Raw genomic sequence first — 63,928 nt, forward strand, 5'->3', positions numbered from 1 at the left:
AGAGAACAATACATGTTTCACATTGTCCACAGCAAGATTTGCAGTGTTGGCCTGTTTGAAACCAACTGGTGGCATTGGCTCGAGGGACCAAAGGTTTGGCTATAGCAGCCAAACCATGAATATTGACTCTGTGGAGCTCACAACAAACAGTTTTTGTGGAAACAGGAAAGGCGTGGTGCACATTTAAGGGGCAGCTGCGGTTTTATGTTTTTGGATACAATACCGGGTTAGTACCTGGACATCCCATATGCCATAGCTCTCAATACACCACAAAGACTTGGTGTCTTGGACACAGATGAGCCAGTGAGATGTGCACCAACAACTCTGATGTCTCCCATTACGTATGTTGTGTGTGGATTGCAGTATTTTGTGTACAGCTGTGCTATTGCTCTGCTTATTTAACCTTCACACTCTGCTCTTACTGATGGAATGTAAAATCAGTGAAGATTGGCCACCAACCTCCAACTCTATTGGCCAGTGTTTCAGTTTCATTGTCTAACCCCTGTAGGTCTCATTTCAAACTATACATTACATTATTAAAATCCTTCAATCAGTATTTACTCTTGTTTGTAACTGGTACTAGTTGGTATATAAATGTTTTGCATATACACTAATGTTCATTCCCCGAGCCCCCTCATGGCACCGACCCTCTGCCAGCTAAAGGATAAGAACAAATACATGTGAGGCAATAATGAATCTTTTGTACACAGAGTGGGGTCTCAAACAGAAAGATATTGTATTTTCAAAATAGATAAATAAGACCTAAACAAAACCTCTTTTCTCCGATGTATCAGACATGCATTACAGCAAAACATCATCTTGGTGGCTGTGCTTGAAATGTGGTGTTATGTAATGAGTCAGTCTTTCCTCATCCTCCCTGCCCCTGTCAGTCCTTCATAAGCAGTTTCAACAGCCTCGATAACATTCTTCCACTCTAATTGTTCTAAACAACATTATCTTGAATGTTTTTTTACAGTGACTTGACCCTGCCTCCCTCAACATGGACTGTATCTCTGAAAGCAATCTTTAATTATAATAGGAAGTGTAATCCTGAGTCTGTGTTGTTGTGCTTCATAATTTGCCAGCAGTTGATTTTTTGTTGCCTTAAGACAGATACAATCAAATTGACTGAAGCTGTTTTACTTTGTTTGAAATGACATTCTTAAAAAATAAAGGTTTTTTATTTGGTTCCATGAAGAACCTTTAACATCCATGGAACCTTTCCAATCCACTAAAGGCTCTTTTAAGTGGATCAAGAGATTATATAAAATGATTTACATAAATTGGAAAAAATAAAAAAAGGTTATTTTAAGATCTGTTCACTGAAAGTTTCTTTGAAGAACCAAAAATAGTTCTATGGTCTTTGCTTTTAAGCTACTTTTGGAACCTTTATTTTGTGTACAGTAAAAAAAAAAAACATCTGCACACATATTTTTTTATGTATTTATTTATTATAGAACAAAAGTAAAGTCATCGAAACTATGATAAAACCCAAATGGAAGAATGGGGATTATATAGTGTTAAAAAAAATTCTAAACAAACCTAAGCTTTTTATATTCTGTGGCTGCCTTTACATTACAGTATTGGAAGATTTCTTATCAATGAATGTTGGCCACTTGTTGGGCTCACTCATTAAAAAATCATTAAAAGTTCAGTTTTGTGTAAAACTCATATAGGCACAATTTACATTTGTCTGTAATAATCTTGTTTTAATAAAAACGGCTTTTTAAGTTCATCATCATAAACTTAAATTCTGTCAAGTTTGTCCAGTAATTTGACTGGTTGTGTAGCCTATTTCATTGCATGGCAACGTTTTTATTTAAATAAGAAATCTAAATAAGTCTAAATCTTAACAACTGGTTGTTAAAACAGTTTTAAAAAAAAGAAGAATACAAAAAAAAGTAAAAAAGTTTAAGAATACAAGAAATCAAGTTTAAAAAAATGCTGCCATTTGTTTACTTGGCATATGATGCTCCATTTCTTCCCTGTGGTTTGAGGTGCTTTACTGATCTACTTGATTCACTGGCAAGGCTTGTGGAAAACCACATAACAAAAGCGGGAAAAAAGCGTTTCATTTTCACTTTTATTCTTAGTTTCAATTCCAGCTGAATGGAAAAAATCCGTCATTCAGAGTGGGCTCTGACCTCCTCTGGTCTTTTGGGGGGTTTCCCTGACAATGAGGGCTGAAGTGTTCAGTGAGTGTTTTGGCCAGGTCCGTTTACAGATGCTATACTGCCACCTGCAGCCTATAGTTGACACGCTGCATAGTTCGAATTACAGGGGGTATTGTGGGGTACTATACCCCCCAATGAAGACCCAGTACCCCCCAAAGGGACAGAAATATCAGTTTTGGGGGGGTCAGATAATTTTTCTTATATTGTGAAAAAATATAATTACAGTTACAATACAAGTCAACTCCTGTATTCACTATAGGAACATTTTAATGTAAAGCGATTTCAGACACCCCTATTGTGGACCGTACCATTTTTAACCACCGTGGCTAGAAGCAATGGAGATAGAGAACGACTTCAACTTCTCAAGCAAGTGTCAACGTTAAATGACAAAACGCTAGTTTCATAAAGTATCATTCTTTTCAACATTCCTTATTTGTATATTCAAAAATATTTAAAATAAAATAATCTAATTTAATACAGTTATAATTTTTCAATGTAAATTATTTAATTTTATTGGTAACAGCCTATTGTCTAATTATTTTAATTGAATATATTTATCAAATTTAAGAATTTGAAATGAAAGATGGAGCATACATTTAATAAAATTAGGGGAAAATGCCCTTTATAAAGGTACAAAAAATTATTCTGAGTGTTTTCAAACAGTGATGTAATGAAACATTGACAATTTAAGCTTGAAGGGAGTAAAGCCTCTGTTTAGGCTATTAAGGAAATGTAATTTCGCCAAAAGAAGAACTTTTATTTTAAATAAATGTTCATTTTAAATCAGCCTACTTCAGTGTGATATGTTACCATATTATCATGCTTAACACTAAGAATTTGAATAATTATAATGTGATGATCAGATTCAGATATCTAAATCAAAGAATATAGGTGGTTTGCAGGTGGATTATTTATTTTTTATAGGTTCGGGTGACTCAAAGTGCACCAGATTAATGAATTTATCTTTAAAATGTACAAAATTTTCTTACGGGGGGGCCCCCGGACCCCCCTAGAGATACCAAGCTCCACCAACAAAAAAATGTGGGAAACACATTAGGCTATAATGATCTACAAAAAAAATACACATTTTATTATTTTATTATTAAAATACATTATTATGATTTGACCACCTCCGCCTCATTTTGAGCCAGGGAAAACCCTGAAATAGGCAATAGGCTTCTTGTAAAGGTATTACTTTTACTAGTAATTAGAATGGTATTTCAGTGCACTTCTAACTTTTGAGAGTTGATCAAAACAGTTCTCTTTTGGATATATAATAACAATGAGATATTCTGTAGCCTACTGATTTTCAGTTTGTCGCATGTTTAGACCTTGTATGTGTGTTGCACAACACATGTTGCACTTGGCGATCACGGTGGGGATTGATATAGTAGTGGATCATGATGGTCATAGAAGAAGTAAAGGGGCAGTAGGCTACCCCCCAATTATGGTGGGGTAATTCGCACTCTGACACGCTGCTAATTGTGCAACATGATCGTCTTTGAGTTTTATATAACAATGATTATACTAGTGAGTTGTAGAGAGGAGTTTAGTTAATTTTAACTATTACTACACAATTAGTTTTTTCTCCGTCATCAGATCCTTCCATATTGTGCCTATGTCGTACCAAATTTTTTACGCTCGTTTTTGTTTTTTGTCGATCTTTCAGTTCTGACTTCAGACAAAGTCCCCTTGAAGGAGCTTTTCTGTTTTCTGTTTGCTGTGCAAGTGCTGGGGTGCTTCTCAATTCTTATATTTGCATCCTCGTTTCCTTTCCTCGGCTGCGTTCCAGTCCAAAATTGTCATGCCCTTCACTTGCTATCTTCCCTCCGTCTCGTTCACTCGGATGTATGTCATTGCTTACGTTGCACGAGTGCCCACTACTGGCGGAAACTGCAATGGGCTGAATTGAAACGTCCTACCCTTGATCACTTGGAATCAGCTATGGAGTTGATGTATTATTTAAAAAATGTTTCCCTTTAAGAATTTGTTTAATGCAGCATCCAAATGTATATCTGTGTGTTTGGGTTGTTTCAAATAAAAAAATATATAATTAATATATCATAGAGTTGTTTGTTGTGGCGGTGATTAGGCGAGATCTGTGGTGACGTCACAATCGTACTGCATTGTGGCGGGACATATAGGTGCCTGAAGTGTACATATGAAGTAGACTCGCTCCCTCTGTCAAAATCAAGGGAGTGAGGGTGTGTCCATATAAACTTACCTCATCCACTTCAAGAAGTGGAACACACTTCAAAATGGCGGCAGGGATTCCCCGGAGGGGAAGTGCTTAGGGAGGTTCGCAAGTGTCTCTAAAAGTGGACTGGAACACAGCCCTAGTTTCCTTTCCTCACGTCTCAGCTCCTCCCCCTGTAGGATGCGAAGGAAGGCTGCAAGGAAAGAAAAGGAGGACGGAGGAATCGAAGGAAAGCTTATTGAAATACTTGATCACTCGAGTGTCACTTCACAGCGTCATTGTAGCGTTCAAAGGATCTGCCCTTATGTTGTTTTAGTTTGGTTATTTAAGAAATTCATAATAAATAATAATAAAGCAAGATACCCTATTGAAATATGTGAGATGTGTGGTTTATTTAAACTGCAAAGGTAAAGTATAAATTCAAATGATTGTGACCGATGTGAAGGGGGAGGAGAATGTAAGTCCGTCACGTTTAGTCGATAAAACACTTCCGCAAAGGATACACCTGTGTATACTCGCTTATGACTCCTCAGGAAGCCTCCTCACTCCTCGATCCAGGTGCAGTTAGAGAATCAAGATGTCCTTCAAGATGGCTGAGCTCAATCGGTTTCCGGGTCATAGGATGGAGGACGGAGGAGCGAGGAAACGAGGAGGGATATTGAGAAGCACCCCTGGTTCTCACGTTGTCTCCGCTGGTAAAGCACAATAATTTAAGGGTCCGTCTCAATCATCTCCCTAGTTCACTAGTCAGGGAATTCCAGTTCACTGGAACTTTAATTTCCTGAAAAATCCCACAATGCAGCGCAAAGACCATGCAGGAACAGCGATGCTTGCTATGTCAGAAGATTTTTATTATTAATGACACGCAATATAGAAAATTTGAAAAGTTTTGGCAATCCACCTTATTTTTCAATGCGGAAGTAAGCTACTTTCTATGAATGTGCGAGACTTCCGATTCATTAGCCGCTAGTGAAATAGCGAGAAAGTTCTCTTCGACGCTTAGTGAAACATCGCGGAAAATACATGCGGAATAGCCTACATTGAGGGAGCGATCTACTCCAATAGGCTAATTTAAATACATTTTAAAGAAAACTATTTTAGTACAGTCATCATCTCTTTTGGTTGTACACCTTTCAAAGGACTCTTCACAAAAACACAATTCATTTCTTAATGTATACAACTTTTTAAATGACCACTAAACTCTTCAATGCACCTTTAACCTCGACTATCCACCTTATTTTGCAAGTAATCTGTAAGATCTTACCCTCATGCTGTGGAAATACGAACCAGAAGACAGAACACAACTAGAGCAGAGCTGAAAAGGGGTGGAGCTACATAGGGTCTAACAGGCCTGCAATCATATAATGTTTTTCTGAAACATTTTAGACGTTTTTCTAACATTTTTAAATGTTCCTTCTTGTTTCAGATTGTTCAGAGAAAATTCCAAGGTAACAATGTTCCATTAACGTTTATATAACCAAATAAAAATAATAATAAATGAAACATTTATAAAGCTGAATGTTCAGGAAAATAATGTATAACTAATACATAATATATACCTTAATGGGAATGTTAGCAAAACATTCTTAGAGAAAAATTTATATATATTTGTTATTAAAGAGAGAACATTCATTGTAGTGAAATTTGACATGACAAACTGTTAATCTGAAGTTTATTGAAGTATGTTAATGGTTTAGATGACTTACCTTTTAAAACACATTTATATCATACCAATTTAGGTTGTTAAAACAAAGTGGTTTGTGTAATACATACATATATATATATATATATATATATATATATATATATACTTTTTTTATTATAATAATAATACAATTAATTAAAATTAATAATAATATATATATATATTTTTTTTTATTCTTATTATTTATTTATTTTACAAACTATATTATTTTATTTTATTTTTTACAAACTACTATATTACTTATTTAACTCTCTTTTTAAAAACAGAACTCTTACTTTATTTTTAACATTTATACCACCACACATTAATGTGCGTTTATTGGTAAATTGGGGAAATGCGAAATGCATACTGGTTTGGAACGACATGAAGGTGAGTAAATGATGACAGAATTTTAATTTGTGGGTATAAAGAGTTCCTGTGTTTCAACAAGGGTGTGGTGCTAATGCCAATGGTTTGAATGAGTGCATGTACTAATAAGTGTATTGTTTAAATGTATGTTGGATTAAAGCATCTGGCAAATTCATAAATGTTGCCCATTCAGTTGAATTCACCTAACAGAGGAATCACATTTATGTTTTCACTTAAAAAAAAAAGCCAAATTGATTTGCTATAGCCTACTCTTACTGTAAAAAACACAACAACATTATGATCTTTTAGGTCATAATTAGTGCTAAAACCAGACATTCACTTATCTAATGTAGGCTGAGAAATGTTTTTGATAGAAATATAGGATATTTTCCTTTGTGCAAAAAAGATTAAAGCCTTTGTCACTGTCCCTTACAACAGTAAACCCTTTGAACCCTGAAAATGTATGGAGGCAGATTAGTCTCAAATATAATTCACGCAAAAAACATGATTCACAAATGCGTAGACAATTTCACATGCATGAAACCTAATTCACGTACACACAAAAAAAATCCACGTGCGTGAAAAAATATATATATTCACAAAAAACAATTCACATGCGCAAAATAAAATTATATACTCATAATGTACATTTCACAAATGCAAAACATAATTCGTAGATATACAACTGTGCAAAAAAACCTTTGAATGTTTAAAATGTACGAGTGTATCCTTGCATTTGAATGTGCAAATCGTCATTCTCGTACGAATCGCCTTAGATATGTGTGTGTGTGTTTTTGAGACTTTCCTGGCAGCATAACACTCATAACACAGAGCAGTCGTACTCTTTAGCCAATCAGATTTAAGCTTATCAATCGACCAATCAGTATCACGTGAGGGCGGGCCTACCTACATGTTACGTCATCAGCTTTCGACCAGTTCATGGCTGAGCAGAGGTAAGTGCAGTTAATCGTTCATTTCTGTGTTTAGAAGTTAGAGATCAGTTGAAGCAATAGTTTATTAACTGCTGTTTAGTCCACATGTGAATATAAACATTTATTTTTAGTATTGATGGATTTTCATGTCCTGTCCACCACACATTCAACTGATGATATGTAATGACGTGCATATATAGGAGACATGTTTTGATCTGCATATATTATGTAGTTTTATTGTTTCAGATTTCCAAGACAGATGATGTATGAAGTTGCAGACAACCAGTACTGTGATCTTACCATTTCTACTGCAATTCTTTGAAAACAGTCATGTTGCAAGCCATCCATTTTGACAGTTGTTTCAACAAGTGGTTGAAAGTGATGCATTGTTACTGTATTCATTTGTCTCCTGCGGACTATATGTACACGCTTTAGGAATAAAGCCTTGCTATGCATGCATTATTAAATGTTCTTGTAAGAATTAAAAGATTCACGCAGTTTTGATGACTTGATCATGATTAATGTTCCTGTTACATATGAAGATCATGAACTGAGTCTAAACTGTGAAGCACAATATTCAGTACAGAGAAATATACGTCTCTTCAGGAGTTGTGAGATCCAGTCAGAGTGTACTTTGCTTTTAGAGTATATAAATAAGTGCAATACATTAAGTGAAAAGTTAAAAAATGAATTGTGTTCAGTCCGGTCATCAGTAGACCTCTCTGTTAGGACATATAAGATTTTGTCCTGATATTTAAAGTACTAAAACCCTATAGTACAAGAGGTGCAGACAGAGGACGTGGGAAATTAAGTGATGGTATTTGAATAGAGTTTACTGAGTAATCTTAGTCGCATAATCTTAATTGCCTCTCTATGATATTAAGTACCTTTGTCTTATCAGCATAAAATCAGATTTGCCTATTTTACTAGGCAAAGTAAAATTAATGCTTCACAATATTGTCCTTAGACACAATATTGTCCAAAAAACCTTATTTAAAAACCTTGCGATGACAATACAGCACAAAACATAAGGAAATGCATGTTGAACACTCTACAATAAGGTACAATAACTTAGTTAACATTAGTTCATGTATTAAATAACCATGAGCAATACATTTGTTGCTGTGTTTGTTAATCTTTATTAACGTTAGTTAAAAATACAGCTGTTCATTGTTAGTTTACAGTGCATTTACTAATGTTAACAAGATTTTAATGAAGTATTAGTAAATGTTAACATTAACAAAAAATAATAAAGGCTGTTCACGTGCAGTTCATTATTAGTTCATGTTAACTAATGAAACGTTTTAATAAAGTGTTACCAATTAAGACATAAATACAAAAAAAAGTATAAAAGAGAATAAAGAAACAACATGAATTAAGATGTTCGTGACTGCTATCCAGATGTCACACCAAAGGTGAGTAATCCTGATAAAATGCAGGGAAACAAGTGTTAATAATAATTTAACATCATACACAAATGGCAAAAAACACTGGGTGCTCATTAAAATAGGTCTATTCACTATTTAAAGAACAATCTCGATGGGTATTGGCCACAGATGATTGTTTTGCAATCATTAGCGTGATTGTAGCTGTGAGAGCTGTCTGTACCTTCAGCTAAAATACAACAAAACAAGCATCATTCATTCTTCTTCATTTTTGACACGATATGGGACATCTGATTACAACAACACTTGCTTACATCAGTTAATAGTTCATAAACTATTGCTTCAACTGATCTCAAACTTCATTAACTTCAGTTAACACAGAAATGAACAATTAACTGCATTTACCTCTGCTCACTGCTCAGCCATGAACCGGTCGAAAGCTGATGACGTAACATGTAGGTAGGCCCGCCCTCACGTGATACTGATTGGTCGATTGATAAGCTTAAATCTGATTGGCTAAAGAGTACGACTGCTCTGTGTTACGAGTGTTATGCTGCCAGCAAAGTCTCAAAAACACACACACACACACACACACACACACACACACACACATATCTAAGGCGATTCGTACGTGAATGACGATTTGCACATTCAAATGCAAGAATACACTCGTACATTTTAAACATTCAAAGGTTTTTGTGCACAGGTGTATATCTACAAATTGTGTTTTGCATTTGTGAAATGTATTTTATGAGTATATAATTTTATTTTGCGCATGTGAATTGCTTTTTGTGAATATATTTTTTTTTTCACGCACGTGGATTTTTTTTGTGTGCACGTGAATTAGGTTTCATGCATGTGAAATTGTCTAAGCATTTGTGAATCATGTTTTTTGCGTGAATTATATTTGAGACTAATCTGCTTCCATAAAAATGCCACAGGTAATCCTGTGCACCCACACTGGCTGTTTGTCCTCTGCATTCCTCTCCATTGGCCTACATCATGATGTGCTCAGCCAGGAATCTTTTGTTCCAGTAGTTTGTAAACACATCCAGAGAATTCACTCTGTGTGTCATCCACTGTCCCAGGATATAATTTGTGTTGCTTCTGAAAGCAGAATATGTAGAAGGAAAGGCAAATCGTTAAAAAAAATATAATTCTTCATTTTTCTTGGAAAGAATTAATATATAAAATCATTTTGTTAAAAATATATTGTTTTCATGTTAGAAATTGCTTGGCAAAAATTCCATCATTCCCCTTTATTGTAATAACAAAAAACAAACTAATATGATTTCCATCTTTAAAAAAAATATTTTATCCAGTAGGCTATATCCAGACATATGTGATGGGGGATAATAATGTAATGCATAACAGGAATTGCCCAATTAGCAAGTTTTTTTGTACCATTATTACTATAAAAAAACAGGCATCTGTAAATACCATTAAGCTGCATTTATGTATAAAAAAATGTCTAAAGTAATAAGTTATATGGCCTACCACAAAAGAGATCTTCCCCAATCAGCAAGTAACTGCCCAATATGATTGATAGCAAAATTTGACAAATCAAATAGAATCCAGTGAGGCACAAGCCAATCAAAACAGCCGTTTAAGTGATGGGGCGGGGCTAGTTTTTGGCCGAGTTAAGTCACGAGTCACGAGGGTTTATGTGCTCATTGTGGTTTAGCATACGGGCGAAAGCGTGCGAGAGGTGAGTAAAACTTCACGAAAACATATTGGCCTTTTCAACAAGGAATTCTTTTGAATAAGAAATTATTCTGATTTTGGCACATTTTATACATATATTCGGACTCTGACTTGAGGAGCTAACGTTACTGCGTGTTAGGTTTTCAGGTTATGCTGCCATATGTTAGCTGACTAACGTTAGCTCTTATACGTAACGTCAGTCATGTTAGTACGCAACGGCATTATTGCGTTTTTGGTTGAATAATTTTGCTCATGAGTGCTGTTTTATTTCAGATCCCCTGTATTGAGGGCGTCGTGAGATTTCTCTCCAGGGTTTATCACTCTGCTTCGCAAGGTGTAACCCAGTCAGGCACCGCCGTGCCGTCCACTAACTAGCGTTTCCAACTAAACTGACAAACTCAAACCAGTAGTTCACCTCTTTTCAGGGCGACCAGCGGTGTGTTTATGTCTTTGTTTTGCGAAAACGGTGAGTACCTGGACGACAGGAGCTACGGATGGGAAAGGTATGTGGATTTTCGTTATTTCTAGTGTTTTTTCCTCTCATGTGTAACTTACGCGAACACTCTCGCGATAGTTGGTTTGTTTAATCAGATCTATGTGTGCGCATCAGTTAATGTGTTGCATACTGCACCGAATAAAATGGCGTCCTTCTATGGTGTGACGCACTCTGCAGCATGGGTTTGCTCAGCAGAGGCCTGTTTGGTGTTTTATCCCATAAGAAACTAAATGCTGCACCGAATTTGTCTAGAATGTCAGGCTCTGTACTTGGCCTCACACTGCCACTGTTTACTATACTAAATAGCAACTTATTTCAGCCTAGAGTTGTTTCTAAATAGTTACACAGGACATACATACCCCAATATCACTTTGACAGGTGGTCCTAGTAGATAACTAGTCAGTCTTATAGAGAATGGGCACACCTCGATTCATATGTCTGTTGTGTTTGATACCGGGGGGGGGGTAATGTTGCTAAACTGTGTGACGCTTAGTGTTTTCTGCTCTTAATCCTCATTCTCGGTTTTGTTTCCCTTTCGCAGTGCTATAGTGCAGCTGACGGAACCTGTTTGGGGGGAACTTAGTCAACGAGCTCCAAGCCTGGAGCCTCAGTGGCCGTACCCTTTTCATGTCAGAGACGAAGTACTCGTGCAGTCGTTTATGTCATCCCCTCCTCTCCAAACAGAAGATACTAATAATTGCCAATTCAAGATCTTCTCGTCTTGCTGATAAACCATACGGGAAGCCAAAATGTCCATCAATGTCAACCGCAGCGTGTCGGACCAGTTCTACCGCTATAAAATGCCCCGTATCATTGCAAAGGTGGGTGTTAAAGGATGTTTATTTATTTTTAACTATATTTATATATATTTGTTATATATTTTATACACATACACACAATTAATTATATCTATCTATCTATCTATCTATCTATATATATATATATATATATATATATAATATATATATATATCTATCTATCTATCTATATTATATATCATCATCTAAACTGTTTCTATTTCTCACAGGTGGAAGGCAAGGGGAATGGAATTAAAACAGTCATAGTCAACATGGTTGATGTTGCCAAAGCTCTGAATAGGCCTCCGACATGTGAGCATTGAATTTAAAAGCTGTTTTTCTTAATTTTTTATAAAAGTAGTTTTTTTTCATATAACATTAAATTGTAACCTCTTTTAGATCCCACCAAATTCTTTGGTTGTGAGTTGGGAGCCCAAACCCAGTTCGATTCCAAGAATGACCGCTACATCGTCAATGGATCTCATGAGGCAAACAAACTGCAAGACATGCTAGATGGATTCATTCGCAAGTTTGTGCTGTGTCCTGAATGCGACAATCCTGAAACTGATTTGGTAAATACATTCTCCATTTTTTGCCATGTACATTTAGACTTTTATAGGTAATAAAGATGCATAGATGAGTCATGGTCAGTGAGACTATTGATGAAAAGGTGAATTCTAGACAAAAATGTGTGCCCTTGATGCCCAGTTGAACTGGATGCCCTTTATGTTTGTATGGATGTTGCTGAGTATGTAGGGTCTATGGGGTTCACACATCTGGCTTTTATGTGTTGATATTGTTTTGCAGGTGTACAGAGGAAAGTAGCTGTGTCATTAGCTGTATACAGGCTAACTTCAGTCTCTCATTGTTACATTTATTCAGTCTCTTGTTTTCAATTGCCAAAACTTACCAGGGTGATATGGCAAAAAAATAAAATCCCGATGCACAATTTTATTTGTTTAGTCAACTTAATGTAGGCTAACTAATATATAATTCAAGTAACATTATCTCTATTAACCATCTAGTTAAAGTTATATTCCAAGTGCACCACACCTGAAGTGATCAACATGGTGTAAATGCAAAACAACGTGAGCGGTTAATCAGATGCTCCATGTGGTTGGATAATTTTTCACTTAACTGTTATCATTGCTGAATTGTCAACATGTCTAATTGTAACCATTAAATTCAAATTAATCGGAAAGCCCTACTACCAGCCATTGACAGCAGGGGTTTTGTCTTAAAGGGTTAGTTCTGAAATTTACTCGACCCTCATACTGTTCCAACCCATAAGACTTTCGTTCAAAGAATGCACAATCTGTTAGTGCACAGATCTGTCAAGAACATCTGACAGTGCAAGTTGCATTAACTATATGCTTATTTGTTTGTTTGAAGTGCATGTTTCATGTTTAGGACCACTTGGATTGTGCCATTTCCCTGCAGCAGCTCACTGTGTCCTCATAATTTGTTTTTTTGCTCACAACATCAAACTAATGTATATCAGCATATAATCTTATCCCACATATCAATATACCTATACAAAGTCCATATACCTCTCATGCCTACATAGTGCACATCAAATATGGTAAACGGAAGCTTAAGCTTGCTTGAGCCACCATGATGTTTTTTTGTTACAACAAGCACATTTAATTTTCTGCACGAACCAATGAGGTTTGTTTTTGCACATCAAGCAAGTACAGTTGAGCTTCTGTTTACCATATTCAATGTGCTACATGTATGTGTGTTGATCAGTGTATATTTATGATTAAAAGCCTAAATTAAATCTGTTCCTCATTATTTATACAATGTCAATGACCTTTTTGAAGCATCAATGTTTTGGTTGCAAGGACTTTGTCTGGAGGGACAGAAATTCTTGTTTTATTTCAAAATTCTTCATTTTTGTTTTAAAGTCTTATGGGTTTGGAGTGACATAATACTGCGCAAATGACAAGTTTGATTATGAGATGAAATATTCAGTTGAGAGCAAAATACTTCTACTTTGCTCTACTGATTTTTCCTCTGCAGTGCAGTACTGTTTGACTTCCTGAGATTTTGCATAGTCTCAGCTGGCCTGGTTTCTGTTTCATGCGGCAGTCTGCCTTATAAACTGACTGTAAGGTCATAAGACACGACACAGGATAAATCCCTATATCGATACACACCTGTATACAGGGAAAAGCGTACATTTTTATGGCAACAAAGCAATCTTTGCAGGTTTCAAGTACATGAAGCTTTGTTTAGAAGTTGTGAGTTATTTGCCCCAGAGATTTCTCGCTGGATTCATTGTTGTACAGATTATTTATCAGTGTACCTTAAAGTTGCTTCAAATGTTCTTGTCATTGTAGCACATTAATCCCAAGAAGCAGACCATTGGAAACTCCTGCAAGGCTTGTGGGTACCGAGGCATGTTGGACACTAGACACAAGCTCTGCACCTTCATTCTCAAGAATCCACCTGGTAAATACAGCTTATAAAGAGATGGTGAATTGAGGTTTTGAATCCCCAGTGGTAAATGTGTTGATTATCTTCACCTTTAAATTGTTCCTGCTTTCATTTTCACATGAAACCAAAAGAAGGCCTTTTCAGTTTCTGAGTATTTGGGTTAACCTGATGTGTTTCAGTCCTTAGTATCTGCTGTAATGGTGGTCAGAAAATTCAGACCCATTGCATGTTGATTCTGTGCATAAACTGAACTGTTGTTTCTCTCTGGTCTTGTGGCAGAGAATGAGAGTGGATCTGTGAAAAAAGAGAAGGAAAAGAAAAACCGAAAGAAAGACAAAGAGAATGGCTCAAGTGGTGGAGAGGCTGGGAACCATAATGACATAGATGCCCCTGATGCTGTGGTAAATGCTGCTTTGAGAAACCACTTTCAGCCTAACCAGTGGAGGAAATGAGAAATGCTGGTGTTGAATGTGATTTTGATCATGGCAGGATGGGGATGATGATGATGAAGACTGGGCTGAGGAGACCACAGAGGAGGCCCAGCGCCGCAGGATGGAGGAGATCAGCGAGCACGCCAAGGGTCTCACGCTCACTGAAGACTTGGAAAAATCCCTGGAGGAGAGGGTCAACATATTTTACAACTTTGTAAAGGTGTTTGTCTTAAAATCTTATTGACATTTTTTTTTAAAGAAAGATACTATTTATATATAGACACGGTCTTATTCAGCTCCAATCTTTTTGCTTCTGCTCTTCAGGAAAAGAAGGACAGTGGAGCGATTGACACTGCAGATAAAGAGGTCTTGGCTGAGGCTGAAAGGCTTGATGTAAAGGCCATGGGTCCTCTGATTCTGAGCGAGCTGCTCTTTGATGAGAACATCCGTGACCAGATCAAGAAGTACAAGCGTCACTTCCTCAGGGTACGTCCTGACATCTATTAGCATTTTTAACATTTAGAACAATGGTTCTCAAATCTTTGATTCCAAGGCCCCTCACTGTCCACAATATTTGAAAACCCAACACTGTACATTAAGTTCCAGGGGTCACACTTTTAACCAATTAATTTACATGTTTAAAAAAAATGGCACTCAATTTAATAAAATTTGTGGTCGACCGATATATCGGCCTTTGCATTTTTTTTTAATATCTGCATCGACCGATACGTTTTTCTGTTTGTCCAATGTGTCAGAAGCGGGACTTTTATATTGACAGTGCTAAAGAGCGCCACACACCGCTCCCATTCTTCGTTATCATTAGTTTATGATCTCTGTTTAACGTTATTAACCCTCTGGGGTCTGAGGTGTTTTTGGGGTCCTTGAGATGTTCTGACATGCCCTGACATTTGTGCTTTTTTCAGTTGCTTATAAACATATTAATGGCAAAAAAAAATTACACACTATTTAGCACAAACAGGGCTACCATAATATGTGAGCAACAAGAATGTACATGTCTGCATTTTTGAGAGAATAATGTTTATGCGTGGTTATTGAAAAAACTAAAAACTAAAGTTTCTGAAATAAGGCCATAAAACACATACTAAATATGTGCCAATAAGACTTTTGTCTAATAGATGTCATTGCCTAGTGTTTTTTCTTCAAAATGATGTGAAAATCACCCTGCCTAATCATTCACATAACACAATACATTGATTTGAATTTTGCAAAGCACTTTCTGTTTGGAAAGGCCATATGCGGAGTGGGCGTCACAGATAATGCATATGTAGTGGTTCACACCTCAGGAGACAATGGGGCCTGCATACTTAATTAGCCATTCATTCAGGTGAGTCACTGAGCCACAAGAATGCAAGAGCAACAGTTGGAAGCATCTCAATTCTTTTTTATTTTTCCACATATTGTGCTTGCAATTTGGCCTATAATAGCCAAGGAAAACATGTCTAGTAATTGTGCAGTTAATTCTCATACTGTATTTTCAGTTTTGGAATATTTATCCTCTCCCCAAATTTGTCACTAATAAAACACAATAAAAATTATTTAAAGAAAAGGCTTATATTTACCTTTTAATAGTTTGTTTACATCTACCTTGTAAATATATTTTTTTATTAAAAAGGTTACAATTACAACAACAATTCAAGTGTAATCTTTCTTTGTAAAAACTAAAGTATACATTTTATCATACATATTTCAAAGTTAAAAAGGTTACAACAACAATAATTACAATTTCAACAATATTTCAAGTGTACTCTTTCTTTGTAAAAAAAAAAGATTATAGGCCTACATTTTATCTATGTATTCATTACTTTGAATATAGCCAACATTGGAACAGCTAACATCTTAGTTGATGACTTTATTTTTGACAAAAATAGTAGGCTATTTTATATATAGAAATTGCTAAACAAAAGCTTATTTGATGTGGCAGTATTGATACAATTGATACAAAACGAAATTCGTTTTAAAGAAAGGATTTGTACTTTCTGTTTTGAGGTCTCTGTGAATGTTTGAAAGTCTTTTAGTGCTTAGAGCGCTCGCGTCCATAATGGAGAACTGTCACGTAATATTGTTTTTTTCCTCATAAATGCGAACACGAAAAATAAAAGACAAAAGACTTTAAAGTAAAACTTACTCCGAAATTGTGTCCTCGGCGGAATTCGCTCTTCAATATGCTGCCGTTCGTCGTCTGTTACAATCTTCCTCTGAGGAAACAACCCGGCGCTGTCCAGAATCATCTGAAGGGCGTCTTTATTACCGGAGAAGCGTGCCATACTCAAAACGCGATGAACTATCAGTGAGTCTGATGAAGAAACGGTGTTTTTATGGCATTGATCGGGGGGCGTATGCGATGCATAATAGATCACCTAAACTATTTACATGTGAATCGCGCCGGGGGCGGGGCGGCCGCAGCTCATTTAGAGATAATGAAGGGAGAAGGAAAAACGGTACCTCTCCTTGCTTTCAAGCGGATTACATGAGTTGAAAACATTTGTGTTTTATATAAATTACTTCATTTAAAAGAAGAGATTTCAAGCTTCATAAAGACATAACTCACATGCCTGTGTGAGAAGTATTCGCTGAGTTATGATTCATTTTCGGACGCGTTTCAGAATGGACTACACGGACAGAGAGAAGGCAGAACCTAGCTTCGTGTTTATTTTTCTTTATTTGGCAAAAAGCACCACACTTTGTTTTTATTGTGAGTATACACAAAAATAATACACATTTAACAGAATCGATTGATGTATGAAACTCCTATGGAAAATCAAAGTCAACAGAGTATTTCTGAGTTTCTTTTACACTGATAAAAAAAAGCGAGCTGGTATCGCCGGCGATACCGCCGACCTCAGGGGGTTAAAGTAAATGGTATACCAAATAGTATAGCATTTGCTTTTATATTATTAGTAATATAAAAACAAACACTATATAATACGTTGTCATTTACCGTCAGCGTTCGGAAATCTTTGACCATCTAATAAACATTGCTTTACACAAACCATTCTGACTTTGTCAAATCCAGCAGTGAACAGCTTCATCTGAAGTGTACATTTGTTGCCTGCATAATTTAAAAATTGGCTACCTAATATAGCCATGTAGTCCAAGATAATGGAAAACTCTGGTTGTTGTGATTAAAAACGGAGTGAATTATCTGGATTTTTATTTTCTTAATCTCTCAAATGCTATAAGTTGCACATCAACAAGTCTTTCCATATTTCTTTTGTTAAATAAGTCATACTGACTTGTTGATGAACTATAGTAAATATAAGAAGTTTACATTTCTACCCACAGTTCTGCCACAACAATAAGAAAGCTCAGAAGTATCTGCTGGGTGGGTTTGAGTGCCTTGTGAAGCTGCATCAGACTCAGCTCTTACCCAGAGTCCCCATTATACTCAAAGACCTGTATGATGCAGACCTGCTGGAGGAAGATGTCATACTTGCATGGGCTGAAAAGGTAACCTGCCATCAAAACACTTGACATTCTAGAATCTGTCATGATCAGATGCCAAACATCGATCTCAGCTGTTTACATGCATGAAACCAAATGTAAATGTAGCCATAGACAGAAGGATGATGTGGTCAGTTGCCAGGCAACCCTTGAAGGATCTGTCATTTTAGCCTGAATGTCTGAGGGGGTTGTAATATGGTAACGTCTGTGACCTGCATGCTTGATAACAGCAATCATACTTGACTAGTCCAGTGTTTAAGGGTGTTCAGATTGGATTTTTGAAACCGATTGTCGATCACGAAGCATTTTTCAAAAAAAAAATTCTCACCTAAATGTTTGATCATGCAGTGCTTTTTTTTTTTTTTTTACAATGGGGCAATTTTGTTGCACAATAACTTGCACAGCACGAGCCTGATTTCACGAGTTGAATTCACAAAATAGACAAGTAAACAGTTTGTTAAATAAGAACTGAACTATTTACAAGCAATATCACAAATAAATTAAATAGAATAAAGATACAAAGGAAATCAACAGTGCTTTAAGGTTTTCAGGTAGGTCTAACAGTAGTAGAAATTGAATAAGGAATCAAATGAAATATAATACTGGATGGTCTTCCCTGAATAAATTAAATAGATTAATCTTTAAAATTAAAGTTATTCATTCAAGAGCAGCGAGTGTCAATCAAACAACAAAAGACAAAATCAGAGACCGCAGGAGGTTGTTAGTTTGCTGTCACTTTAAGACCGAATGCACGGATCCAATATACTGATACACATGCATTTTCTTTCTGAACTGTTTACATTCACGTAAGACAAAACCGACTGTTTACGTGCCTACTATTTGACCATTTAGTGCAATTTGGTACTCAAGCTTTTTGTGAGGCAGCCTTATGTGTGAGTGCATGAGCGCTCCGTCTCTAAAGAAATGCAGACTATAAACTTCAGTGACGACGTGACACTGCCTCATTTGCCACTGCATGACAATTCCTGTGTCAACTCTGCAGCGTGCAGATATGGTGACTTGAAGCCATTTGTGCATTTTAACAGTGAAAGGGAGAGTGCGTGGTGATTCACTCACGCAGTTTGAGAAATATGAATTGTACCTCACCTTCAGCATAATAATTTTACCCACACCGGACAGAGATTGAGACTGCGTTGCTGCATACCTCTTACGTCAGGAGTACGTCTTTTAGATCGGTCAGTATGAGATCGGCAAATTGAGAGATCTCCAATTGTGATCTATCGGAGCACCCCTTTTTTTTTTCTTTTTTTTTTGGATACCGGTGCCAAATCAATACTTTTAAAATGGTACCGGTGCCTGAACTGATACTTTAAAAAAGAGCCTCAATACAATGGTGAATTAATTTTTTTGTTTTGTTTTTTTGAATTCTTTAAATTGAACATTTTATTTATATATATATATATATATATATATATATATATATATATATATATATATATATATATATATATATATATACTTAAAAAAAATATATAAGTAAATACAATACATAAATACAAAACACAACAGATTTACATAAATTCACATTAAAACCTAAGCCACCTAACCCAACTACAATCATTTTACTAATTTAAGTAAGTTAAAGTACTAATAACAGCAAAGTAGTCTGTATTCTTGTTATGCTACAAACCAGCTTTAAATTATGAAAGATTAGAAATATGGCCACATTTTTTTACCTTCTCTGGCAAAATATGACACCTCTCCTGACTTATGGCGCTTTTCAACTGCATGGTACGGTACAGCTCGCTTTGGTGCTTTTCCACTGCATGGTATGGTACGGCTCGGTTTGGTTTGGTACGGCTCATTTATGGTGCATTTCCACTGCATGGTACGGTACGGTACGGCTCGCTTCGGCTCGCTTTAAATGGTACTAACTGCAGTGGAAAAGCAACCGAGCCGAACCGTGCCGTACTGAGTCTGAGTACTGAGGAAAAGCGCCATTATTGCGTGTTCTGCACAAGGTCGTTATTTTATAGCGCATCACCTTAAAGAGCAACATGCAGGTTGGACACCCCTATATAGCATAGTGTATGTTGATGATAAAACTAGATTTTCATAACTGGAGCAATATATAACTATGCCATTAATGATATTTTGAGATAAATTGTGATAAAATAACTTCCGCATCTATAAAGCACTAACCGGAAGTGATGATGGGCGAGGGAGTCTGGTCAAGTTCAAGCTCAAGTTACAATGGATGTGAATGAAGAAACCAAGTTCTCTGATGTCGACGAGCATGCCTATGATGGCCCACAGGCCTATAATTATGAGCCTCCTAGGCGAGATAGAGGCCAGGAGGAGATTAGGGGGAGATCAGGGGAAGGAACAATGGCCAGAGGAGAGAAGTAGAGTTGTGGTGTCAAGAAAACCAGTGGCGAATAGGGCAAGTGACTTGGTGAGTTAATGCAAGTTAATCCCATCCTAGACTCCAACAAATCTCCAGGTCGATAGTTCTCCGGAGTGAAATGTGCGCCACAAACGACCGAGTGTGTTGCAGACGCGGCAGTGAAGCCTGCTCTCTTAACCTGCACAAAACGCACCCAAGAACGAAAAGCCTTGTTTTTCCTAGAAGGAAAATGATGGACACGATGTCCTGACAGGCTGGAATTTGTGCAACCAGCACAAACACAATAATTTACCATTATGGCTTCTCTAAAACTCGGATTTAAAACTTTCTCTGTCTCTCACTACTGCTCTAACTACATCTACATCCACAATGAGAGAGCTGAACGCGAGCTCTTATTTACCTCACCCTACGTCATATGACGCGTTGCTATAGCGGGAAAGGCGTATTCCAGAGCCTAGCACATTTTCATCAACTTCTACATCAAATTACATTTTTTTTAAAAAACCTCTTCAGACAATATCGAGTATTAATTCAGTTATAAATTCAACCTGCACATTGCTCTTTAAAGCTACACTGTGTGATATTTTCCCCCATCTAGCGGTGAAATTGTATATGACTACCCAGTTAATATTAGTTGCTGTTCCTTTCAATTTCGAGGGCGTTTTAACTCCTACGGTGGCCGTATTATTCCAAGATTAACATGGCTTCCAGTTCGACTTCGTCCAATTGCGCCTTTAAAACTATCACCTGTGATCCGTCGCAGCACAGATTTATTTTACAAGGTAAACAATACTTTTTCACCATTGACGTGAGGAAAAGTAACGCAAGTTATACTAGAGGCCGTTCTGGCGTTATGCACAACCATGCTATGGTTAGACAAGCAACTATAAAACTTAGGCTGAATTACCTGTCGAGAAGAAAGCAGGCAACTTCGTTTTAAAATCTTTGCTCCTCATGAGCTCTTTCCATCTGGGAAAAGTTACTCCAGTATTCACTTTGGTCTTGCTGATTTGCCTGTCGCGTTGACGTTTTAATTCTCTTTCGCTTCCTTGGCGACTCTGCTACATGTCCTCAAATAGGCGTGATCCTCCATCAGCAATCTTTCAAATCTGCCGGCAGTCGCGAGTAATCTCTGAGTCATTGAGTGTAAAGCGCGAAAGGCGAAGCTTGAATTTACAGGTATGTCCCTCTTTGGCTAATGTAGTTTCAAGATGGAGGGGCAACATGGCGACCGGCATTCGAACCCCTCACCCGTATGTACTTTCAATGGCAGATTATAAACTTACGAGAATACTTTATTACTTGAAAGAAGTAAATATACATTAATGAGCACATATATTTTTGAAAGAACTGTGTTTTTTGCTAAGAATCAACAAAAAAAATTACACAGTGTAGCTTTAATGAAATTCGCGGCTCTATTGTTGCAGTAAACTTGCACAACGTTCTTCAATGAATAATTTATTAGATGTACGCCGGTCCGTTACTAAATGTAACGCAACAAATCGTTTTGTTCCGCGTCATATGTCAGTCAGTCCTTGGCTGATATTTTTTTTATTCAATACATGTAAATGAATGTGTTTTGTCATTTAAGAAACCTTTATAATGATTATGATTCATGTTAGTTGATCTATAACGCACTTCTATTTCCTGTTGCTGTTCATGCTCTTTTATTGTACATGACAGTGTAAACAGCCCAATAACCCTTTATTTAAAGGCTTAATTTATGTTCTGTAGGCCGGTCCGTTGCATTACGATTGAAAGCAGTATCAATGTCAAAAATGTGATGTGCAGTCAAGTTCTTGTGTGTGTATTCTGTATAAATGAGTGTTCTCACCGATACGCTTGTGATTCGAGTTTTGACGAGTTTTATAGACTCTATTGTTTCTTATTCAAAAGTGGTGAAAACGTTAAAAAAAACAGCACCCCCAACCTAAAATATCTACCCGTGCCCCTGGTGGTGATGATGCTTCTTGCGTCTGTTTTGGAGAACCAGAGGGCAAATATTTGAACCAACATCTGAGGCATTTAAGTGGCACCGAAATCTGCGTTTTGATTCGGTCCGGTTCCATATTAGTACCGGGTCTCGGTACCCAACCCTACCTACCAGTATTCATGAGTTTAAACCTGTTTGTGATGTTTTGCTGTAGGTGTCTAAGAAGTATGTCTCTAAAGAGTTGGCTAAAGAGATTCATGCCAAGGCAGAGCCCTTCGTTAAATGGCTCAAAGAGGCAGAGGAGGAGAGTGAGGGCAGTGAGGAGGAGGAAGATGATGATGAGGACAACGTTGAGGTAAAAAAAAGCCACATTATCACACCAACTTTCATAACCAGGGTTTTCAGATTATTTTTATATATTGATGCTTGTCAGTTACTCGCTTAACATTGTTGGATAGCACAGAATTTGCTCAAATTTCCCTTTTCCCTAGGTGGTGTATTCCTCCTCTGCCCGTGAGCTAAAAATGGAGACTAAAAAACCTGAGAAGTCAGAACATGAGGAGGAGGACATTGATATTGATGCCATTTAAAGAAATAACCAAAAAGCTTAATTTGCCTCTTCCATATTGCTCAGCTTCTTTTTGTCAGACGCATGCCTTTTCACCTCCTTTGGCCTTTTCTTCAGCTCCAGGCCTAGGTTAGCGATCTGCTGAAAGCCACTTATTTTAGTCTTCTCACCAGCTCTACTGATGAATTGTTGCTTTTGTTTGTATGCATGAGTTTCTTAGATTCTAGAGCATAAAATGCACTCGAGTTCCCCTTGTATTTTTGCAACTATTAAAGATTTGCCTGTGAATTCCACCATGTTTCTAGTTGTTTTTGACACTACTAATATTCATATTTTTAAATTCATAATTATATATCCCATTCAATAGTTTAGAAGTCACAAGAAATACTTATGCTGCAAGGACATTTTAATTGATCAAAAGTAACCGTGACAATTTCTGGTGATACAAAAGATTTCTATTACAAATAAAGGCTGTTCTTTTGAACTTTCTATTTGTTTCCACAAAAATAAATGATTGAGCATAAAATCGGCATATTAGAGTGATTTCTGAAGGATTTTCAGAATGATGCTGAAAATTCAGCTTTGTCATCACTGAAATAACTTACACATTTTAAACAATATTAAGGTTATTTTAAACTAATATTGTATTTTTGATCAAATAAATGCAGTCTTTGTGAGCAGCTTAATTCTTTTCTTTTAAAAAACAACAAATCTGTCTGGGTATGTTTCTGAATTTAAGGTGACGGTCTTAAAGAGCTCAATTTTTGATCATGGGTAGAGTCTACTGCAGCCTTTTCTGGCCAGAAGCTACTGGCTTAGATAAAAACGGGTCACTGAATAACATTAAACAACCACAATTGAGCCATCACTTTGTTGCGCACTGGTCTTTCACAATGTGAAAAAGTTATAAAGATAATCACTGTGGGTTGAGACGGCTAATAAGAACTCAGGAGTTTCCAAATGAGGCATTAATTTACCTTTATTGTTGCACATTTAAAGTCATGTTTTTGTTATGGGACTTTTGACGGGTCCAAATCAAGTCAGACAGTAGGCCATAAAAGACAAATCCAGGAAATCATAGAAATGCTTGACACAAAACACAATTTCTGCACACATCCATATAGAAAGTAATAATTTCCTCGATAGAAACAATCCTAACATTCTGCAAGCAGCTAACTACGACTAGTTCAGCAACATATATTTCAAAGAGCATAAATACTTAATTTCCCTTTAATCTTTACACCAGTAGAAGACAATCACAGTGTTTTACCCCACACAGGGCTTTCTGTTAAATGCTATTTTCAAAAAGTACAAAATACATTAACACAGGAACTATATAATTACTATGTCAATCAGAAGGATTTTGGCACCGAAACCCCTACCCCTTTTTATATAAATTTTGGATGGTATTACATTGTGCAAAACGCAGATAAGCTAAAACTTTCCACTAGTCTAATATTTCATCTCTCTATCCTGATTAGCTTACATTGATCTTAGTGCAACACGGAGGTAGTTTGACAACTACCGGCTTCTTTTAACACATTAACCTGCCAAATTAAACAACTGCATTTAACAAATTAACAAACAAAACTACAATGGGTGTGAGAATAAACAAAAAAATTCAAAAAGCAACTGCTACTAATGTCCCTTAATTTTTTTTCTTCAAAATTGTAACTATCCATAACATTCCGTTAAAGGAATATTCCATGTTCAATACAAGTTAAACTCAAACGACAGCATTTGTGGCATAATGTTGATTAACAGGTAAACGTTGAACTTGTTTTCTTATGTTTTTTCATGTGTAATATAGCTGTTTGTGAATGTAAAAAGTCTGCAAAGTTTGAAAGATCAAAGTGCACGACAAATAAGTTCTCTTCTAAAAAACAAAAGAAATTCTGAACTGCCGAAACGAGTTGTCAGCAATTCCAATAGGTTTGTAACAAATTTGCACAATGGCAGGCTATGGTTACAGGCTACAGCTCCATTGGCTGCCCGCGAACAAAGTCTAGTTTGACCCTCAAACACAGTAGTAGTAGCAGCTGAGGCATGGAAGAGTTTGGTTTGTGTTGTCGACATGTCGGGAAGATGCTGTTTTCAGCGCTGTGAAATCCAAAAATCCACTTTGCATGCACTTCCAAGGAATCAAGCTGGAGTTGTTCCGGAAAAACCCAACGGCATCGATACTGTACATTTCACTGTGTATCAAGGGCTTTCAGGAGCTGAATTTCAAATATGGTAATGGCCGCTTCGTTTCCGACACACACTGTAAGCCGTAGACCAATCACAACGGACTCGGCCACCTGATCAATCAGTGCAGAGTAGACTCATGGAAAGGAGGGCTTATTTGAGACAGTTGAGACCGTTTTTAGACTTAAAAAAAAGTGAGGAGATGCTGCAATGTTATTATGAGAAAACCTTGGATGCATGTAAACCTTTTGTAGAAAAGCATCCAAACCTTTAAAATAGCATAATAGGGGCGCTTTAAAATAAATGTTATATTCAAAAGTGTCAGTAAAGACTGCTACAAAGCATTTCTATTTCAAATAAATTTAGTTCTTCTGAACTTTCTATTCATCAAAAAATCCTTAAAAAAAATTGGTGAATTTTTGGAGGATGTAGAAGCATTATAGTTTATAAAATCACTTAAAATTTGTCTTCTGATAAAATGTGCATATTATTTGAGCTGTGAAGCTGTTTAAATGTTTTTAACAGTAATTTAAATGGTCTATACTATTGAAATAGTGAGTATTTTAATGTTTACAGATTGGTTTACTTCCATTCTAAGTACCTCACTGTGTCCCAGATTGCTTTTTTTATTTTATTTTTAAGAAAAGGAGGAAAAAGTTGAAATTAATTTCTGTAATAATCACCATTATGCCACAAAAGCTATCGATTTAAACCCACACTGAACCCGGAATATACATTTAATGCAAATTCAAGAGAATAGGGCAAATCTCTCTCTTATTAAATAAATATCAGCTTCAAATTGAAAGGAAAAGCATGGGGATGCTAGCCATTTTTCTTCATATACTAGATTTTAGATGACAACATTAAAGGCATCACTGACAGCTTCACCAGAAGAGGGCACTATTTTTGTCACCACCTTTTTCCACCGTAGCATCGTTCCCCATATTGCTTTTGGTATATTTGGCTTTGGCATGGTACCGTGAATGTTGATCGCTTTTGAATTCGAGCGACCATGCTGACTTAAAAAGTGTAATCAGAATTATTTTAGACTGAAATGAGATCTGTGGCACTGGATGAAAAATTCAGTGCTGCATACTTTAAGAAGCTCACATGAGAAAAGTGACGAGTATGAGCCTACAGTAAGGGTTGTGTTATCTCACTATTGGACAGATGCAGTGGCGGTAGCTGCCTTTGTGTCACCTGCTGCACAAAGATAAAGAGAAACCCGATCACGAGTGCGGTGCCGAAGATGGATCCCACAGCCCAGGCGTAGGAAGTCTCTCTGGGCACGGGCGGCACCACTGGTTTTGGGGTTGACGTCTCCACTAAGAGATCCTGCACGCTTGACAAAGAGCCATTGTTGGGCAAGGGCTTGAGACCAAGAATGCTGCACATGAGAGGATAGAGGTCGACGGAGCGCATGGACGCCTTGGTGTAGTCACGGAGGAAAGCGGGTCCGCGGGCGACGAACACAGGTTGCATGCTGGGAAGGCTGTTGTTGTAACCATGGTTTCCCACTGCAAATCAAACACATGATCATTAAATAACTGCAAAGGTATCTCAAGGTATTGATAATCAAGCACATCGGCGACATTAATGTGTTATCGCATGTGTTCGTTGTGCTTTAATTATGTGTAAATAACAATACGCACACATAAGAGATCCATTTCTGTTCTGCATGACCGTCCATCCCTCTTTGACCTCTATGATCAGAGGCATGATCCTGGCATTGTGTCTGTAGTGGTAATGATCTGGAATCTCCTCCTTTTTATACACAGCCATGTTAGGGTTGGCGTTCTTCAACGAGCTGTAGACCTCTTCGAGTTTGCCTGGGTTAAGAGGAGGATACCACTCAAATACTGTTCACACAGAATGCGTTTGTCATTGCGAGCTATTTAACCGTTGCGCTCGCATCTTCTGCAGCATCTCGTGTATGACGCGCTTTTCTAAAAATGTGGTGCTAAAGTTAAAACAAGTTTAATGTTTTTCCAGACCTTGCATTTCTTTTCACTCCTCTGACCTCCGTCTCACGTTTTTAACAGCAAAAACACGTTTTTGTGTCACCAATTATAGCAACATATTTCATTGATGATTGGGTGTTTCAGGCACTTTTGACAATTTAATAAAATCTCTTAAAACACTTTTCACGCACTCATTAATAATTTGTCCACTAATAATATCTTATAGTGTATAAATCATGAGGTGATTGTCTTGTTTCTGAAAGTCATGAACTTTTCCACCAAATCTCAAATGATGTGTTGTGTTTAACAGCATTCTTTGGTGAAAAGGACGGTGATGGAAATGAACATTTTTGAAAATGTCTTTTGTCATGCCACGGTTAATTTCATAGTTAGGTTTTGCTGTATCCTAAATACGCAATAATACTATTTGCATTTTTGTTCATTCTTATTGGAAATTGTAAAAAAATATTTTGCTCACAAATTATATTTGTCCTGCTTTTGACCAGGATGTGGTCTTCATATTACAAAAGGAAAAAAATATGAAATCTATTAGTTTGAATACAAACCATAGACAAAGAAAGAGCCTAAAGTGGAAGAAACACCTGATTGCATTAATAGTGCAAAAAAACAATAACAAATGCTTTGTTTTCATTCTTACCTTCTTTCGGCAAAATACCAACTACAGGACTCTTATCTATCCATGTGTAAAGATCTCGGCTGACGTAGGTGTCCAGCTCAATGATCTTATCGTGTGATAACTGAGTCATTCCATGATCACTTGTAACAATGAGATTGACTTTATCATAAAGGTCAGCGGCTTTGAGCTTGTTCCTGAGGAATCCCAACTTCTCATCGATGTCCGCTATGACTGCATCCATTTGTGAACTCTCCGGCCCCAAGCTATGCCCGCTCTCGTCTGGCTCCTCCCAGTATAAGACACCAAAATTGATGGCATTCGGCCCTGAGAACCAATCAATGAGTTTCTCGACTCTGGTCCCAAAGGGTACTGACGCATTATAACTCAAGTAATGTGTTGGGTACGTTCCACCAATTGCTACATCTGATCCAGGCCACATGGCAGCTCCGCTCTTCCTGCCAGCCTTTTGATTGGTCACCCACAACGGCACGGCCTCCTCCCACCACCATGCATCGTACACTGAAGGTCCCTCCATGGAAAACGACTGGTTGTGAATGGGGTCGTACATTTCGTTAGCAATGATGCCGTGGGATTCGGCGTGTAACCCTGTCACTAAGGTGTAGTGGTTCGGGTAGGTCTTGGTGATGTAGGTGTTCTCCACTTTCTCCACCTGCACACCCTCATCCATCAGGGCACGAAAATTGGGCGTGGGTACTCGGTTCACATAGTCCCAGCGGAAGCCATCAAAGGACACCAGTAGCAGCTGGCTTTGCTCCTCTTGCTGGGAGCTTGATGTCTGTAGCAGTACTAATAAGCAACTAAGGAAGCAGCTCTGGTATGGCATGATGCAAGTTTTTCTATGAAAGGGAGACCTAGAAAAACAAATTCATTATATAGACATGAATGGGGAATGAAAGAAAGTTTGGACCATTAACAACATTCAAATGATCATTCTGATAAAGGTCAATATTCTGGTTAAACATGTATCAGTTATTGGAATTCCTATTGCATACATCAGTGTTCTTCAACCCTGCTCCTGAAGGACCCCCAACACTGCACGTTTTTCTTTGTGTCCCTAATCAAACACACCTGATTCAACTCATCAGCTCATTAACCCATGTGATAATGAGCTGATGAATTGAATCAGGTGTGTTTGATTAGGGAGACAAAGAAAACGTGCAGTGTTGGGGGTCCTTCAGGAGTAAGGTTGAAGAACACTGGCATACATACATCAGCATATTGCTAATAAGACATGTGCATTAATTTCTGGAAATTGCTTGGAAGATGCTCTTGCCATTTACTATGCTAAAAGAATAACATAGAACATAGAAGAACAACATAATCAATTTAAATAATCACATTGATGTCCTTAACAATAACTTACAAGAGCCAGATATTTTACAACATGTTGGCTATAAAATGTCAAATGTTTTTTTCAACATCTTCACTTTTCAGAAATATCAGTATCTAATATCACCCAGAACTATCTTTGTTTGGACATGCAAATATATGAATTAATGTTAGGTTATGGTGGATATTCTGACCAAGATGTTTACTTACCAGAATATTGACTTAATCGTAATCTGATTATGGCACTAAAAATAATGTCAACCATTTCTGATATATAATATATATATATATATATATATATATATATATATATATATAGCTGTAAAAGGGGAATGCAGCTTTGTGAAAGATCATAATGGAAATCTTAAAATATCGTTACAGAGAAAACAAAATTATATATATATATAACCAATCAACAACTGACACATTGTTGAAATTTTAAAAATCCCTTTAGACGACTATGTCTTCAAAACAATGCAATCGGTCGCGCACTGTGTCATGAATGGCACTGCATGTATGTACGGTTATGCATGTCATATTCGGTCATGAAAGTGCAGCCTACTTTCAGAGCGCCTGCTCAGTTAACAGGTGCATTTCCCTTATACATAATGTAACAACTAAATGGAAACATTTCGGTATATAAACGCTCTAACAGGTCAAAACGGATGTCAAATATAGCCTACCGAAATAATTCAATTGAATAGTGCGTCACTAGAAATGGAACATCATGACATCATACACAATGCAGCGCATTTCAGCCGCCTGTAATGCTGCTCGCTCGATTCACTCTCATCCTTTAAAAAAAATCTACAATCTACCTTGTTGGGTTCTTTTTTACATCAACCTTAACTGACCAGTGTGCTTCTCCATTAAACGGCAGCTGCTGTTAGCGAACGGGAAACCGTAGCTCAAGTTAGCGCAGTGCATTCTCTATGACAACTCTTTATGTCATTACGTTACATCGCGAAAATGTCTCCGATATCATGCATCTTCACAGTTACAACCAGTAAATTTACAATTAAACGGATATATATAACCTGAGGTCGTGCAAGCAACCGTTCAGCTTACCGTGTGTGTGGGGAATATTTGGCACTGCAAAAAAATAAACACAGTCACAGTCACAGCGTCGATCACAGGAAGCTCCGCCTATTTTTCGCTCTCCATCTCATTAGAGACGATCGGAAAAATCATTAGCAATAAACTCTAACAACACTATTTATTTTATTTTCATTTACAAGTAGTGTGTATATAGGCTATATGGCAACCCTAAATGGCAGCCGTAAATGCCAGTAATAAAACATCTGCTGTTATTCCGAATTGCTTTTTTGTGTGCAGGTACTATTTTTAACCAGGACTTCTTCAGGGGGGATTAAGTTTAAAATACGAATTTTTAGGCGAATTTTCTATAACAGACCTTGTAGTCGCCGCAGAGCTAAGCCTACCTGTTTGTGATATAATATTAATAAAGTATTTATGTTTTGTCAAATGTGAACAAAAGCGCTTAGAGTAGACGTTATAAATGATGGTTAGCTCCTCCTAAGAACAATTTCTGTTCGCGATCGAGGGTTTACCATCACATTCTGGCTAATGTGTTTTAACGAGGCTGTAAAAGTAACGTTACATAGTCAGGCTACGCAAAAAACGAATAGGCCTATACTGTATGTTTCATTATTAACATTCTCCACCAGAGGTCACACAAACATAATAAATCAAGTCATCAATAGGTAGCCTATACTAGCCCAATTGCCTACCCAATATTGTATTCATGGTCTTCTTGGATAATAATGGTCTACTTTTCTGTTTTCTACCTTTTTTAAGAACTGAAATAGCTACACAAAACAACGCGCATTTGCACAGAGGCCAACTCTGTGAAATTCTATACAAATATTTATGATTAAAATGCTGAATTAGATGTAAAATTGGGCTTTTAAAATGTTTGATACCTTATTATGATATTTCCACAGGATTCCTGTTGTGTATGGATGGATGGATGCACAAGTGGACAACGGCCATCTATAGCCTGTGTTTTAGAGAAGTCTACTAATGCTGGCCTCTCCTTGCTGTGAGATCCGGGGATGCTGCTGGACTCGCGGCTTTGAGCAGATTCTTTACCGTCTCCACGACGACCACAACCTGACGCAACTTACGCCCCTCCTCCATTCAAGCCTCTCATCTCATTCAAGACACAAGTGTGGAGTAAAAGCAGTGTTGTTGAGCTCTCCAGTAGAGCGGGACGCGAAGACTGTCTTCAAGTGCCTGATAAACTTGGCTATGAAGGTAAGACTCATCTTTTCTTTAATACTATCCGTACGAAGGTAGAGTTCATGACTCTCTAAACCCCATATGAACTGGATATTTTCGATTATTTTTTTTTTTTTTTTAAATAAAAGTATTTAAATCTTCATTAAGAGTCACTGAGCTGTGCTCTGGAAGTTTTTTTTTTTTTATGACTTTCAATCAGATTTTTATCAGGATCTACTTCACTTAGGTTACTGGGGATAATCTTAAATGAACTTTACATTTTAATCAGCTGCGTTCACTGACCATGATTAGGCGAGCTGCGGTGCATTTTAAAATAATATAGCCTATGACATTATAATACCAATTTAATGTTCCTGATCTGTCTAGACATAGGTTATTCAACACCCTGACAAGTTTGTATTTAGTTTGTATCAGTTAGGCTGAGTTAATCATTGCTATGTGACATGTGTAATGAATAAACTCTTTGGTAATAATCAAAGAAATGTTGTTATGACACGAGATGTAAAAGACAACTGAACAGCTAAAACGGAAAATGATTAGTCATTTAGGAAAATACATTATTTATGATCACATTGGTCATGAAGCGCAACTCTGGCTGGAACAGTCCATTTTCACTCCAAATAGGACTATCATTTTATGCTGAGGAAAAACAGATTTGCACTGCAGCGATATGACAGTTATGTTCACCACATCTAATTAGACATGGATAAATTCAGTCATGACTAGTGTTCTAAACTGTCTGTTTGGACCGAGAACATTTAATATGTCTGGAAAAAAGGAGAATTTTCCCCTTGAGATCTGCATTCTAAACATAAAACTTTAGAGTGTGTGGAAAGATACAGCACTCAAAACCATTATTATGACTCACGAAAAGAGATTTTTTTTTTTTTAAGAAAAAATATATTCTACTTTATTCTATTCTATTAAGTGCTGTCAAATCGATTATTCGTGATTAATCACATGACATCTATATATATATTTACAAACTTTTATTAGATGCGATTAATCGCGATTAATTGATTTGACAGCACTAATTATATTATATTGTTAACTTTCAAATTATATAACTTTCAGAGCTCATTTAGTCTGTTGATAAATATCACACTACAGGCATTTACATATTCATGCTTATGTAAACAGAATGTGAATATTCATCAGTTTCTCACATTCCATACAGTATTTTCATTCTCTTTGTAGAGACTCTGCACTTTTTTGACCATGAGTTAACGTTAGTTAGTCTCATATTTTAAAGTCACTAAGGCTTTTAAGAATCACATATTTTTAGTCTAAAGTGAGAGTGGTCTGGGATGAATGGATCCCCCTGTGAGATGAGTGACGCCACTGCTGCCACACACAGAGCAAAGCGCTAAATGAGCCGAGTTTGATTAGTCCTGGAGCCGTGTGGAGGTCAAAGTGAGGCCAATTAAGAACCAACATACTCCAACATCCACTCCTCCTATGGGAAGGACACATTCCTAGAGCAGCTGTGATGATGAAATACATCAAGGCAAAATGCCAAACACTATATCACACCTACAATAGACAGACAGCTTTGTGGGAAAGCATTAAAAATGTGGGTGGTCCTGAGACCAATTACATTATAAGCACAATGCCCATTTATTGCCAGTTACTTCATACGATTATGTCAGTAGTTTTGCTCATCTGTATTAGAGTAATGAAAGACTGTAATTGAGCAGCATTATATTCTTTGCTCATTGTCACATGCAGGTCTGGCTGGTAGTGACATTTAGCTCTTCAGAGCAGACAGTCTTCAGTGCTGCTGACTCATAGGCTGGGTTTAGTTGCTATGGAAACCACCAGCTTTGTAAGATTGAGCCTGTGATATAAGGCATGGATGGAAAGTGTCCATGTGATCAGTAAACTGCCCGTTTAACCCATGATTTACTCCAGAAGATCTGGATTAGGAGGTAGAATAACTTCTGATTTTACAGAATTAAAACCACATAATAGAATCAAATTCTCTTTCCCTTCTACTTTCACTCCAAAAAAGGCATTATTTGGTATTAGATATTTGCATGTATTTGATTTAATTTAAATAATCATATATTCAATGTGTATTAATTTAAATGACTTATAATCATATAAAATCAATTTAAGGGATGATTTAAAAATGAAAATTCTGTCATAATTTACTAACCCTCAATTTGTTCCAAACCTGTATGAGTTTCTTTTCTTCTGTTGAACACAAAAGAAGATATTTTGAAGAATGTTAGTAATCAAATCGTGGTAAACTATGAAAGTCAATGGCTATACCGTCAACGGTTTGATTACTACTAACATTCTTCAATATATCTTCTTTTGTGTTCAACAGAAGAAAGAAACTCAATCAGGTTTGGAATTAGTAAATTATGACAGAATTAAAATTTTTGGGTGATCTATGCCTTTACATTGAACGACTTACCACATGGTTTATTGGGTTAACTGTGGAACAAGCGAGATTTAGTTTCAGTTTGAGTAATTAGTTAAAAGACTGATTTAATAAAATGGATTCGATGATAAATATATGAGTTATTGTGTATTTTAAAACACATTCAGTTTATTGGTACTTTTAAATAAATCTCATTCTTACTAGTTTCATTGATAACACTTTATTTTGATAGTCCACTTTAGACGTTCTGCTAACTATAAGTAACTTTGCAACTACATGTCAACTACTGTAGCAGTCATTATCAATGTCAAATTGAAAAGGATGGTGAATTTATATGTAATTGATGCACATAAATATTTAATATTAGGCCTAAACATTTAAATGATAAAAAGGTAACCAAATTTGTTTCGATTGAAGGAAAGGATCAAGAAGCAAGATATGTTTGGATGACTACACTACTGGGATGATACTGCTGGAGAAATGGAAGGTCAATATCTCCATTGCTGATTTATTTTATAGCCCCGCAGACTAACCATCCTGGTAACTACAAGCAAATCCAAAGGTCTGTATTTTTATTGATCAAACAAGGCGATGAGATCATCTGACACTTAAATAGATTTTCACTGTTTATTTTTGGCGACACTAACCACTTCCTTAAAGGCCATGGATGCGAGCTCTATACCTCAGATTAATATAGAGGGCTATGATGGCCTTGAGGTTGAGGTTGTCCCAGATGATCACTTGAGAAACTTGAAAGCACTGACTGAGAAGCTGAGACTTGAAACCAGAAGGCCGTCCTATCTTGAGTGGAAGGAACGAGTGGAAGCTCAGAGCTTCAAAAGCTTAGCCGTGCCAGAGAGCTCATCAGACCTGGAGAAAGGTGCTGGACTGAAGCCCAGTGCAACACCTCAGAGGAACATCGAGAATTCCCAAGTGACTGCAGGAAACGGCCTGATTTCTAAAAGCCTTAGAGGGTTCGATAATATTGACGAAGCTCTGGTTTGGCTTAGAAAAGAACTGGTAAGTCAAAATGTTTCAAAACCAGTTTGTATCCTAATTAGGACTTGATGTCTGACTTTTGTGGCGCTCTGGCGGTTAATAAACAGAACTATCCGTTTTGCAGAAGAACATTACCCTGGGAAAACCCAGACAAACTTCCGGCAAATTTAGATTTGCTCTGCAAGTAGTCTGGCAAAGAGCCCATTCAAGCCGATTTCTAATCCGTCCAAATCAAGGCACCAATCAGAAACGTTGAGGCGGGCTTTACACGATGACGATCGCTCTGATTGGTTTTAGGTCTATCCAATTGCGCCCAGAGGCATTTGAGCGACGTCCGTTGGTGAAGCGCACCAACTTTAAAATGCATTATTATATTCAAATCCAATATCTCTCCATGAAAGACCTAGCCTGACTACGTCAGACTTCTTACTTCCGCTCAATTTCATTTCGCTTCTGTAGTCAGTCTGATACAGCGTAATAGCTTTCCGTTTGCCTCCGGCCTGAAAACAGCCGGCCAATCAACGAACAGAGGGCGGGCTGAGAGCCGTGACGTAGACGCTGATTGTACCGTGGATGCGTTGATTTTTACTTTACATAATCTGCAAAAGTCGCGCACAGCCATGTTCACTCCGGTATTTCGCTCGATGGTTTTGTTTTCGCATCATACATGTGTTTACAGTGGAAGTTAGATGCGGCTGAGCATGCGCATAACACACGCCATAACCAAACGTTATGTGATTGGCTTACGGGTAACCAATGATTTTAAACTTCAGACAAGCGCCCCCCGCGAGAGAGAAAAAACTTCTCTATTATGCCATTCCAGACTCTGTCTACGAAGCAAAGCGAAGTAGCAGAGTTTGGTATTACCAGGCTATGAAAGACCCACTGGCAGATGAACGTGCTACTACATTTCTCTCCGAAACGGTAGGAAATTAAATTAGATTTAATAGAGGATTTTAACTGTGACAAGATGATTGACAGAGCAGTTTAAGTGACAGGATGCACGCGACAGATCCGTCCGATAAAGATGACGAAGTAGTATGTCCCAAAGCTTGCCTACTTTTTTGCTACACATTCAAAAGTAAATACCTTTTCTTCACAAAAAGAGTACATACTTTTATGGCGTAGTGTAACTTAGGCGAATTGGGATGCAGCATATGGCTTTACACGATGACGATTGCTCTGATTGGTTTTAGGTCTATCCAATTGCGCCCAGAGGCATTTGAGCGACGTCCGTTGGTGACGCCCCTTTGGAAATGAGTTATTAATGAAGCTTTGCCAGACCATAACTCAGTTACTACTGAGAATGGTCTGGTTTTAACCAGGCTAGAAGAACATTGTAGCCGGAGCTACTCTCTTTTCTATGACGAGTCACACAGGTACTGGGCTACTACACACAGGTCCCGCTCTGTCTAAAATAGTCCGAATATAAACACTTATTACAGGCCGTAGTGATTCCGGATAAGACAACAACAAGGTTTGGAAGATGGATTTATGATGCACTCGCTCATTATCTTTTGTCAATTTTGAGCAGAAAAGTTACATAGTGTACCTTTAAGTTAATAGGTAGTGTACCTTTAAGTGGCATTATTTCTGAATTAAAATGACATATACAGTAATTAATGTTAATATTTTTTCAACAGCATAAAGTAAAAAACCATTAGGGTGATAAAACTTGATATTGAAATGGATTAAATTCTTGAAAGAAAATCTTAATTAGATCGGCATAGTATAGGCCTGGATTTACAGACAGGACTTAGATTAAGCCAGGATAAGGCTTTAGTTCAATTAGGGCATTTAAGTAGCTTTTATAAACATGCCTTAGATAAAAACATTACTGGTGTGCATCTTGAGACAAAACAGAGGCACTGACATAGTGCAAGTTGCTTTCAGTTAAAACAGCTAAAACATGCATTTATTATTATTTATATGCTTAAGTCAAGTCCCCTTTATTTATATTACGTTTTATACACTAAACAACTTTACAAGGATAAACAGGAAAGATTCATTGATGCAAACAAAGTTTAATTCTGATGGAAAACATCTATAAAATAGTGTTAGGTCAGTTGTTCAATAACAGTGTGAAGATCATAAAACATGAAATGAGTTCAATTAAACTATAAAGCAGCTCTGTAGAAAACAGTGATGTCATCGTTCAGCTCAGTTCAGTTCTCATCCAATTGTATCAGTACAGTCAGATCAATAATACAGCTGAATATTGATGCTGGCTTCACATGGATTATTTGAGACCCAAGTACTAGAGTTGGGCATGCCATAACCTTTAAACATGGCAGAGGGGAGAACGACTGCTGACTGGATTTCTTTATTTGTTTTTATTACAACAGCTACATCGCCTTGTCGTAGTGCATATTGACATATAATAATCTGAAGCATATTGTTTTTTTTATACGACAATAGCCTGTATTTGACTGAAATTCCAGAGTCTTCAGCAAGCTGACTATCTAGATAGCGCTGTGAATGTTTATGGTTGTCAATGAAAATGACACTAAATATCATTTTGGCTTTAATAAGATTTTCCAAATAAATAGGCTGGATTAAACCTGGTTATTCCTGTTCTTCCGACAACAAAGCACTTGAATGTGATGAGCTCATAATCACGACTTTAGAAGTGGGAAGTAGGAAATTTCCGATAATATGTGAAGGCAGCAAAAGTCCATAAGAGGAGTGGACTAATTTCTTTTGTCCGTCAAATAGTCATATAGTGTAACCGACATGCAAAAACAAACAAATAAAACAATAGGAAATTATACGGGACCCCTGAAAATCCTCATGATTGTATGACAAAGTCTCATAAAATATCAGAAAAAAAACTTTTATTATAAATATTAATTCAGTTTCAGGTAAAATGTCAAGTGGTGCTACTCCCCCAAAAATGATATATTAATAATTCATGATATTTTACCTTAAAAATTACCTGGAAAAATGCATTTAAAAAATGTGAAATAATGATTGTGAACACTCGTTCATTCAAGGTGTATGGAAAATATAGTTTGTTTTCTTTCTTGAAAATGGTAAAAAGAAAAAAAAAGTTTTAAACTAGATTCTTAAAAGATTTATCTTTATCCTATACACTCTTATTTGTCATTATCAGGTTCTCACAAATAAATCCGATTTTTTCAAAATAATTGCTGCTGCTTTGCAATCATCTTTTTGTAAGGGAAGAAAACAAAAAGCATCCCCATTAGTTAGCTAATTTGCATGAAACAATGGAGTGAATGCGCAGGCCTCCATGACCTCTTCACTGCGTGAGATTGCCATTCATGTTAAAGTGAGTGGAAAGGATGGTGAGCAGATGAGCATGAGAGGCGATCGGTCTGTTTCCTCGCTCTCTGTTCCTGTAAGTGTAATCACTTCTCTTCCACTGAGCCATGTGGTTCATGGCATACTTGTATGCACAGTCTATTATAGCCGCTGCACGCAATGAGGCTCCTTTCACCACATCAGAAGCCTTTCTTCTACTGCCTTTGCCCCGTGTGTGTCCACAAACATTTGCGCAAAGGAAATTGGACTCAAAAACAAATAAACAGAGCGAGTTGAGGTACAAGGGGACTTCTGACGATCCATACCACCTCTCCCAATTTTGAGCCCCTTATTATGTGAAATGGACAAAAGCATGTTTGCTAACAAAGATGGATCTACATGTCCATGTTTATTTAAATGGTTTGAAGCGATTAAGCAATTAAGAAGCAGTAGGTTCACACCAGGCATTTTGCCATGAGTTTGTAAGGTCTGAACACTACCATTTAAAAGTCAGGAAGATTTTTCTTCATTCAGCTAGGATGCATTAAAATGTATCAAAAGCGACAGTAAAGACATTTATAATGTTACAAAAGATTTCTATTTCAAATGAATGCTGTTTATTTGAACTTTCTATTCATTAAAAAAAGAATCCTGAAAAACAATATCAAGGTTTCCACTACAATATTAAGCAGCACAATTCAGATTTTTGGCCTATCAGTGGTATATTCTCCTTTTAATTTATGTCATTTTCTGGCTATCAATAGAGCACTGAGGCGCCGTTTACACAACACCGTTTTTCGATTAAAAACTGAAAACTTTTTATGCGATTTGGCTGTTCATTCACACGACAGTGGCATTTCGGGGGCCTGAAAACACAAAAATATAGCATTATCGTCTTTTTGTAAACCTGTAAACTAGAGAAAGAAATGCATCATGAGCATGCATATTACGTGTTCAGTCTATAGGCGTGTGATTTTTTCCTTTTATAAAGTCACATCGCCAACTACTGGCCTGGCATGAATAATACAGCATTTTTTTATCGTTTTCATGGATCCGTGTGAACAGGGATAATTTGACCAACGTTGTTGTCTGTACGGAAAAACGATTCTGTTTTTAGTACATTGTTGTCGTGTAAACATACCTTAAGTCTGACACATTTTGATTTGGTACATAAACTCCACTATGACAGTAACACTGAGACACAAAAACTTTAAGGGGCAACAAACACAACTTTGCCAAAGCAATAGCAAAACAATGAACAGCAACATTAGTTAAAGTCGGCATGAAACAGAAGTTAATTGCGATAGTCTTCTCTTCCCTATTGTGAAGTATATCCAAATTAAACGGCTTCACAAACAAGAGAAAAATGTAGGACGGGACTTTTATTTTGACAGGTTGTCCTCCCCTCGCGCCAGTAAACACATCAGAGAAGAGAAGAGATGTCCTTGCAAGAGGGAGGCGAAGTTATTTTGATTAAAGATTATGAGGGAACATGAATTGTAATTTTTTTTTTTTTTTTTTATGCATAAATCATTTATATATATATATATATATATATAAAAAATACTGAAATATTCCATAAAGATTTCATGGTGACTTTAATTGTTCATTTATTATTGTGTAGTTCGTTGTGCATCTAAACCTTATTCTGAGTAAAATAAGCCAATATTGTTTCATAATGACTAAGTAAAGGTGTATGTTTAATAATATTTACTATGAAATTTGAGTAGGCATAGAGTCAGATAGTTCTCATAATAAACCTTATCGAGTTTCTCCTAAATTTTATTTATTCATAGATGGAGATGCGCATCCAGGACCAGCAACTGGCACGCCAGCTCATGCGACTACGCGGTGACATCAATAAACTCAAAGTGGAGCAGACATGTCACCTGCACCGCCGAATGCTCAATGACGCCACCTTTGGCCTGGAGGAGCGTGACGAGCTTTCGGATCTTTTGTGTGATGGACCCGTCACTCCGGGGTTTGGCCTCTCTTCACCACTGCGCCTCATTGGTGTCACAAAGATGAACATCAACTCCAGACGTTTCTCTCTTTGCTAGAAATTTTCTGAGTGACCATACAGCAATAAAGAGAACAAGTGACTCAAAAAGTGAAATGAATAATCTTCGACAACTGTTTTGAAACCCATGAGAACTGTTGTCACAGAACATCCTGTGCCTCTTGGTCTACGTACTTGTGCCAGTGAAATCATTTGAATTAATCGAATGAGACCATGACTTCTAAAAAATGTCTGACCTGTTAGCCATGGCTCTATGCCTTGCATGCAATTCTTGTGGTCATGAGATATCAACAACTGTTTCTTACCACACAAATGCTCAGTTCCAAATCATTTGTGCACCCTTTGACATGAAAGGCTGTTCCAAAACAGGAGGTACTATAAATCTAGTGCCTTTAAGATACCTTGTTTTAGCCCAATTCTAAGGCAGTATTCATGGTGAAAGCAACCCCATAATGCAATGCGATAAACTTAGTAAAGCAATACATACAAGATTGTGGATGGGGCGTTGATTATGAATAAACTATGAATCAACAGTGAAAAGTATTGATTAATGTAATTTAAATGTGGTATTTAACCCTGTACTGCACACATTTTGATGGTACATGTCAAGTCAAGTCACCTTTATATAGCGCTTTTTATAATACAGATTGTATCAAAGCAGCTTCACAGTGATAACATGAAAATAATACAACAAAGTTGGTTTCTAGAAGAAAATTGCATCATCGTCCACCTTAAAGGATTAGTTCACCCCAAAATGAAAATTTCCTAATAATTTACTCACCCCAATTCCACCCAAGAAATCCATGTCTTTCTTTCCTCCGTGGGAGAGAAATTATGTTTTTTGAGGAAAACATTTCTGGATCTTTCTTCTAACAATGGACTTCATTGGTTACCATCGTTTTAAAGTCCAAATCAATGCAGTTTCAAAAGTCTTTGAAGTGTTTAAACGGGCTGTACGCGATCACAGCTGAAGAAGAGGTTGTTATCTAGCGAAACGATAGGTCATTTTCAAAAAATAAAATAATTTATAGACTTTTTAGCTTCAATAGTTCGGCTTGAGCTGATCAACAAACGGACAGGGAACTACGTCATCACGTTGAAAGGTCACGCCGGCGCCGGCGGAAGTACCGCCCCACTGTTTACAATGCGACCGTACATAGGAGGATAGTTCATATAGTATTGTTTGCTATTATATATATAGGAGCAGTATTCAGTGAATATGAATATGAATAGTAGCCTATATGAATAACGTTCTGATGAATATGAATAGTAGTTCAAATAGTATTGCCAGCGCCGGGCGTGACCTTTCAACGTGATGACGTAGTTCCCTGTCCGTTTGTTGATCAGCTCAATCCGAACTATTGAAGCTAAAAAGTCTATAAATAAAAAAAAAAAAAAAAAAAGACCTATCGTTTTGCTAGATAACAACCTCTTCTTCAGCTGTGATCGCGTACAGCCCGTTTAAACACTTCAAAGACTTTTGAAACTGCATTGATTTGGACTTAAAAACAATGGTAACCAATGAAGTCCATTGTTAGAAGAAAGATCCAGAAATGTTTTCCTCAAAAAACATAATTTCTCTCCCACTGAGGAAAGAAAGACATGGATATCTTGGATGGCATTGGGGTGAGTAAATTATTAGGAAATTTTCATTTTGGGGTGAACTAATCCTTTAAGTAAGGCAGATCAATAATATTGTTGAATATTAAATCTCCCCAACTAAGCAAGCCAAAAGCCAAGGCAACAGTGGCAAGGAACCAAAACTCCATCAAGGTGACAGAATGGAGAAAAAAACCTTGGGAGAACCCAGGCTCAGTGGGGGCCAGTTCTCCTCTGGCCAACGAGCGAACAGTGTATGATTATGATTTAGGCAGCATTCCAGGTCAGAAGTCAGATTGGATCAGAACATTCCGAATATTATCCAGTTCCATCTGGCTGGAAGTCGGAGTCATCACGCCAGTATGGAGATGAGTTTGTGAGGATCAGTGCAGATGGCTGTCGTGTCGATGAGGACTTCACAGGGCTGATGAGGCTGGCACTTCAGGGATGCATCATGGATGGGTCCAGGCGCAGGGCCACCATCTGATCTGGATACGGCTGGGATCCGGCTGACTTCAGTAAACCTCTTAATAAACAGAAAGACTAACATTAGCGTAGATGCCATTCTTTTTATGATGTAACGAGTACATCAGGTGTTATAAGAAGTGTCCCCGGTTCTGGCTGACCTAATCTATGCAGCCTAATAATCATTTAACTGATTTGAATAATAGAAATGTAATGTTCTGTATGAATGGCAGGTAAAAGAGATGCGTTTTTAGTCTAGACTTAAACTGACAAGAGTGTGTCTGCTTCCCGGACAATGTTAGGGAGACTGTTCCAAAGTTTAGGTGCTAAATAGGAGAAGGATCTACCACCAGCAGTTGATTTTGATATTCTAGGTATTGTCAACTGGCCAGAATTTTGAGATCACAGTAGATCTCAAAATGATAAAAATTAATTTTGATACATGATAAAAATGATTCCACATAATTTCTTGGTTCATTTGGGGACATTTTATTGATAAAACAGACTCGTTGTCTTTAAATACGGAATATTTGACGACGGGCCGTTGAATTATTAGAATTTGAATGCATTATTTTTCAATAATTCAGTGGCCTGGAGTCAATAATCCCAAACCTCCGTTGCTAATTCCAAAACGTAATTTTAGAGCTAGTAATGGAGGTTTGAGCCACCGAGAGTAATGCAGTTATTAGAGAGAGAGAGAGAGAGAGATTAAGCGTGTGTGAATTACCTGAGTCTGTGCGTTTCTCAACCGTTTTAGGCAGCTGCGTCTACTAATAGCAAAACTGTATAGTTTATCTGCTCCAAGAATGGCACTGTTATTACCTCGCTAGTGAGAAATGTCATGTAGCTTTTAAGTTGTTAAACTATTTTACTGATCAAATCTTCAGAGCAGCCTGACAACACGTTTCTGTGCGAGTGTGTGTCCATACTGTATGTGTGTGCGTTTGAGTGGAAGAGAGACAAAAGTGGCAAAAAACATGGAAATAATTTGTCGTTTTTATCCTATTGTTTACTATATTAATTTGCTTGGTCAGTGTCGTTGTGGGTTTTGGTTCTTTTGCTCTTGTAGGCAGTAAGGATCTGTGGAATAACTGAAATCACTTATCACACAAAGTGATATGGAACTGTAATGCGGTCAAGAAAGATTTTTCCCTGAAAATAATTGCACACCTCAGAACGTTCGTAAACCAATCAGTTTCAAGCATTCAACAGCCCCGTAGTAATGTGTTACAAGTTATTTTTAAAAATCAATTCCCCTGTGGGGAAAACGAGTGGTATTTTTATTTCAGGAACCCGACTGTTGCACTTAAAATGAATCGAGTCTCCCATGTGGAAAGCACACAGACTTGCTGCCTATGTAGAGCACTCCAAATCGTTCACTTATATGAGGTTTCATGATGATTGCAATCTAGGCCGTAGTGAGGCAGATCACGTTTTGGAATAGAGCTACTGCCTTAATTCAGTTTTGCTTATATATATATTACAAAAATGCCTCAAGCATTTACATACATTATACATTAAGCATTATACATTTCTATTTTATATGGCAAAATGCACCAATATCTTATAAACATGGCTTGGTTGTGGTTAGATACAATAAAGCTTACCTGGTATATTATTATGCTTGGAATGTACAGTAAAGATATCATTTGCTATGTACAGTGTAATACTATCCCAGTCTATAGAGCATCTGTGGGAAGCATGCAAGTTTTTTTTTTTTTTCACAGAAAGTTTCTAATAATTCATCCATATAATACAGGAATAAATGTTTTACAGTACATTGTTGCTAGGTAAATATGTCAGCATAAAAGGAAGCAAGAAGGGTCACCACTGTACCGCTCTCAGTTCATTGAGCTGATGCCAATCTCTAAGTACGGTATGTAGCAATTACTCTTAAGTGGTTCCGTTTTGCCCAATTTGGGAAGAGCGTCTCAGTAGATCTCCATCATTCAAATGGCATGTTTTCATAAACAAAAACTCCAGCATATGTTCAAAGGTCATGATAATAAGTGCCATTACAAGGCTCATTTATCTTCCTGTTTGTTTGAACACTGCGAAAGTTTGGTTCAATTGATTTTCTTGTTAATCTTGAACATTTACAGTGCTTTTTTTTAATGAATGTGAATATTGTGCTGCTCTCAGCGGGAACAATAGGTCTACCTCAGAGAAAATATCTTGGCCTTCTTATTCACGTTTCTTCAAAAGATGGAGTGAAACCTGCTCTGAACAAAAGCTGAAAGGGTGTGTTTCAAGCCAACCTCCTCTTTCAGGAAGGTAGTGTTTCACATCCCTTCTCAATGACTGGCTTTTTGTGTACGGCCAAACAAGCCTTGATTAATGATAAACTCTCTAAGCATTCTGGATAGTTGAAATTCAGCCCCACGTCCAGTAGTACAGTACATTCAACACTGTTTCACAATTAGAAGTTGCAATACTGCCAGTATTATAGCTAAATATTATTATAACACAAGTTAGTAGCTAAAGACCTCAAATTTGATTAATCGAGAGCGCCTGGCATTCAAATTCAAACAGCACGGAGACTTTTCACTGTTTGTACTGGAAAATTGCATCTTTTGTGCAAAGCCACAGAATGCAACAGTCGAGTTGCGGAAGTAAAAATTCCATTCATTTTCTCCACAGGGGAATTTATTTATAATGATAACGATGGTAAATGCTTTTTTTAAAGCCATCAACTCGCACTATTTCAACTTATTTTTTTAATTAATCATGTTTAAGAGCAAAACTACATTACCCATAATTCCGCAGGAACAATTTCCACCAATCCGAGAATCAAACACTCTTTAGCGCCCATCCACTCCAATAAAGCACAAGTATAATAAAATAAAATAAAATAAAATAAAATATAATCACTTTAAATGTAAAAATGTAGACTTTTTAATTCGGTTATATAATTCGCAATGCTTCATGGGATTGTAGTTCTCTCCTTCATTAAGGCCGTTATGTACAGTCTTGTACCTTTGTCTGATTCAAATTTGTGATTCAACTTGCAGCTGTTTGTTTTGCTTCATGATGTATAAATGTTTATCAAAGACTTTTAAAAAATCCTTTTCGAAAAATCCTTCCAGAAACAAGGCCGCTGAAAAAGTAGGCGGACAGAGTTCTGTTCAGCCTTCATAAACTAACAAGACAGCAGCCGTTTTAGAGCTATTCTCTTCCACCATTCGCCAAACAATGTTAGCCCAAATGAGAGATCGAGTCTCTCTGTGCTATTGTCTCCAATGCAGCGATCTTGCTGTAATGACATCTAACATGACATATGCTCCCAGCTCCTTGTTATCTCCGGATCAGGATACTGACCTTTGACACCCTTTTGTGTGCCCCTACAGCAGCTCTTTTTGGCTACAGCGAGGAATGAGGGTCTTACGGATGCCTGCACCCTGGAATTACGAGTATGTGCTGTGTGAGCAAAGTTATGTTAAAAACAGCCATGTTCATATTCAAGAGGCATATTGTAAATAAAGCTAACGGTTTCTGCTCGAATAAACTTTTGGTACAGTCGTTTTAAGGACCACCAATGAGAGATGGGAGGAACAATAATATGATTTTATGACCGGGTGTCAAAGCTTGATCTGGAGCCATGTGATAATGCCAGTCGTTCTTGCTTTTATGGCAAGGACTCCAGCACAAAATAATTAAAAAGGCAGATTTAAAGCACAGGTTTAGCCCATTCAAATTTAACCCACTAGGTAACCTCCAAAAAGTCATTACAGGGCAATGGCCTCTTGTTTCAGAGGTAAAAGTGCACTAATGAGAGAGAGAGTACACTGTTGCACTTTTAATCCTCCTTATCGTTGCGTGATAACTAACACACTTGGATAAATCGAGCAGGCTTATGCTTATGTCAGGGATTCTACTTAAATGTCTATTTCTGTCAAGGTTTTCATTGGTCATTAGTTTGAAATGTGAGTATTTTAAGCTATCTATCTATCTATCTATCTATTCAATAGACATTTATAACTCCCTGAGCAAATTATTAATTTTGCAGAAGGCTAATGAGGGGCAATCTGGATTTCTAACAGTATGTTGAGTGCCCCCTTCTGGCAACAATGTTACACAGCCACCAGCAATCAAAACTCTTGATTTAGTGGAAATGATTTCCTACTCCACATTAAACATAAAAAAGAAGCTGTTCTAAAGCAACACTTCATAATAACAAATCAGTGATGTTGCTCAACCAATAGTTAAAAAACAGATTAAAAGAAGCCTAATTGAGAATGCACAGTATATAGGTTCCAAAAGAAGCCCAACAAAAACTGTAAAATGTTATGGTAAGCAGGTAAATCCATTCGTTTGTGTGAAATACCCCTTCTGGTAGTTGGTAGGCTAGGCCAACGCTGTCCGTTATGATCGCCGATGGTTTCCAAAAAGTTCTCAAAGTGCTGGCTGTCCTTCTCAGGAATGAAAGGCCGCAATCCTGGAGTAAAATAACCCCTCTGGTAGTTGCTCAAATGAGACAAAAAGCAATAAATGATTACGTAAGTGTTGCACTTTTTAATTAATTCATACTTCAGTCACATTCTGTACAGATTACAGAATAGTACTTGCATCCCTGTTGGATGATACAATCAGTGATCCTGCAAGGCACAATGTTAGATTACCGAAAACTGAGGAGGATACAATGAATGACGGGACGTGAATGTAATGCAGGGTACTGAATATTGCAATCAGCCAGAAAACTGGCTTTGTCTAATAACCAAATTTTTCCAGGTTTTCAATCAAAACCAAACATATATAGTGCTACATTTCCTACCTGAAGAAACCCACATGATAATAACTGGGTAATTAAAACCAATCCTGGCTGAAAGAAAATATAAAGAAGTGAAAAATATATGTTAGAGGAAAAACAAACATCGACCAGATAATATAAAGGTGTAAAAGGGTCAAGTTTTGATTAGCACTTCAGTGCAGGAGGAAATATACTGCACTTCACTTCCATCAGGTTACGACACACCTTATAAGGCAATCCAGAACACGGTTTAGGAAGGCCACTAGGCAATGCTCCACACTCCAGGTAGAATGAACCTCTTCACACTGATCAGAAGTCACCTTACTATTAAATGAGATACTAACAAACTGGTCTCAGATCAGTGTGAAAGAGCAACATCTACCAGCAACAAGGTTTCTCATTAGTGGTAGCAGATACTGCCAATAAACATCCCAGAGGAACGAAACTGCTGTCCACAGCAAAAGACGATCCTTCTATCACAGGTCTTGAAAATCACAATTGTGTTAATATGGCACAAAATATAAAAATAAGAATGATAGCCAGGAAGTAGTATCCATACAGTATCCAAACTCCAGCATTGTCAGATTTGATGGACAGCAATACGGACCAACGGCCCATGTGATTCTCTCAAGTGGTGATTGGCTAAAGCACACTGACCGAGTGCCGTGACATCAAGACGACACACCGTCCTGGTCCATGCTGCTTCCTAGCGCTTCAATGTCATTGCTTATATCTGAAATCATACGGTCCCATTCGTCACCCTCAGAGGTCGCCGTTCCCTCATCTGAACCGCCTGCAGCTCCGTTTCCATTGGTGGTGGAGTCTGACGCAGAACTCGTTGTGCGTTTGTAGCGGCCAAAACTGTCCGTTATGATGCCGCGGCCGTCCTTCACGCCGATGGTTTCCAAAAAGTTCTCAAAGTGCTGGCTGTCCTTCTCAGGAATGAAAGGCCGCAATCCTGGAGTAAAGAAAAGAGGAATAGATTTGACAAATGAAGAGATTCTACAACACCGGTGCGTAAGAACAAATGCAAGTTTTGATGGGAGCTTGTACTATTTAGACATTCTGTAAGTTTCAGAACTGTACAAGAAGCTGTTTATTTTCTGGGAAGTAAATGACAGTCTGATCTTAATTTGTGATGTAAATTTCAGCATGAATCATTTGAACCTGAAAGAAGCCGTTATTGAAGGATGAAGAAGCGGCAACAAAATTGGACATGACAGCAAACTCACAAACTATTGGTTGTTATTCATTTTATATATAAATGTAACGCTCACATATAAGTCTTAAAGATACAGCAGCAAAAAAAATGTAATTCTAATACCGTGTCCTAACCAGATGCGATGCGATAAGATTCACGTGACAAATAATTTGTCTGTCCACACTAGTAAAAATCAATCAAAACCCACAGCCAATCAGAACAGCGTGTGGGCGGGCTCTCGCGTCAAGTGCACATCACCAGAGTAATCTTGACGGCAATCGCAAGAAAATGGATAAGTAGGCTACATAATCAAATTCACAAATATTACAACATTTAAACATTATTCAAATACATAGGCTACTGAGTTACTAAATTACTACTAATTTCAAGATCTGAGGTGAATTATCCAGTATTCAGGCTGGAGCACTAAATGATATTCAAAGTCACATTAGATGCTTTTAACATTAAATAAAGCACATAAACAGTACCTGAGATTATCATTGCCACACTTTGTGTTTGTTGTTCCAGCCGCGACGTTGCAGAAAAATAGAAATCGTTTCTAAAATAGAATCGTCGCGTGTCGTGGTTAGGACAAAAACTCTGGTTAACATGGAAAAGATAACTTTTATCGCGCGTCACGTGTAGTTAGGACACGGTGTAAGTGTCAGCGAGAGGGTGGAAAATCCAAATTGTGACATTTTATATTACTTTTTTTTTTTAAATACAATTAAAATATATATTCTTATAAGCGAACCTCAGAGAATTTTTTTTTAAAGATGAATAATATGAATTGACTACTTTGATTTCACTTTAAATAAAACGCTAGTCGTCTATACCTACTATGAGGAAGCAGCAAGTGTCCTTTTAACCAGTGTTATTTTAGGATTATTTATATATATATATATATATATATATATATATATATATATATATATATATATATATATATATATATATATATACACACTCACCTAAAGTATTATTAGGAACACCATACTGTGTTTGACCCCCTTTCGCCTTCAGAACTGCCTTAATTCTACGTGGCATTGATTCAACAAGGTGCTGAAAGCATTCTTTAGAAATGTTGGCCCATATTGATAGGATAGCATCTTGCAGTTGATGGAGATTTGTGGGATGCACATCCAGGGCACGAAGCTCCCGTTCCACCACATCCCAAAGATGCTCTATTGGGTTGAGATCTGGTGACTGTGGGGGCCATTTTAGTACAGTGAACTCATTGTCATGTTCAAGAAACCAATTTGAAATGATTCGAGCTTTGTGACATGGTGCATTATCCTGCTGGAAGTAGCCATCAGAGGATGGGAACATGGTGGTCATAAAGGGATGGACATGGTCAGAAACAATGCTCAGGTAGGCCGTGGCATTTAAACGATGCCCAATTGGCACTAAGGGGCCTAAAGTGTGCCAAGAAAACATCCCCCACACCATTACACCACCACCACCAGCCTGCACAGTGGTAACAAGGCATGATGGATCCATGTTCTCATTCTGTTTACGCCAAATTCTGACTCTACCATCTGAATGTCTCAACAGAAATCGAGACTCATCAGACCAGGCAACATTTTTCCAGTCTTCAACTGTCCAATTTTGGTGAGCTCGTGCAAATTGTAGCCTCTTTTTCCTATTTGTAGTGGAGATGAGTGGTACCCGGTGGGGTCTTCTGCTGTTGTAGCCTATCCGCCTCAAGGTTGTGTGTGTTGTGGCTTCACAAATGCTTTGCTGCATACCTCGGTTGTAACGAGTGGTTATTTCAGTCAAAGTTGCTCTTCTATCAGCTTGAATCAGTTGGCCCATTCTCCTCTGACCTCTAGCATCAACAAGGCATTTTCGCCCACAGGACTGCCGCATACTGGATGTTTTTCCCTTTTCACACCATTCTTTGTAAACCCTAGAAATGGTTGTGCGAAATCCCAGTAACTGAGCAGATTGTGAAATACTCAGACCGGCCCGTCTGGCACCAACAACCATGCCACGCTCAAAATTGCTTAAATCACCTTTCTTTCCCATTCTGACATTCAGTTTGAAGTTCAGGAGATTGTCTTGACCAGGACCACACCCCTAAATGCATTGAAGCAACTGCCATGTGATTGGTTGATTAGATAATTGCATTAATGAGAAATTGAACAGGTGTTCCTAATAATCCTTTAGGTGAGTGTATATACTAAATATAGTATTTTTTTCAGTTTGATTATAGCATTTATTAATTTATTATTTTGAATTAAGCTTCTGATTCATATTTTCAGTTATTTTAATTTGAACGTTTTATTAAGTTAATTTTTTGTTTTAAATATTTCTATTTAGCATTAATTTATTTGTATTTTTCAACATAGCTTTAAACTTAAATTTACTGCCAAAGCAACACTTCTAATTTTCATTTAAAAACAAATAAAATAAAAAAACACTAAAAGACCAATTGAACAGCCCAGCATGTAACTAACCAAGGAGGAGGAACTTCCTGCTGTCTCCATAAAGCTGACGCAGGTTGATACAGAACTCATGGATGGAGGCTCCGTTTCTGTACTCGTGTAACAGTGTGGCAAACTGCTGGATCTCCTGAGACGACAGCTTCGTCCTCAACTGTTGCAGAGGATGACAGGAAAACAACAGTGTAAAAACTAAACATGTAATATGCGAGAACTCTGAAGATAGAGAAACTAACAACAGACATCCAGGTGTACTTTTATACACTCACTGTGGTCATGTAGTCTTGTAGCAGTTCAGCAGCTGTTGTGCTCAGTTCACTCTCACTGGCTGTTTTGGTTTGTGGTGAGGCCGGGGTGGAGGAGGGGGAGGGGCTAGAGGAGTGCCCCGCCTCTAGAGAACTCTGGAACGAACTGAGATTGGACAAAAACATGATTGCTCAATTCAACAGAAAAAGTAGCACATGACCGCAGAGAACAGTTGAAGCAATACTCACAATGTGCTTGCCTCCGTCTCAAACGCTTCTTTGACATCTACTTTGCTCGAGGAGTCCTCTTTTATTGGACAAAACATAGGAAATATTTAGAATTATTTCATTTTGCTACAAGGTCAATATTTCACAGACTAAGCTCCAGGAAACATAAATATGGCCCAGATGAAATAATAGTGATGTGAAACTGACTGTGGTCTGTGGTTTTGGGCAAGAACAAATTTACTGGAAAATCCCAAAATGATGAAGCTGTTGTACACTCACCGCTGTAGATTGAGAGATGCCTGGTGGGTGTTGTGGCTCCATCAAAGATGGCCCTGTCCAGGAAGTCAATGGTAGACTCTGTGTAGACGATCTGGAAGACTTGACTGAGTAGAAGACAGAGCTCCTCTGCTGCAGCCTGCAAAACCAGAGCTCATGATAATCAGACCACTGCTGTTGTTTTTTTATCTGAGGTAACATATAGAAAACAACCTTCAGAAAATCTGTAGTTTATGCGATAAACTGCCTTGAAAGATACTGTTTAAACAAAAACTAAATTCTGTATGGTTTATCAAAGCAAGTTAAACCAGATGTTAAAGCTGAAAATTCTGTCATAAAATTATTTTCCTCATGAAGAAAAGATGATATTTTGAAGAATTCCGGTAACCAAACAGTTGATGGGACCCCACTGACTTCCATAGTATGGAATAAAATACTGTGGAAGTCAATGGGATTCATCAACTATTTGGTTACCCACACTCTTCAAAATATCTTTTTTTGTGTCAGCAGAAGAAAGAAACACAATTTGAGGGTGAGTAAAAGATGACAGCATTTTCATTTTTGGGTGAGCTATCCCTTTAAGCACTTTGTTCTCAAATAAAAATAAGGCCCTTTTAAAGTGCACATGTTATGCTTATTTAAATGTTAATAATTTAGTCTAGATTACATTTACATGATTTAAAGTTAAAAAAAAAAATTCTCATACTGCTCATTGCTGCAGCACCTCTTTTCACCCTCTGCCTGAAACACTTTGTTTTAGTTTTGGTCTGTTTAAAACAGCCTTTCCAAAAAGCCCAGTCTGCTTTGATTGGTCATCTGGCCCAGTCTGTTGTGATTAGTCTACTGCTTAGAGTGTGTGCTGGAAATGGTAATGCCCCTTACCATAATCGGGTTTCAGCTTAAGCTGAGGCTTCATAAGCAGCTGAAAATAAAAACAGCATCGCCTCAAGATAGCAGAATCATTTGAGGGTGGGGCAAAGCAGCCAGTAGGCGCACAACTGTGTGGGACATTCCACAACTGTGTAACATGGTGACGTAGCTAAATCACGGAAATAATGGCAGGACTAAAACCGAGTGTTTCAGATAAGTGCTTTCTATTGGAGTGATTCACTCCCTTTTGGCATGGACTTTGTGCTTTGTAACTTTGCAGCTCATTTACACGCACAAACAGCTATATTACACACTAAAGGTAAGGTAAAAAAAAACTATAAAAAAACAATAGGTGCATAATAGGTGTCCTTTAAAGGTACAATATGTAAGATTTTTGTAATAAAATATCAAAAATTACTTGCACAGTGTGATATTTCCTGCAGTTGTGTACTTACAATATCCCAAAAGTTCCCAGTAATTTCAGAGTAATTCCAATTTTAAATAATGGCTCATCCCTGGTCATTGTCGCCTGTCAATGACGTAATATCCGCGTTATCCCTGGTTTCCGCAAGTACTGCCATAGTAACCATGGCCACAGACGTGGACAACTGCGTTACTTCTAGCGGTACGCTCACGCTGTTGTTGTTTCGTTCGAACATTATGGACCACAACAAGCAGACTTTGGGACAAAAGGAGAACTAAAACGAGGATCAATATCAGCGTGGCGTTTTCGAGATGCCGAGAGCTCCACGTCCACGACTAACTTCCACTTGACAGAGACCCCGCTCTTGCGTGTACTTTATTTTACAGGTGAGCAAATGTACATAAAACTAATCAATGTTATATAGCTCAACATGATGAAATGTTAGAATATGATCAGTATGTTATTCTAATGTTGATCTAGTTTACTGCTAGTCTCATACAGACAAACTAACACATAGAATAACATTACAACTTTCAACACACTCAAATGCAGTTTAGTGTGATGGTGTAGACCAAGTGAAACAGCGCTGCGTTACCTCACAAGTTTCATTCGTCAAATAAACTGACCTGTGTGAGTATTATTCAGCACTTGCGGGTAGTTCGGTAGAATGAAATGTCCTTATTCCTTTATATCCGCGGGAGTCACGTGTGGCGCTGATATCTGTCTTTCATTAGCAATCGTGCCATGCTTCATACAACAGTCATGTTAAAAACATCAATGTATTCACTCATCCATAAACATTATTAGATCCATCATGACACCATAATTCCGCTAATGCGTCATCAACCTACGCCTTTGTTATTGTAAGAGGTTAGCGACAACTAGCGGCGAAAGAAATGACATATTGTAGCTTTAAATGATTAAAACCAACCTTGTTGTCAACAGCCAGGACAAGCAGACAGCACACCTCCACAAGCACAGCCCCGCTCTCTGACAGAGAGCTTAGAGTGGGAGACTTTGACATCTCTGTACTATGACACGGGGACCCACCGGGCTCCTGAGCTGCAAACAAAACGGTAAGGAAAAAACCATGCTTATTTTTCACACATTATCCTGAGCCCAACAATAGTCATCATTTCTGTGTTCTGATTTGTTTAGTTTTTGTGTAATGCTTGTTGGTTGACTACAAGACCGTGTACCTGTTTTTAGCACCACGAGGTGGAGTGAGTCGTCTCTGATGTAGGACACAGCCGCAATGTCGTGGATGGGTACGCGAAGAATGATGTCCTCTCCGTCACGCCACACGAGCTTCACATTGTATGCTGACAGACTGACAACAGCATCCTGCTCTGATGTCAGCTGCCCTGCCAACTGATGAGACTTCTGAAAAAGACATAAGAGAAGCAATATGGGAATTTATCTCTTTAAATTGCAAAATAAGGCACAGTCTCTGCCTGTCACGCTTACCCTGGCATTGTCAATAAGCTGCAGAACTTCTGTGCGACTGGAGGGATTCAGATATCCAGGAACTGAGGTCAGCTGTCCCAGATACTACAACAGTAATAACAACAATAATGGTATAGAGCCTTTCTAGAACACAAGATCACTTTACAAAGCAAATAGAAGCGGGCCGAGAACCCAACCCTGGGAGACGCCACATGTTGACTAGGTGGAGATTTGATAATAATAACAAAATGCTGCAGGATGTGATCCAGAGTTGTGATATCAATTACTTAGGAAGTATATAGAGGGTATGCATTGACGTCACTTTCCTGCCGGAACACACCCCCTCAGCCGGACTAGAGTGGCAAAAGAGCTTCTGCGTGACTGGATTTAATAGGGGAAACTGCGAAAACGCGAGTAAAACAAACGATTATCAGTTTAAACTAAAGGTTGGTCTCGATATAGTGTTCCTTACAACTTACCAAAGATCCAGTGATCCATGGATATTGACATGCAGCCAGGAATCGTGTTTCCTGACATTTTATATGTCCCTGATTTCGACACCAGGGAAATACATAAAGCAAATTTGCATGTGAGCGCTTTATATAAATACAATATCTGGGTGATCACTCATATCAGTGTTATATATCATCATTTCGTCCAGCACTAAAACTTATAGTATCGTTTTTTCAGTGTTTATTTAAAAACATCCATGCAGAATATAAGACGGTAAATATTTAATTGATGAGTACTCAATACAATATATAACAATACAATATAATATATAGGGTATGATTTTACCCCTAAATTCAGCATATTGACACAAAATGATAACTGCAAATCCACCTTTCACTGGCTGTAGTCCAGTAGTTTATGAATTCCAGCGATCCATTTGCTTATCTGTTCTGTAGCTTTCGGCAGTCTGTAAAAATATACTTCAGATTTCATGTCAAATCTAGTTGTATAGTCACAAAGCTCCTTCCCGTTTTAGATGTGTTTTGTATGTTTTCGCAGCATTCACGCAGAAAACCAATGCAGCCGCTCAGTCTTTCTGCCACTCAGTGGGCGTAACTGCAGTCCCTCCGGCCGACCGTGACGTCACGCGCATACCCTCTATTGTGGCAGTTACTGTCAAATGAAGCGCTTGAATTCAGGAGAAGAATATTAAGGGTAACCGAGGGATGAGTTCATTTTCATGCTCTTGATTTTGATTGGACGAATCATATTTGAAATCAGCAACAAAAGATATATGACAGGTGTATTCTCCGCCTTTTCAATTTGATATGTTAACTATGCATGACTATTTGTTAAGCAGCATTTATTTGCATTTCCCATTTTATTGAATTTTTCTAGCTGTCTGTACTGGTAAGAATGCAGTTTCAGGAGTTGTTCTTCTCTAACTTGAAGCTTTTTTTTACCCTAATCAAAACAATAAAATATAAGCACATAACAGAAAAACCTAAATTAGAAGGCGAGTAATACCTTAACTTCCTTCTCAATGTAATCATTGAGCAGAATGTCTGGGTCGATACGGTGGTCCGGGAGAGAGAGGGAGAAGGTGTGGAGGGCCCTGCGCTCAGTGGACTTCTCTAGAGCCTTCTTATCTCTCCCCTTCTCTCCTTTCAGAAACACTCGCTTGAATGGAGACACAATACCTGGCTGCAGAAAGAGAGAAAGAGAGAAAGAGGAAATCACACCACGACCAGAGGAAGTCAAAAACACAAGAGCTTTTTTTAGTGTGACCATAATTTTATGCGTTTGGTCAGTGGCTTGCTATGCCGAAATGAATGTTACCGGCAAAGTGTGAAATCCCGGTATTGTATAGAATGCCTGATGGTTTTTGGCAAAAATACATTACCTAATTCTATACATTACCTAGAATGCCAGATTACACACTTTGCCGGTAACATATACACCCGGTAACATTCCACTGACAACATCTTTGAATTCTGTGATCTGGACTGATGGGGCAACTGTTACTAAAACCATCCCAAGTTGTGCTGACTCAACAAGTATCTTATACATTAAAACATTCAGTATAATCAATGAAATATATGCATTGACGTGCTGTCCTTCCAAATCAAATACACTATTGGCTTAAAAAAACAAACAACAATAACATAACCAACTAGTCTCGGCACTACATTGGCTTGAGGGCTTTTATGAAACCATACACCTTTGCAAAGCATAATGACATCGACATCCATGGAAAAAGACTGCTATTTCATCTGTGGTAAACCCAACCACTAATGTCAGCTTCTTGCTATCCAACAGAAAAGTCTCTTGAAAGTAGTTAAGGCTGAAAACTGGAGGCGGACCGAATGTTTAAGCAACCACATTGTTTTTCAAAGTCTGAGGATGTGTAATGGTAAACTGCACATTGAAATTACGTTTAGAAAAGTAACATGATTTCTGCGAGCCCTACCTCTGTCTCCATGACCAGCCACTACGACGACACAATGGAAACGGGCGACGTGCGACAGCTGTCTTCTACAACAGGTGACTACTGTTGCATGCTGCTTTCGAAACAGGTCGCATGTGGCTAGTGACAAATGAGATCGGGGCCAACTCCCTCAAAGAAGCGAGAGAAACCACACCCCACGACACACACGCGCGTCCCCACACACAAACGCTCACGTTCTGACTTAAGCTATAGTTCATGCAATCAGGAAGAGCAGAAACCGCCATTTCCTGTGATGATACACTCAAACAAACTTTAAAAAGGTACGTGAAACTGTCGTCCCTGCAATAAGTTGATCTCCAATTATGGCATAAATGGATATTAACATGGATATGGAATTTAATTATTTAGGTGCAAAACACTAGGCTGGGTAGGAAGTAGGCTAATAAAGAGGATCTGCCAAAAATAATTATGCCATTCAGAGTCTAATAATACAGTCTAAAAGTCTATTAAAGGTAAAGCCAAATTTCACATTATGATGAATTTTGTAAAATAATAATATATGGGTCTTGACACTAAATAAAGATTTAATGTCTTAAATACAAATACATAATATGGTCATACGAATTTTTAAACAGGCAAGGCAAATACAGTATTTAACAGGGACCCTGGCTCCATTTTAATATCCACCAAGGGGTCTTTGGCCTGAACAAGGTGGAGGAGCCCTTATATATAAGGTATTCAAAAACATCCCATGTAGACAGGAATATTCTCATGTCTGTTTTCATCAATAAATCCAAGACATATTCTGTTTGAGACGAGCCTAATTCTCTCACTTATTAAATTATTGAACAGCCAAGGAAGGAGACACTACAGGAACATCAACATTTCATGAGTCTGTGTCCTGATGAAATTTCAGGAAACAAGGTGCACAGGTGATCCTCACCTGGATTAAAAAGACATACACTGTCTGCTGTTCAAAAGTTCAGACTAAATGATCCAAAGTTACAGTTAAAGAGTAGGCTAAGACATTTATAATGCTACATAAGTTCTTTCAAATAAATGCTGTTTTTTTATTTTCAATTCAACAAAAAAATCCTGGTTCATGGTTTCCACAAAAAAAATGAAGCAACAACTGATTTCAACATCGATACGGTAAACAACATAGCTAGTGAGAGATGTTTGAGGATCATGTGACACTGAAGAGTTATGGCTACTGAAAATTCAGCTTTGCCATACCAGGATTAAATGATATTTTAAAATAGATTAAATAATACTTCATCCTTGGTTAGCATAATACTTTTTTGAAAAACATTAAAAAAATCTTACAGACTCCAAACTTTTGAACAGTAGTGCATATGCAAACATGAATGATACTATAGAAGTTTGATGTTTGTCTATTTTAGGTTTTACAAAAACGGTTTGTATCAGTACTTGTGTTTACATTAGCAATTGGTAACAAAAAAATGAATACTTAGGCCTATTATAAAACGCATGTTTCTTGGTTTACAAACCAACATTTCAATTATACAACTATTACATACTCTAATTGTGGATCTGCAGTAGGTTTTCAAATGGCTATTAATGAAAACAAACTGGCCAAACAGACCCATCTATAGTTTTTCTTTTACACTGACTTTGACAGTAAATGCCTTAATGGCTCCAGCTTGTGGCCACTTGGGGGAACTTATCCTCTCAGCTCAATCAGTCAACCAAAACATTCAATATAAGGTACTAAAATCCAAACCTCTGAAAGATCACACAACATCCCATCCCAAAACGGACTGTAACTCTAGTGGATGTCAAATGATTTGCTTTATTTGGATGTTGTGTGACCTCTCTGACTGAGGGGAAGAAACAGTGGTGATTAAGAGGCAGACACAGGGGGGCGTCGCATCCTGTCTGAATCTTTGGAGAGCCCAGCCCTCCATTCTCCCCTGCGTATGAGGAGGAAAGTCTGAGCTCGGCATGGATTGGAAACACCTCCCCTACCATACAACGCTGATAGGATAGGAAAGGTCACATCATGAAAAAAACCCTGTCTGTGATCCTGCCATTCCTCACATCAGATAACGCCGTTACTGTAGGCTTATTAAATTAATCATCGGATAGATGAGATCCAATAGAGCCAGAGATTTTTTCAGGTCCAATAATCTGTGCTCCCGGTTTATAAATGGTTTCCTCATTTTCAAATTTGTAAAAACTGTACCTTCGATTTTGTGATTTGTACTCAGAGATTGACAAACAGATTTGTAGTCATTCCCTTAATTTAGAAAACTGCTCACTAAATAGGGCTAATTAATATGGGATGAATTATAAAACAAGAATAGTTAATTAAACATAGGCTAGATGTTAAAATTAATAAAAAAATATTCTATACATAATATTAAGAAAAATATTTTGTTAAAAATAAATAAATAAATTATATATATATATATATATATATATATATATATATATATATATATATATATATATATATATATAAACATGCAAACACATATTAGTGCTGTCAAATCGATTAATCGCATCTAACAAAAGTTTACATAGTAGGCCTATGTGTGTATATTATCATATTTATATATCTGTGTGTGTATATATATATATATATATATATATATATATATATATATATATATACATATACATACATATATATATATTATGTAAACAAAAACTTTTGACAATTTGACAGCATACACACACACAGGCTACATATATATATATATATTCTTGTAATACTACATTTACAATATTAGGCTTAAGATCTATATTATTTTGCCAAAGACCTAAGAATATTTTTTGTCGAACTTTAGTGTCTTATTTGTAATTTTTGGTGACATATGTACTGAATGCTGGGGAGTTTGTTTATTTTATATATTACAAGGCAAATCCATATTATTTTAGGATCATATGCGTTAAAGAAATCAGTAGAGACAGTTTCTAAACAACATGAACATGCTGCAAATCTGTGGGTGCAGTTTATTAACTCGTGAGTAGCAACAGATTGTACAGATTACAAAGAATTTTTTTATAAACCGAGTACGTTACAGATTAGAAAATGACGGGTACAGATAATCACATCTCAAATATTTTTCTACGTGGCCATAGGGGGGCTCTGTAAATCTCAGACAGAGGTAAGAGTGCGATACTGAAAGCCATGAAGAAACTCAGAAGAATGACAGATTTTTGTCACAAATGCAGTGAAATCGCAGTCTGTGTTTATCTTGAGTGGCGCGTCTTTGTACCACGACTAACCTAAACCACCAGCAATTTACATACAAATCCAGTCCGGTCACGAGAGAACTGGTAGAGACACTTCTTAATATCAGAAGAGGTATTAAAAAAATTCCGAGTGTTTTTAAGAGGCTGAAGAGCTTTATTGCAGCTGTTTAACCGTGGTTAGGTCAACACTTTTCAGCTACTAGTCCAGTTTTGCTGGTCATACACGTGTAAACTCTCGTAACATTACAACGTTAACTTACCTTTTTCACTTTCTTTACATCATCCTCCATCTCTATGTACAAATGCTCTTCATTTTAACTGTATTAGATGCAGTGATGTCCACAAGTTCAGTGCCATCTGCCTCATACACGTCAACGGCGGCGCTTTACCGATCTAAACTAAACAAACCAACGATCCAAATCACGTGCTCGGGGATAGGAAATAAACGACTAACCTTCTTTAGCCTGGTAAAAATAGGGACTTATTCAAAATGGGACAGAGACCGACCAAATATTATAAAATAAAACAAAAACAGCAGCAAACTTTTCAATCCTGCCGCCATTTTGGGCGTAGGGCGTCTACCCACAGTGCTTTGCGAGACAAACAGAAAACCTCATCAACACATTCAACTACAAACTAAATGCCTATGTTATTATTCATTAACCCTAAAAAATTGTTTAGGCCATTTTATGGCGTTTTAGGTGGTGCTTTGTCTTTAACTACAACTGCAACCTAATAGTAATTCTGTATCTAGTCCAGTAGCTCTGGGGCCAGAGAGGAATGGGGTCCACTAGGGGGCCTCAGCAAACTTCTTAAAGGGCCACAACATTACTTAAATAATATAATTCAAACAATATAACTTAATTAAAATGCCAAAACAGCTAAAAATGATTATTTTAAATATATATAAAGTGGCATGTTTTTTTTGATAGACGTATGCAAAATTCACCACAGCAAATTATTTTAGTCTATTGATATTCCATCTATTATACCACCTCCAAAATAACATTACTATATTGTTATTATTGTTAAATCGCATCCCATAGTCCTGAACATGTGGTTACCTGCTTAGATATATGAATGAGTTATGAATAAGAGTATTCCGAATGAATTACAGGGCTTTATAACTCAATTCAATTGAAGCAATTTGATGATAAAAACGAATTATAATAACGTAATATCTTTATTAAACAACAATTTGTTACTCTGGGAAATCTATCTCTATCATATCAGTATACATTCACATACACATCTGAACATATACATTAGTATATTTATTACCACTTTTATCTGTCATTGGGCAAATTGTGCATGAACGTAAAGCATACAATTTTGTATATATGTACTAACTTTCAAATACTATAATTATGTTTCCAGTCTTCAGTGATGAACAGTCTCATATATAGATCTACAGTAAGGCTCAACATATTCTTTTTTCCCAATATATTCCCTTTTTTCACCTAAAAACTAAGGTTTACAAAAACAACCATAGCACCATGTTGTCAGTATTAGTAATATGTTCCCCAAAAATAAGGTCTAATGCATTACTAGACATCAGGTTTTGTTCTCAAATAATGGCAATCAAACAAAACAATTTACTTTCATTTGTATTTGACAACATCAAATAAATCTTCTTTTTTTTTTTCCAACATAAGTAATGAGTACAGTCAGTTAAGAAAAAAGAAACGTTACAGATAGTAGCAAAGAATTTGCTTATAATGTTGTGCCTTATTTCTTTAATACCCCCATGTGAGAAATACAATGACGATCTAACACAATCTGTTTGGCAGGTGATTTACCCGTCTCCAACAGCATGGATAACGACTCTAAAAATCAGCAGCAATTCATCTGACAACCATAATCAATCATAAGATTATTTTCCAACAAAATATACAGCCAACTCTACAATAACAGAAGAAATACACATAGGTTTAGGACATAGAGATGACAGGAATATACAGCACGGCAATCACCTTATATGTTTAGCGATCCCTTTTTATCAGAAGTACTTTTAGGCCTGGATGAATGTCAAAATGATGCATTTTCATCTTTTTTTCACTTACGAGAAATCCTAGTGCATATTTTAAACACCTAAACATTTTTTAAAACAAATATACATAAAAATGAACAGAAATTTGGGGAAGAAGTAAAAAATTAAGATATTTGCTGCACCAATGCTTCTTTGTGCAGGTTGAAACATAATACATGGCACCATATTTCAAAGAGAGATGTTTGGCTGTAAACTGTGTTGAGGTGCTTGTTCTTCCAGAGAGGAAAGTGTCCGTGAGCTTAAAGAGGCAGGTCTATCGGACGGTGGCCTTGCTTAGTGAGCCACAACAGGGGTCCTGCAGTCCACATGTGTGGTAGCACCTTAAGAATATGTTGATAAGCACCAGGTCAAGAAACAAAAATGCACCGTTTTGTGGTCGTTTTGTCATCAGAACATTTGGCTCTTTTTCAATACCAATCATTGCAGAACCACTGTACAGAACTGGATTTGATGACCATAGATGCTCTTTGAGAACCCTGGAGCGATGGGTGGGACGTTGCATTGAAGAAAACATGCAAGTGTGTTGGAGGGGTCACCATAGGATGCATTTTGTGGACATGCTAAAAATCCAAAGGATGTAGAAGCAGTCTGAAGATGGTTCACCACTAGAGGCCTTTAAAAATGTGTCCAATGCCATCTCAGATTTAAGTTGAAATATTCGATCCAGTGAGCACCATATTTACGTACCCCACTTTTTCTATTCTTATTGGTCTACACACATTTTGTTCTTTTTTTCTTCTTTTTTTCTTCTTTTTTTTTTTTTGCAGGCATAAATCCATTTGGCTAGACATTTTTGTTCACAAGACAAACGACAGAGAGAAAAGATTAACTTGTTGGCACTACAGCTCATTCGTTTTGCAAGACAGAGGAAGGCATAGACAGAAGTACATTAACAATCATTAAAGAAATTGCTAACTTCATCATAACTGTCATTTAGTACCCAAACAAACCTCATTCCTTTTTCGCATCTGCTCATAAAACCCTTGTAAATGATTGAATGGAACCGCTCTTTTTCAGGAAAAGTGTAAAACCCAACATTAGTAGATGTTAAGTATTGCCTTTCAGACATCGCCTAATATGCAGATCATTTCGTTTAGCAAAGATTTACCCAGACAGCACTTCCTGCGCATGTATGGGACAAAATTGACTGTCTCATTACAGTACTGAGTGAAATTTGAATGGAGATAGAGACACTGGCATTGTTGTTTGCTGCACTGGCTGCCATGGCTATACAGAAGCACCCAAAAAGACAAGGCACCACAAAGAATTAGATATTAGAGACTGGTCCCACTCACCCACCCCACACTAGACATGTACAAGTGGAGGCATGACTTTAACATCGACTAATCTGATGTGTAACTTCTTTGACTAGTAAGGCTGTAATCTAAAACGAACCAATTCGGAATTATACGTGTGCTGTACGGGGGTTGGATTGGTTTCAAATCCCTCCCTATATGTCTGCTCAAACGTGGCAATGTTGGTCACTACACATCATGCTAATGCGCAAGTGGAATAATAGAAGGAAATATCACAGTGTAGTTGAAAATATCACCTGGTCTGTCTTACCTCAAGTGCGTTAGTAGAAACCGATTCTGTAATTGGACTATGAACGTATCATGGGATGCCAGGCAGCCAAGTTACACAACCGTAAAAACAAGTTAAAGTAGCCGTACACATCATAACATAACAGGGTTGGTGATATCCCAGCAAACAACAGTGCATCAATGTGCCAAGCACCTACAGGATTGGAATATCGGTGACTGTTACAGGCACTGTAAGGGAACAGGGAACAGGGAACGGAAACGCTTCGTATAGTTTCAACTGAAAACCTGATATTGCGAGGATTACTGAATTCTGATGTTTAGGAATTAGAATTCCTTGCATGGAATCGCCTGCCCATCCCTGATTCCCTTTAGCCAGGTTATAAATCTAAGTTGTTATCTTGAAAGCAATCTTTCCCTAATTTTTGCATTCGAGTATCCCAGATAACACTCGCATGAGAGGGGTGGAGGAGTCTGAGCAGCAACCAAGGATGGAGCTGAAGAGGTAAGACCTACAAACCACACACACACATACACACGAATGCACATTCTCACTGATAGCTATTGTCCATCCTCATGTTCTTTTCCATCCCTGGCAAAAAAAAATTAAATAAAAATAAAATAAATAAAAAAACCTCCACCTCGTCCGTTACAACCGATCTGAAGTCTGCTGGGAAAATTTCAGCAGGCACAAATGAGGTTTGTAGCGGCTCATGCGGTGAAACTTGGCATCCCATGTTAATGCCTGCACTTATCTTGCCTGG

The 63,928-nt window shown here is 37.4% G+C and overlaps 4 protein-coding genes across 11 annotated transcripts; 2 read left to right on the top strand and 2 right to left on the bottom strand.

Annotated features, from left to right (window-relative positions):
* The first annotated feature begins 10,308 nt into the window (after window positions 1-10,308).
* Window positions 10,309-23,232, top strand: eif5 (eukaryotic translation initiation factor 5). The gene is made up of 12 exons (XM_084431956.1): window positions 10,309-10,449; window positions 10,719-10,948; window positions 11,483-11,762; window positions 11,969-12,050; window positions 12,138-12,310; window positions 14,081-14,192; window positions 14,457-14,578; window positions 14,667-14,828; window positions 14,933-15,094; window positions 17,912-18,076; window positions 22,586-22,726; window positions 22,863-23,232. The coding sequence occupies exons 3-12, from the start codon at window positions 11,691-11,693 to the stop codon at window positions 22,959-22,961; spliced, it is 1,290 nt and encodes a 429-aa protein (XP_084288082.1). The 5' UTR covers window positions 10,309-10,449; window positions 10,719-10,948; window positions 11,483-11,690; the 3' UTR covers window positions 22,962-23,232.
* Window positions 23,233-23,900: 668 nt separating this feature from the next.
* enpp5 (ectonucleotide pyrophosphatase/phosphodiesterase 5) lies at window positions 23,901-31,094 on the bottom strand. 6 transcript variants are annotated; one of them, XM_084431955.1, is made up of 4 exons: window positions 31,018-31,094; window positions 27,746-28,596; window positions 26,779-26,955; window positions 23,901-26,643 (listed from the first exon to the last, which is right to left on the bottom strand). In XM_084431955.1, exons 2-4 carry the CDS (start codon window positions 28,566-28,568, stop codon window positions 26,261-26,263), a joined length of 1,383 nt encoding a protein of 460 aa, XP_084288081.1. In that variant the 5' UTR covers window positions 28,569-28,596; window positions 31,018-31,094; the 3' UTR covers window positions 23,901-26,260. The 6 variants fall into 6 exon arrangements, with proteins under 6 accessions (XP_084288081.1, XP_084288077.1, XP_084288078.1 ...); XM_084431951.1 differs by lacking the exon at window positions 31,018-31,094 and adding an exon at window positions 30,143-30,244; XM_084431952.1 differs by lacking the exon at window positions 31,018-31,094 and adding an exon at window positions 29,893-30,151.
* A 78-nt stretch (window positions 31,095-31,172) lies between these two features.
* fam167ab (family with sequence similarity 167 member Ab) lies at window positions 31,173-40,612 on the top strand. Of its 2 annotated transcripts, none has more exons than XM_084431959.1 (4): window positions 31,173-31,351; window positions 34,143-34,287; window positions 34,386-34,745; window positions 39,782-40,612. In XM_084431959.1, exons 3-4 carry the CDS (start codon window positions 34,389-34,391, stop codon window positions 40,043-40,045), a joined length of 621 nt encoding a protein of 206 aa, XP_084288085.1. In that variant the 5' UTR covers window positions 31,173-31,351; window positions 34,143-34,287; window positions 34,386-34,388; the 3' UTR covers window positions 40,046-40,612. The 2 variants fall into 2 exon arrangements, with proteins under 2 accessions (XP_084288085.1, XP_084288086.1); XM_084431960.1 differs by having other exon boundaries at window positions 31,246-31,351; window positions 34,143-34,265; window positions 39,782-40,541.
* Window positions 40,613-46,556: 5,944 nt separating this feature from the next.
* Window positions 46,557-60,339, bottom strand: ccm2 (CCM2 scaffold protein). Of its 2 annotated transcripts, none has more exons than XM_084432930.1 (10): window positions 59,834-60,339; window positions 55,430-55,606; window positions 53,972-54,055; window positions 53,704-53,887; window positions 53,436-53,566; window positions 51,214-51,349; window positions 50,956-51,013; window positions 50,731-50,872; window positions 50,477-50,615; window positions 46,557-47,774 (listed from the first exon to the last, which is right to left on the bottom strand). In XM_084432930.1, the coding sequence occupies exons 1-10, from the start codon at window positions 59,861-59,863 to the stop codon at window positions 47,488-47,490; spliced, it is 1,368 nt and encodes a 455-aa protein (XP_084289056.1). In that variant the 5' UTR covers window positions 59,864-60,339; the 3' UTR covers window positions 46,557-47,487. The 2 variants fall into 2 exon arrangements, with proteins under 2 accessions (XP_084289056.1, XP_084289057.1); XM_084432931.1 differs by lacking the exon at window positions 59,834-60,339 and adding an exon at window positions 56,373-56,563.
* Window positions 60,340-63,928: the final 3,589 nt, after the last annotated feature.

This window comes from Rutilus rutilus, assembly GCF_951802725.1.
Source record: "Rutilus rutilus genome assembly, chromosome: 15".
Lineage (NCBI taxonomy): Eukaryota > Metazoa > Chordata > Actinopteri > Cypriniformes > Leuciscidae > Rutilus > Rutilus rutilus.

Excerpts from the sequence above, each read along its gene's own strand:
- ccm2 (XM_084432930.1), bottom strand. The coding sequence starts at position 59,863 with ATGGAGGATGATGTAAAGAAAGTGAAAAAG. Across the intron at positions 53,888-53,971 it reads AGCTTATTGACAATGCCAGG|AAGTCTCATCAGTTGGCAGG; the intron begins GTAAGCGTGACA and ends TGTCTTTTTCAG. Across the intron at positions 50,873-50,955 it reads GAGACGGAGGCAAGCACATT|TTCGTTCCAGAGTTCTCTAG; the intron begins GTGAGTATTGCT and ends GTCCAATCTCAG.
- eif5 (XM_084431956.1), top strand. The coding sequence starts at position 11,691 with ATGTCCATCAATGTCAACCGCAGCGTGTCGGACCAGTTCTACCGCTAT. Across the intron at positions 14,579-14,666 it reads TAGATGCCCCTGATGCTGTG|GATGGGGATGATGATGATGA; the intron begins GTAAATGCTGCT and ends TGATCATGGCAG. Across the intron at positions 22,727-22,862 it reads ATGATGAGGACAACGTTGAG|GTGGTGTATTCCTCCTCTGC; the intron begins GTAAAAAAAAGC and ends CCTTTTCCCTAG.
- fam167ab (XM_084431959.1), top strand. The coding sequence starts at position 34,389 with ATGGATGCGAGCTCTATACCTCAGATTAATATAGAGGGCTATGATGGC. Across the intron at positions 34,746-39,781 it reads TTTGGCTTAGAAAAGAACTG|ATGGAGATGCGCATCCAGGA; the intron begins GTAAGTCAAAAT and ends ATTTATTCATAG.
- enpp5 (XM_084431950.1), bottom strand. Across the intron at positions 26,956-27,745 it reads TGGTATTTTGCCGAAAGAAG|GCAAACTCGAAGAGGTCTAC; the intron begins GTAAGAATGAAA and ends CTCTTAACCCAG. Across the intron at positions 26,644-26,778 it reads CAGAAATGGATCTCTTATGT|TGGGAAACCATGGTTACAAC; the intron begins GTGCGTATTGTT and ends TTTGATTTGCAG.